This window comes from Euphorbia lathyris, chromosome 1, assembly GCF_963576675.1.
Source record: "Euphorbia lathyris chromosome 1, ddEupLath1.1, whole genome shotgun sequence".
Taxonomy (NCBI): Eukaryota; Viridiplantae; Streptophyta; class Magnoliopsida; order Malpighiales; family Euphorbiaceae; genus Euphorbia; species Euphorbia lathyris.
The window spans coordinates 102,652,839-102,724,927 of record NC_088910.1 but is presented as its reverse complement, the minus strand read 5'-3'; the positions used below and the strand labels follow the sequence as shown (position 1 = coordinate 102,724,927).

The window sequence follows — 72,089 nt, the reverse complement described above, 5'->3', positions numbered from 1 at the left end:
CAAGAAATGATGGTATCCTAAATTTAATAGGATGAAAGAAAAAACAAAGCCTTACAATTTAATATGCATGATTAATTAATCATTTTTATATAAATTAATATCACGTCATCAAAAGGTCGTTTTTACCGGTACATATATGACATGATGTTTACGTAAACGATAATAATATATTACATATATCGTTAAAAAGCTGTTTTTGACGTGTATATAATTGTCGGTGTCGCCTTATAAGAAAAGGTTATTTTTGTCGGTATATGTATGATGTGACTTTTTTTTAGTTAATTAACGGCGTAGTGAATTTCATATCACTAAAAAGTCGTTTTTAAGGTGTATTTAATCATTGGATTTAGATAATTGTCGTCAACGTAACTCAGAAAAGAAATATCCCGCCATCAAAAGGTCATTTTTATTCTGGTTTATATGTAGCCATCATAAATAAACAAACAGTATATATAAGAAACCCTATTAAGAAAAATTGAGAACTTAAATATATATATCCCATCATCTATCCACAACATGAGATATATATCTTGAAAAAATAAGATATATATGCAAATGGTTTCTTTCTGTGCTTTTCTTTTTTTGATTACATGTAAATGAACATGCAAATGGTTTCTACAACTACTTTATTTTTATCTTGAAAAATCAATAAATTTAGGCATAATTTAGACATAATTTCTTTTCATTTTACCATTTTTTATGGCTAATCAAGTGAAACTCAAAGTTTCTGCATAAAACAAAAGGAACAGAAAAATCAAGAACATGCAAATGGTTTCTACAACGTCATTTTTTCCCCTTTAAAATACCTGAATAGGAACGGAAAAATGAAGTGAAACTCAAATGAAATCTGCATAAAACTAAAGGAAGAGAAAAGAGTACCTCAGGGTGGAATCTGATACCACCTTTCATAGGGCCACGAGCATTATCATGCTGAATTCTAAATCCAATGAAAGAGACCAAACTTCCATCATCTTTTGGGATCGTGCATTCAACCTCCATTTTTCGCACAATTAATTAATTAGTACTCTGAAACACAAAATTACATGTTCTTATAAACACAAAATTCAGCAAAAACTATACCTTGATTTCTCTGAAAGGGATCAAAAGACTCTTCTCCAGTTTTGAATCAAGACCAAGAAGTCTTGATGCAAGACGGAAGTTTCTGGTAGTCGCTGCTAGAGCATTCATCCTAATCCTATGACGAAAGATGAAACAGAAAGTGACCCCAAAAAGCAAAAAGCAAAAAGAGAGAAAGAATCCGGAGACTATGAAAACTGTGAGAAAACACTGAACTACTAGGGGCTATATGTAGTAAATGGGATGAGGATACAGACAAGAAACGTTTTATAATTTCAAGGCTAAATCATTTATTATTATGATTCCCTACAGTTTATAGTAAAATTTAAGGAATAAACGGTTGAATAGACTAAAAGACAGGGTTAAATAGAGTGTTAAGTAATTATGAAGGGAGTAATAATCAAAAATTAAATTCAACTAGGTTTTTGGATTTATATAGAAAAATATTAACTATGCAGTCTCCACATTTTAATTATATCTTAACTTTTTTTATTATTTTTAACACTTCAGTCTCTCAAATAGTTAAATTATTAAATACTTTAATCCATCCGCAAAGGATTAAACGGTTGAATAGAATAAAAATTAGGATTAAACGGTATATTATTAAAATATAAGGATTAAACATTATATTAGATAAAAATATTATTTATCCAAAAATTAAATTTAACTAGAGTTCTGGGGGTGTTTGTTTGCTCCTTTTCGTGCTCATGTTTGCCTTTTCACTTCAAAGTGGAGAGTTTTAGGCATTTGGTTAGTGATCTTCCTGTTTGCCTTTTATACCTAAAAAACAGCATTAGGTGTTTGGTCAGTAACCTACTGTTTGCTTTTTACACGTGAAAAACAGCTTTTTACAAAAGCAGAGAACCTCTGCTTTTTGGAAAAGCAGCTTTTTCTAACAGCAAACAGCAAATCGTAACAGCAAACAACAACTAGCAACAGCAAGCAGCAACAGCAAACAGCAAACAGTAAATTGTAATAGCAAACAGTAGGTAAAACAAACGGGTATATATGAGGGAGAATAGAATTGAGTGTTGAAAAAACTAAAATTATTGATTCTCTATCTAAGTCATTCGCTGGTGGATTTTAAAAATGGGAAAAAAGCATCCTGAGGCCCCTGATCTTTTATTGTTTGGTGCATTAACTCCTCAATCTTTTATTTAGACACATTGAGCCCCTAATCTTTCATTGTTTGGTGCATTAAGCCTTCGATCTTTCATTTAGACACATTGAGCCCTTGATCTTTCATATATGAGTGTATTAAGCATTTCCGTAAATCAATTCATATATGGGTATATTAAAGGCCTGTTTGGTTCAACTGTTAGCTAATAGATGTTGTTGTTGGTGTTAGCTGTTTGCGGTTGTAATGAGCTGTTTGTTGTTGTTGTTGGTTGTTTGTTTGTTTGTTAATAGTTGTTTAATTATTAGAGTTTGGTAAAATTATACTAAATTATTGCTGTTAGTATTTATTTCTAATATGGACATGTTTTAAATTAATCAACAAATAAATTATAAAATAAAAAATATATTATACAAATTAATAAAAATAATTTATATAAAAAAATAAAAAATAAAAAATTTATTAAACGCAACAAAACCTTGTTTTTCGATAATTTTGTTCTAGAAATAAAAATAATGTTAAAAATGAAACAAATTTGGTGGAAATAAGAAGGATAATTTTGTCAATAACAAGTAACTACAAATAGATGTCCATGAAAAGCTTTAAAAAGAGTTTTTCGTAAAAAGCTCCAAAATGTTGCAGTGTCCAGAGAAAATACTAAACGCTGCGGTTATATAAACCTAACCAAATGCTATATTTCATGCGGTTTGGAGTGAAACGCTAATAATTAAACAACTAATAACAAAAAGCCAACAGCAACAACAAACAGCTTACTACAACCGCAAATAGCTAACACTAACAACAACATCTATTAGCTAACAGTTGAACCAAACAAGCCCTTAATACACTCATATATGAATTGATTTACGGAAGGGCTTAATTACACCCATATATGAAAGATCAATGGCTCAATATGTCTAAATGAAAGAGCTTAACACACCAAACAATAAAAGATCAGGGGCTCAAAGTGTCTAAATGAAAGATCGAGGGCTTAATGCACCAAACAATGAAAGATTAGGGGGCCTCAGGATGTTTTTTGCCCTTAAAAATATAAGATGATATGGTAATATTTTTAAATATTTTATATCATTTTTGAATTAGCATGTCAACACTAACTATCCAAAACTCTGCTTATTAATATCATGCTTGGCTCGTGTAGCATGTTCACAAATCACATATAATTTTACTATCTTTGTCAAAGATGCCTTATAAATGTACGTGAGGTGGAAGAACTAAGTAAAAAGCAATCCTTAATAATGACAATCGATGTATGAATGGACATTGAAAATGGAGAGTGTGTGAGATATATTAGTGAGATGTTTTTTTTATTGCTAACTACATAATAAAAACATAAACAAAAAGAAAGCTAAGAAGTCTTCACTTTTATTTCTTTCACGATGAACATGATAAATACTGATCTCCTCAAACCTAGACATACTGTGTACCCTTAATGACCGCTCTTGCCAGGTGATGCAAGTGAATCCTCGAATAGATATAGTTCACCGCTTCAAGACAGTCAAATTCTACCATCAGCTTCCGATAATTCAACTCGAGTGTCAAGGGCATGCCCATATGTAAGACCCACATCTCACTTCCAAACTATCCCCCTTGTCGATATTATGAACAAAGCCACGTAGCCAACTGCCCGAACTATCACGAATCACTCCCCCTGATCGGTGCAATATTCCCCGTCGACACCGAACATGCCCCATCCACATTCAGCTTAACATTGTTCCCTTTTGGCTTCAGCCATAGTAAATGGACAACCCTAGCTCTTGCGCCCCTAACAAGCTCGCAAAGCTCTCCCAACATGCCCGGTTTCCATCAACGACCTGACCAATCGCAAGAACTCTATTCATGTAGAATATGCAAAAACCGAAAAAATTTAGAAAACCTCATAAAATGCAGAGAACATGAAAAACACATAATACAAGAAAAATCTAAAAAGTACGTAAAACGGGAAAAATGCAAAATAAAGGAAAACTTAGAATATGGAAAATAAGGAGAACAAGAAAAACATGAAAAACGCGAAAAACACGGAACACGGAAAAATGCAGAAAATGGGAAAAAAACAAAAAATAAGAAAAATGCAGTATACACGAAAAATATGGAAAACTAAAAAACATAGTAAAACGAGAAAAACGGAGAACATGGGAAAACGCATAGTATTCTACATTTTCTTGTTTTTCGTGTATTCTGTGTTTTTCCATTATTCTTTGTTTTTCGCGTTTTTCCCGTATTCTATATTTTTCTTATATTTTGTATTTTTCATGTATTTTGTGTTTTCTTATATTCTATGTTTTCTGCATATTCATATATTTTTTTTATTTTCCTCGTATTCGCTGTTTTTCGTGATTTCTGTTTTTTTTTCATTTTTCGCGTTTTTCTATTTTTTCGTATTCTGCATTTTGCTATATAGTTATTTTCCTGTAGTTTGTGTTTTTCTTGTATTCTATGTTTTTCCTAAAATCTATGTTTTTCATGTATTCTGGGTTTTCCTGTATTCTTTGTTTTTCGTGTTTTCCATGATTTTTTTCATTTTTTTTGCTATTTCTCATTTTTTGCATTTTTTTCCGTTTTCAGTGTCTTTCCCGTTTTGAGTGTTTTCCAAATTTCCCTGTTTTCATATTTTTCTACGTTTTCATGTATTCTGCATTTTCCTGCTTTCTTCCGGTTGTCGCATTTTTCTATGTTTTTGCCATATTCTTCATTTTTTTTGCGTTTTTCGTCCTTTTTCAGTTTTCCTATTTTTTCAGTATTTCTCATTTTTCACATTTTTCTCTATTCTCTCTTGTTGTTGTGATCCATAATGAAAGTGGTATTTTTGGAATGCAATCCTAGATTAGGTCTGTATTTTTCTATTTGTAGAATAGTTATATTAAATACAGGAATAATTATTCGATTTCGCTTAGGGAATGTCACCTACTCATGTTTTCCATGTCATTAATTATGCTAATACATTTGGAAAATTATTAAAAACACTCGGTTTTCCGTGTCAAACAGATGACCTCCCTTACATATTTTGACATATGTATACAGACGTACACATATTAGTTCCACTATTTTATTTATTGAGTGGGATTACAATATATGTGAATTGAAAGTCCTTTCAATGACATAGAAGACTGAATGCTTAATATATAGATCAACCTACACAGTATACCATTTAATTCATAAAATAAAAATATATCAAAAAAATTTAATGATTGACACAAAGCTTTTATTTTTATTTTATTTTTTTGGTCGAAAGACACACACAACACACAAAGCTTTTAGATTTATGATAAAGTCGCCATATAATAAAAATAAAACGCCCTTGCATTGAATTTCAAATAAGAGTATATATGTAATAGGCTTAAAGCACTTTTTAGCCCATGACCTATCCAAAATTTATGCATTTGACCCTGACCTATTATTTGATCATATTTGGCCTCTAACCTATCAAATTAGATAAAATCCAACCCATATTGAATGAAAAATTAACTGTGTTGGAAAATTAACGGCAGTAACCAATAGAAAAATGACACATGACACATAAATAAAATTAATTTTCACTCTATCGGAACACTATAAAAAGTTTTTAGGATTTTTTTTACTGTGTAAAATAGTTACTGTTGACATCTCTAGTTGAAAATTAATTTTAGGGATAAGTACACAAAAAATGCCTGTGGTATACACTTTTTACAAACTCGAACTTGTGGTTTTTTTTTTTTTTTTTGCAAAGAGAGGTCTGTGCTAAACGTCGTTAGCAAACAGAGGCAAAATTGACTAACGGTGTTAAAATTCAAAGAAAAAAGAGTTAATTTGGTCCTTATATTTATTTATTTTATAAATTAACCCCCCTAATTATCTAATTATCACAAATAAACCCCAAAATCAAAAATAAAAATAAAAAAATATCATCTTCTCCATCCCTTTTTAATTTTTTATTTTCATTCTTCTTTCTAACTCCGCCTGTGAGGGTCACTTGGTGGCCTTTACAGCCGGTCCCAAACCTGGACAAAGGAGGAGGGTTGCGGTAGGTTTGTGGCGGCCAGCGTAAAACTTAGCCACATCTTATGACATGAGCCATACTATAAATACCGTTGGGGCGTTCCCTACTCAGCGACGCGATGCACTTCCTAGACCCGGGTGTTGTGATAAATGTGCAAGGGTTGCTAGGTCATCTCCCGGAAGCGGCACGCCACCCCAGGACCCGAGGGTGGTGTCAAATATGCAAGGGTTGCGGGTAAATAAGCTAGTCCACGGTAATGGTAGGGGAAGGGGTAGGGGTAAGGGTAGTAGGTTACGCTTTGGGACATGGAACATAGGTTCTTTGACAGGAAGATTAGCTGAAATTGTAGATGTTATGAAGAGGAGGAGAATAAATATAATGTGCCTACAAGAAACCAAGTGGGTTGGAGCCAAGGCTAGAAAGATAGCTCCTTGGGGTTATAAGCTTTGGTACTCAGGAAAGGATAAGGGTAGAAATGGAGTAGGTATTCTTATTGATAGGGAGTATATTGATGATGTAGTAGCGGTGTCTAGGAAGAGCGATAGAATTATGAGTGTCAAGCTAGTGATAGGGGATGAGGTTGTGAATGTTATTAGTGCATATGCACCACAAATAGGATTAGATGTCTCTATAAGACAAGCTTTTTGGGAGGACTTAGAGGAAGTGGTGCAACAGGTTCCTAGGGATGAAAAAATGGTACTGGGGGGTGATCTCAATGGACACGTGGGTTCTAGGCGAGATGGGTTTGAGATTGTTCATGGAGGGTATGGTTTTGGAGATAAGAATGAAGCAGGAAATGATATTTTGGAATTCGCATCAGCCTATGACTTGAGTATTATGAACACATGGTTTATGAAGAGAACATCCCACTTAGTGACTATCGGAGTGGCGGTAATGCGAGCCAAATTGACTTCTTCTTAGTAAGGAGTGCTTGGAGAAAGAGTTATATTGATTGTAAGGTGATCCCTGGTGAGAGTACGACAACCCAACATAGAGTAGTGGTGCTTGATTTTCGAAGTAGGAAATGTATAAGAAAACAAACACCACAAGTAGAGACTAAGATTAAGTGGTGGAAATTGCAAGGAGAGAATCAACAAAAATTTGTGGATGAGATGACCAAAAAAGATGTTTGGACTTGCAATATGGATTTAGATATAGATTTGATATGGACTAAGATGGAGCATAGTATAAGGGAAGTAGCGAAGGAAGTTCTAGGGGAATCTAAAGGTAGCATGCCACCGGGTAAGGACACATCTTGGTGGACAGAAGAAGTACGACAAGTAGTAAAGAGTAAGCGAGAATCCTATAAAATATTGGGGAAATGTAGGAGTGACGAGAACTACGAAAAATACAAAGAGACTAAAAGGGAAGTAAAGAATTTCATATGAGATGCTAGAGCAAAGGTGAATCGAGATCTGTATACAAGATTGGATACGAAAGAAGGGGAAAGATACATATATAGAATTGCTCGGATGAGAGATAGGAAGATGCGAGATCTCGGAAAAGTTAAATGTGTGAAGGATGTGGACTAGAAAGTCCTAGTTGGAGATAAGGATATCAAGGAACGATGGAGGTCCTATTTTGATGACTTATTTAATGGAGATCGCAGACAAGATGTTGGAGATATAAGTATCCATCACGATATGATAAATCATGAATGCCTGCGGAGAATTCAAAAGGGTGAAGTCAAAATGGCATTAAGTAAGATGAAGTTGAAGAAAGCAGTAGGACCTGATGGCATCCCTATTGAGATTTGGAGATGTTTGGGAGAAAGAGGAATCGAATGGTTGGCGACGTTCTTCAACAAAATTTGGAGAAACAATAAGATGCCATCAGAATGGAGGGAAAGTATCTTAATCCCTTTGTATAAGAACAAAGGCGATGTCCAAGATTGTGCCAACTATTGGGGAATCAAATTAATGAGTCACACTATGAAACTTTGGGAGCGAGTGATCGAACAAAGGCTAAGGAGGACGGTGAAGATCTCGGAAAACCAGTTTGGCTTTATACCGGGAAGATCAACTATGGAAGCCATCCATCTAATGAGACAATTAATGGAGCACTATCGAAATAAGAAGAAAGACTTGCATATGGTTTTCATTGACTTGGAGAAAGAATATGATAAGGTACCAAGGGAAGTACTTTGGTGGGCCTTGATAAGGAAAGACATTTCACGGAAATATATTGACATCATAAAGGACATGTATGAGGGAGCATGCACGAGTGTACGTACTAGTGTTGGGAAGACTGAAGAGTTTCCTATTACGATTGGAGTGCATCAAGGTTCCGCACTAAGCCCATTTCTTTTTGCCATCGTTATGGATGAACTAACAAGTTCACTTCAAGATGGTATACCATGGTGCATGCTGTTTGCAGATGATATTGTGTTGGTTGATGAGACGAAAGAAGGAGTGGAGAGAAAGTTGGAACTATGGAGACAAACTTTAGAATCTAGAGGCTTTAAGTTGAGCCGAAGTAAGACAGAATATTTGGAGTGTAAGTTTAGCGGCCATAGGAGTATGGAGGCAGGGACAATCACCCTAGATGGGAGAGTTGTTCAGGCCTCGGATTGCTTCCGGTATTTAGGATCTATTATCCAAACGGATGGAGAAGTAGATGGAGATGTTGCTCATAGGATTAAAGCTGGTTGGTCGAAGTGAAAGAGTGCTACGGGTTTCCTTTGTGACCCCGGCATGCCTAATAGATTGAAGGGGAAATTCTACCAGACGGCAATTAGACCAGCATTGTTATATGGTACGGAGTATTGGGCAGTGAAACACTGCCACATCCATAAGATGTCAGTGGCGGAGATGCGTATGTTGAGATTGATGTGTGGTCATACGAGAAAGGATCGGGTGAGTAATGAAATAATTAGGACAAAAATAGGGGTCACATCTGTTGAGAATAAAATGAGAGAAAACCGACTAAGGTGGTTTGGCCATGTGAGACGTAGAGCGCTTGATGCGCCGGTCAGGAGAACCGAAGAGTGGCAAAGGGATGTAGTGGTGAGGGGTAGGGGAAGACCTAAGCAAACTTGGAGGAGGGTGATCGAGAGTGATATGAGTTTACTGGGAATTGAGGAAAATATGGTAGTGGATAGGACGGAGTGGAGGGAGCGAATTTGTGTCGCTGACACGACTTGATTTCACGGTTTTATATGATAGTTCATGTTAGCCGACCCCAAATCATTTCGGGACTAAGGCTTTGTTGTTGTTGTTGTTATCATTCTTCTTTCTCTCTCTCTTCTTCTTCTTCTTCTTCCTCCTCTCCTTTTCTTCTTCTTCTTCTTCGTGACATTTCTTCTTCTTCTTCTTCCTCTCTCTCTTCTTTTCTTCCTCCTCCTCTCCTCTCTTCTTCTAATTTTTTTTTAATTATTCTGGAATTTCAGAACGTCTGAAATCCAGACGTGATGAACGTCTGGATTTCAGACGTTCTCCAGAATTCTAGAATTTTCCAGAATTCTAGAATTTTCCAGAATTCTAGAATTTTTCCAGAATTTCTGGAATCAAAATTAAAAAAAAAAAGAAGAAAAGAAGAAGAAGGGGAGAGGAGGAGGAAGAAGAAGAAGAAAGAAGAATGAAAATCAAAAATTAAAAAGGGATGGAGAAGATGATATTTTTGATTTTGTGGTTTATTTGTGATAATTAGGTGGGTTAATTTATAAAATAAATAAATATAATGACCAAATTAACTCTTTTCTCTTTGATTTTTAACACTGTTAGTCAATTTTGCCTCTGTTTGCTAACGGCGTTTAGCACAGACCTCTCCTTGCAAAAAAAAAAAACCACAGGTTCGAGTTTTTAAAAAGTGTATATCACAGGCATTTTTTGTGTACTTATCCCTTAATTTTATTTATGTGTCATGTGTCGTTTTTGTATTGGTGACTGTTGTTAATTTTCCAATCAATATGGGTTGAATTTTATCTAATTTGATAGGTCAGGGGTTAAATGTGACCAAATAATAGATCAGGGGCCAAATGCATAAATTTTGGATAGATCATGGACCAAAAAGTGCTTTAAGCTTATATAATATAGTGTCAAGTATTTCACATTTCCAAATGTTTCATATATACATATATATGTGTGCGTGTCAAGTATTGCACATTTCACCTTCCAAATATTTCATTTGGTGGATTTGAAATAATGATAGGTGTATTTTGGGATCTTATATGAAAAGAATAAAAACATGATATCTTAAATTTAATACGATGAAAGAAAAACTCTAACAATTTAATATGCATGTGTAATTAATTACTTTTATATAATTTAATATCATGTCATGGAATGGTTATTTTTATTGTGATTATTTTTTTGGATTAAGTTAATAACGGGTTAATAACGGTATAATCTATTACAGGCCGAAGCTCTATTGCAGGCTATGCAATGGCTTGAAACTGATGGAATAAGGAATGTGCTTTTCGAATCTGATGTTAAACAAGTGATTGATACAATAAATTCTACTTCTGTTGATGATTCTAAATTTGGGGATAGAATTATTCAAATACGGTCGATTCTAACATCAAATGACTCTTACTCAGTCAAATGGATACGGCGGCAAGCGAATGGGATGGCACATGTGTTAGCACAGTCTTCTCGTTTATCCACTTGTCCTTCTTTTTTTAATTTATTACCGAGTTATGTTTCTGATTCATTGTTACAATTTTACCATGACCTGACTCATTAATGCATTGTTTTTTTTTATTCAAAAAAAATCTATTACGTATAAAAAGTAATTTTTAATGTGTATATAATCGTTAAGTTTAGATAATTTAGTGGCATGTTATGGAAATGTCAATTTTATCTGTATATATATATATATATGATGTGATGTTTTTCGCGTTACGTTAATGACATATTATACTATATATCGTTAAAATTTTAGATAATTTAGTATCATGACGTGACATGACTATAAAAAATTCTGTGCATATATAGTCATCATATACAATATATATTGCAGGGGATATAAAAAAGTTACATCAATACTCCTATTTTGTTACATATGCATAAGGAACCATTAAATAATAACAGAAAGCAGAAATTGACCAAAATTGAAAACTTAAATATCCTTTATCCACAACAGGAGGGCTTTTATATTCAAATGGTTTTTTTTTTCTTTAAATAACCTCAGTAGAAAATTCATGGGATAAGGGTTTACAGTAGGAGTTAATTTTACTTTTTAGGGACCGTTTGGTAAGACGTAATGGACTTTGTAATGGAATGCTCATTACATGAAGTGTTATTACCATATTTGGTTGCACATTAAAATTTTATTGTAATAGAATGAGAAATCCATAGATTAAATTTTCTTTAACAACTATTGTAATCCCCATTACATAAAAAAAAATGGCGTGAATTCTCATTACATTCAAAGCATATATATAATCATAATTTCTATCTTTAAAGTTCCATATAACTTCTCATTTGTCAAATCTCACTACTCATTATTCTCAAAAACGTAAAAACTAAAAAAACTGAAACCGAAAAAAAACAAAACAAAAATGTGAAAAATGAAAAATGAGAAAATAGGAAAAACAGTGAAATTGGAAAACGAGAAAAATGTAAAAAAATAATACGAAAACATAGAAAACTATATACTAATTTCACCTTTTTTTTTGTTGATTTTAATTATGTAAATAAAATTTTGCGATTACATTTAACTAAGCAAAAATAAATATTGTAATGGTAATTACATTTCATAATATATTTTTTATTTGTCAACCAAATATGGTAACAATCACTATTCCATTCCATTACGTTACAACTTTGATTACATTACGGCTTTGATTGCATTACATTGCATTACGACACACCAAACGGACGTTTATAGTCAGCGGCAATTTTATCTTCAACGTTCAAAATTATGTACTTTTTTACCTCTAATATTGGCACTGAGAAGTAATTTTACCTTTAACGTTGACATGTTATGTAAATTTGAGAAATAATTCATCAAAGTGTCTTATTGATCATGAATTTCGTCATCTACAATTCTCATGTGCGTTATTTATCACTCATAAATAAAAGATCACAAATATATGATTAGACATGAAAAAATAAGGAACAAAATATCTGTGTTTTATAATACTTTCTAAAATTAACTCAACTTGCGATAAAATTGCACAATTTTAAACGTTAGGGTAAAATTGCTCGTGGCTATAAAAGTTAAGAGTATTTTTTTTACACCTTATCACAAAATTTATCTTCAAAAATCAATAAATAGACAAAATTCTATTTTGATTACAGCTTTTACCCTTTATAATTAAAGAATGATGAAATCAAATGAAAATCAAAGTTCTGTACAAGACAAAAGGCAGAGAAAAAAGTAGCTTAAGGTGGAAGCTGATACCACCTCACGAGCATTAACATGTTGATTCTCATTCATTGGTTTGTTTTCTGCAATTTTATCACATTCAGTGGCTGCTGGTTTTGCAGTTACCTAATTTGAGTTAATGTGGATTTGGGGTCATATGTAATTTTATTATGTATTTAGGCAAAAAGCATCATTAATCAAAATAAATATAGAGATGCCTGAATGGAAAACTTCATGGTAGAGATTGATTTTCCATATTAAAATCAAATGATCATCCCAGAACTTGCAATTTCATTCATATTATTAATTAACATTCAAAACAAGAAAAAATTACTACTTTAATTACATCTAAATTCTATATATAAATGCAGATTTAATAATCTAATTTACAATGCTTTCCTGTAACAACAACAGGTTATTATAACCATGAAATTTAGGATGAAATTTAGGTGATGTTTGGTTCGTGGAATAGAATTGTTATTTCATAGGAATGGAATAAGAGGGAATATAATAGGTATTTCTTAGGAATATCTATTCTTATATTTGGTTGATGGAATTTGATAAAAATGGACATAATAATTAATATAAAAGTTATTAATAACACATATTGTTCAATACTAATAACGGTTATGAAAAGGTTATTTTTATCCATACGTATATGATTTGATGTTTTTTGTGTTACGGTAACGATATAGTATATTACTAGTTTTTAGCTCGTGCGATGCACGGATTTATCTTGGGATATAATATTAAAAAATTTATAATTTAATAATTAAAATTAATGACATAAAGTGTTATCTAAATTAAATTTTATTATTAAATAATCATTTTATAGATAAATAGAATAATATAATTAAAATCAATATATTATATTATATTTTTTATCAGTAAAAAATAGAGGAAGTGACACCTCAGCTACATTGTTACTGTTTTATATTTTATATATAGATAGATATGCAGAAAATTAGAGAGAATTTAGGAATTAATCTAAATTCTGTAAAACTATATAATACGAATAAAATAATCTTTTTATAGATAAATATAATAATATAATTAATATTAATATATTATATATTATATTATATTTTTTATCGGTAAAATATGAGAAAATAACACATCAACTCTATCGTTACCGTTTTATATTATATATAAATATATCATTTAATGTCATTGACATCATTAACATGTTTTTTTTTTAACTCAAATTTCATTAATAAACCTCAATGGGGCAAGTTGAACACATTACAGATGAAATGTAACTCGGTAAATTATCAAAGTAAACAGGACAAGATGAAAAACGAGAGGACTGCGCAAACGCGTGAGCCATCTCGTTAGCTTGCCTTCAGGGCCGATCCTGAGGTTTTAGAGGTCTATGGGCGAGTTACTAATTGGGGCCCCTAATAAATAAGTACAAATAAGAAATAAAATAGAAAAGTCAATTGTATAAAAGAATATTACTTAAAAATGACATTTTTTTCGTTACATTTAACAAACAACCCAATAAAAACATTTTTCATATGAAAAAACATTTTATATTCCTTTAAGTACCCAATTTCTTATACAAAATGATGTCTATGAGCATTTCTAAATGCAAAATTTTCAATTTAATATATAGATTATGAAATAGTTCTAATAGATTTTATGCTCTTCAGGACACAAAGTATGATAACAGAAAAATGAAAAATCAAATCTGAAAATCATCTCACTTAACAGGCTTTAGCGGCTAAGTTCTTGAAATTGGAAGATTTTGATGCGTTTCTCCCAAATTGTCTCTAAAGACCAAGTAAATCGAAATCTGATAGAGTTTTGCAAAGACGGGGGAGATAAATTAGAAATTTTGTTAGGAATAATGGGTGAGAGAGAGAATTATGGAAAGATTCTGAGATAAATTAGGGAATTGATGTCCAACATTTTTATTAAGAAATTTGGAAAGAATGTGAGATAAATTAGAGAATTTGGAAACACTACTTAGTAACTGATGCCCGTGTTTTTAATCAAGTATAATTTCTTTTTAAATTTAATCTAATGCCAAGATTTTTAATTTGGAAAGAATCTTATAACAACGTTTTTAATCGAAGTATATTTTCTTTTTGTATTTAATCAAGGGTTCTTTACATAAAAATCATAAATGACAGAAATATTATTGTTTAATCAATATTGATAATTTAATTTTTAATATATCAAAATTATAGTTTTTTATTCTAGAAATGTCAAATGTAAACCTCTAAATGATTTTGGCGAGATGGCAGCCAACAAAATAACTGATAGTGGGATTTTTCAATTGACATAATTTAAATAAATGAGTGATAAAACTATAGATTTTTTTTTAAATGTGAATTTCCTTGTAAATTTCCCCGGGATATTTACACAGAAATTCAAATTTTAAAATTTAACTACAGTTTTGACAATAACTAATTTTCATTATATCATGCCTAAAAAAATTGACAGTTAACGGAAATATACTTTACTCTGCCTATTTCACCAATTAACTTTTTAAAAAATTAATGTGACATTTATAAAATAAAGATGGATACTTTTGATATATTAAGAATTAAACTAATAAAACTGATAAAACAATAATATTATTTTCGTTTATAAGGGTCAAATACATGAATATCATAATTAAGTACAAAATTACAATTAAATCATATCACCAAACTTAATTCTTAATATGTCATTATTCTCTATATATTATGATTTTAAACCATAGTTTAAAAATTCTAGACTCCAATTCATAAATCATAAACCCTAGAAAATATATTCTAGACTTATAATTTATAAATTATAATCCTTAAAATATATTAAAAGTACTGATTTTACTAGTTTGACATAATCCAAAATTATGACTTGACATAGTTGTAAATAGTTGTTAAAATATGAATTTCTGTGTAAATTTCCCTTTAATTCAAGTATAGTTTAAAATCCTATAATAGTACCATATATTATTATAATTGGGCTCCTTTTATCCATGGGTCCTGGGCAGGCACCCCTCTTGCCCATGCTCAGGAACGGGTCTGCTTGCCTTCGAACTAAGCAGACTGAGTAATTGTCATTGCTATGTAGGATATCCTGGCATTGGCGAATAATATCTCCAACCTCCGATCTCGCCTCGCATGGTCGGTTAATTGCATCATAAACTGTTTTTGCGTCAATTTCAAAAATGACAGCAATCAGGCCCAGATTTCTTACCCATACCATCGCTTCTAGCAATGCCAGGGCCTCTCCCTCCATCACCGGTTGCAGTCCCTCCTCACTAGCACATCGCGCTGCTACGAAATTGCCGCTGCTGTCCCTGATCGCTGCCCCGACTCCCGTTTTGTTCAGACTGCTGAAAAAGCCAGCATCAGTATTGCATTTATATTTGTTTATTGCAGGCTTGTGCCACTGGTTGCACTCCCTCCTTCGCTGATCTCCCGTCTTAGTTTCTCGAGTTTGTATCCAGTCTGACGTCATTAACATGTATATAATCATTAAATTTTAGATAATTTAGTATCACGACGTGACTAGAAAAAAAAAGTCTGCGTATATATAGTCATAAAAAAAACAATGTATATTGTAGGGAATATGAAAAAGGTTACATCAATACTCTTATTTTGTCAGATATACATAATAAGGAACCATTTTTCTTCAAAAAAAAAAAAGGAACCATTAAGTAATAACATAAAGCAGAAATTAACCAAAATTGAAAACATAAATATCCTCTATCCACAACAGGAGAGCTTTCATTTTCATTTTCATTTTCATTTTTTTCTTTAAATAACCTCAGTAGAAAATACATGGGATAAGGGTTTACAGTCGGAGTCGATTTTAATGTTTAAAATTGTGCAATTATATCTTTAATACGGGCACTCAAAAGCAATTTTACCAGGATAATTTATATCAATTTGAGAAATAATACATCAAATTCTCTTCCCGATCATGAATTTTTTCATTTACATTTCACATGTGCGTCATTTAATCACGCATTAGTAACATAACACAAACATATTATTAGATATGAAAAAAATCAAGAACAAAATATCTGTATTTTATAATAATTTCTAAAATTCACCCAACTTATAGTGAAATTGCATCGTATTAATACCTATTTATCTTCAAAAATAGGTACATAGACAAAATCTTATTTTAGATAATACCTATTTTACCATTTATAATTGAAGAATCATGAAATCAACTGAAAATCAACGTTCTGTATAAGACAAAAGGCAGAGAAAAAAGTAGCTGAGGATGGAATCTGATAGCAGCTTTCACGAGCATTATGATGCTGATTTACTGCATAAGCCATTCACATTCATTGGTTTGTTTTCTGCCATTGTATCACATTCACTGGCTGGTTTTGCAGTTACTATTTTTCTCCTTTGGATAAGCTACAATTTTGTAGAGTATCGGTTTCGTGTCGTATTCGTATTGTGTCAATTATTGAATTAGTGTTAAATGAGTAAATCCTAATATAAAAACTTTCCTGTCACAATCGTGTTTACCTAATTGGGTTAGAGTCGATTTTGTATCATATTTTCCGGATCACGTGTAATTTTACTATGTATTTATGTTAATAGTGACTTTTAAAATATAGGATGATATAGTAATATAATTTAATATTTTATATCATTTTTGGATTAGCGCGCCTGAACACTAACTTTCTAAAAATATACTAACATGTTCACAAATCACATAATTTTACTATCTCTATTAAAGATAACTTGTAAAAATATAGAAGGTTCAAATAGTGTTTGTAGTTAATATAACTGTAATTTCATTAACTTTATTAATTAATGTGACATTAAAAATAATAGAAAATACCATTTTAAAATAATTGTCATATTTGACTAAATCACACGTATTAAAAAAATAATTAATTTGTATTAAATTTATAGAACATAAACTAAAATATCATTTATCTCTCTTTATTAATGATTCTCAATTTTTTTTGTAACTCGCTAAATTGAATTACTATCCATATATTGAAAATTTAAAAATGATAAAAATTGAATTAATATTAAGCATATTAATAAGAGTAAAATAGGAAAAGTTGTCTTCAAAACTAAATGGAAATAAGAAATTTGATCAATTTGATAATTATTTTAAAATGGAAAGAATAATAAATATTAAGTGCAGCATAAAATTTAGCACAATGACTCCAAAAAAAAATTAATACTCACCCAAATTGATTCACTGTTTTCTACCAATTTTAGTTCAGCTTATTGCTTTTACAAATAAATATCCATGGAATCTTTTAAAAAGAAAATTTATGAAATTATAATCAAAATTTATTAATGCAGTATTAATAGATTTTCTTTTAAAAGGGAAAAGTAATTAAATTGGAGTTTCTATCATAAAGCAAATGTTGTATCACTAGTAGGGCGTTGCACAGGTAAAATTTAATCTTTAATATTTGTTTAATTGTATATCATTTGCATATATATATATTAATAATTATTTTTTGTTTTAAAATAATTTAAATTTATAAAAAAAGATTATTTAAAAATAATTAATTTTGTTTTTTGTTTGAATAGTTAACGACAATTTAATGTATTTGTAGCAATTATATTGAAAAGGATATTTTTTTATTAATTAGATTATAAAGTAAAGTAATAAGTATCTAATATTTCCCTCAAAAAAAAAATAAGTATCTAATATTTATTTTATTAGAAGAACGGAGCATAATAATTCTAACAACAGTTCGCTTCATAAGTGATAAATTTTGTAAATTCCTGCATTAAAAAATAATAGAGTAGTGAGTTTCATTATAAATAATATAATTGTTTACTTATATTTTTTTAAGTAGTTTACAATAATCTAAATGAACCTACATTATATAAATATTTTCTCTTTAGTATGACAACTCATTTTAAAAATAGTTGTATTTTTTTATAATTGCTTTTATAGCTATTTTTTTCATTTAGAACTTCCTATAAACTCCACTAATACTCTTGATATTTTATTCTATATTTGTTTTTATAATTTGATCTAAGTTGAATTTCATTTTTTATATTCATTTAGTCTTATTACTAAAATGATCTAATTGTTTTTACCAATGGTTTTGAATAATTAGACTTTCAGATCAAGCCTACACTTCCTATTCTTTTGCATTATGATAGAAAATATGGTATTGTTATTGCTAAAAATCAAATTCTTCATGATCAAACTTAAAATGTTAACATCGACTGTCATTCGATCAAAGAACACATTGCCGCTGGTTTTCTTCATACTCCTCACGTTACTACAAAACTACATCTAGCTGATAAATTTACAAAACATCTCAGTTCTCATACTATGTTCCCAGTTCTTATCAAGATCGGTTTTGTTGTTTTACCTCTCCTTCCATCTTGAGAGGGGCATGTAGGAAATGTCCAACCATATTGTAAGGAAGTCTAGATCCTATCGCATTAAATCATTTCACTCAAATAGAGTTGTCAATTCTTTTACTGATTTTATCCATTTGTTCTTCATCTGTATGATCTTTATCAAGGTTGTAAAAAATATTAGGCACTAGTTGTGCGGACATGATCCTCGATAATTAATCGGGGATTAGTCGAGGATTGATCGGATTTGTATTTTTTTATTTTTTTATTTGTTAATCAACAAATTATTATATAAATTCAATTTAATTATGTGTTATACTATCTAAAAATAATAATATAAAATTATTTAATATAGAAAAATACGTATATTTGTAACATATATATTTAAAAATGTGTAAACGTCGACATTTCAACAAAAAAAACATTGAAACAACACAAAAAGTAAATTATAATAAAGCGAAAAATAAAGTGAATTGTTATTTACCTTCCCCTAATTACTACTTACCTCCCCTATATTGACATTTTTTGCTTTTTTCATATTTTTCTTTCAAAAACTGGGCATTTATTTTGAGGGTTTCAGCAAGGCCGACCCTAGGCCTAGGTACAGGGTGTACCGGCCTAGGGCCCGCGGCTAGAGGGGGCCCAAAAAAATTTAGAGTTATAAATAATTTGCTTAAGATAAATAGCATACGTTTTAAGTATTATTAATAAATTCAAAGTAGCAGAATGATATTGTCTTGTTCTCCAACTAAAGAGGTCATGGGTTAAATTCCCACCATAAAATCTAAAAAAATTAATAATACCACTGTAAATAATTATTGTGTGTAATTTTATCATCACTAATTTTTATTTCAAATTAAAAGAGAAAAGATTTTCTAAAATAAGTAGAAAAAATAAATACATACAGTATATATTATTATTATTATTATTATTATTATTTAACTCCTACAAATAAATGCGTAGGAGAAACAATTATTTTGTATGTGGGTTATGGAGAGAATCTTCTTTCTAAAAATCCCCTACAACATTTTAGGTTCTGTAGGAGACTCCATAGGAGATTCCTACAGAACATGTTTGAAGGAGAAATCGTAGTTATTTCCTATATTTCCTAGAAATATACTTTTCGTAGCAGATCCGTATTTTTCTTGTAGTGTATGAAAGTTAGTTTTTTTTTAATATAGACAATGATAAAATCATACAAGATGACTTAATTCTTTTTTAAAGCTCATTGATAAAAAAAAAAAAAAAAAAAAGTATGCCCAATTTTTACACTTTAATTAATAAATTTTATATTAAAGGGGTTCTTACTCCTTATTTTGCCTAGGACCCCTAAATTATAAGGACCGACACTGGGTTTCAGGAAAGGGTAAGGGAAATGGAAGGTCTCATTCCCTTTGTTGGTGTTTGTTTTATTAATTCAATCGTTCTCTTTACTCTATTTTAGTTTTGGGTTTACCCCTAACTCCTCCAATCTCATTCCCCAACCTCCTAAGGTTTTCTATTCCTTTTCCACTCTCTTACTAACTTTAACTTCTATGCTCTTTATAAAATTCTACTTTACTCGTTATTTTACTTTTTAATTTTTATTTTGATTCATATGTTTTTTATTTTTACTTTTTTATCCTTAGATTAATTTCATTTTTGATCCTTGTACTTGTATATTTTTAATTTTTTCCTCAAAAAATATTTTTTACTAAATTTTACTTTTTTATTTTTGGTTTGATCCTTGTATTTATTTATTTATACTTTTTTATGTATAGATTAATTTCACTTTTGATTCATGTAGTTATTTATTTTTATTTTTTTACCCTAAAAAATAATTTTGACCAATTTTTTTTATCATATTATTCAGTTTTAATATTTATTTTTAATTATTTTAAAATAATTGTTTTGTTTTTAATATATAATGTTTATGTATTTTCTTTGATTAATTATTATTTACCCGTAGAAATTGTTGTTAAAAACATAACTTTAGTTTATTACCTCATTTGAACCAAACAACCACAAAGGAAATCAGAAGTATATCATTCCCTTTGTGGTACTGAAACAAACAGATAAAGAAATTTAGGGTGATTCCTTTCATTTCTCTTTATTTCCCTTTCTTGATTCCATTCTCTTACCCGTGCGCGAACCAAATGCCCCCTGAACGGTTTCTTTCTTTCGATCAAAACTGAAATTTTGAAAATAATTGATGAACTAAAACCAAAAACCCCGAAAATGGATGATTACGAGTCGAAGACATTAGACAAGGTACAAATTTTGAGAAAATTTACATTATTTCCTGCAAACGGTCAGGAAAAATGTATGGCCAATGGCCAGGCAATCAGGGAAAATGCTTGGCCATTCGCCATGAGTTTTTGCTGAATGTCTGGCCAATGGCCATGCATTTTCCAAGATCGTGTGGCCATTGGCTAGGCGTTTTTCCTGACTGCCTGAGCATATGGACATGCCAATATGCAATATTGCTGATTATTTGACTTTTACACTCGTTTTAAGTGGAGTTCTAACAATTATTATGATTTTCATTTATGTTCATGTGCCATTATAAGATTTTGGTTGTGACGGGATCGATTACAGTAGCCATTTCTGTACTACCGAGATTTTTCAGACAAGTTCAGAAGCGATCGAGTGGGCCAAAAAAGTTGCCATTGGACATGTTTTCGAATTGATTATTGCTTCGTATAAATATGGGGGAAAGCATAAGCTCTTGAGATGTTCTCGTGGTGAACGGTACACAGGAGTTTTGAATAGTTTAGATGCTGCTTTACGAAGGAATACTAAGATAAAATCGTGCAAGTGTAAATTCCAGCTAAAATTCGTATAATTGTAAGGCTATACCGGTTGCATGGTTTCGGAAGAGATTAATGGTGCACAACCATTCATTGGTTGTTTATCGAGACGGATATTAACAGATGAGCGGACTTAGTCCCGTGTCCAAAAAATAGCAGTGTGGGACATGAGTTCGGCTCAAGCAAAGCATTTTGACAACACTTCAGGAAAAGCATCCAATGGACAACCAATTAGAAAACATTTGCATAACTATAGAGATCATTTGAGGAAGATTAGTTTTAAGGATAGAGACGTGGTGAGTCAATTTTTCTATTTAGCTATCGAGAACAAGTATGCGTATTGGATGATTGCTGAGCCGAATACCGATATGTTGACAAATAAGTTTATGGCACATCTAGATTTGGTGGAATTACTCTAAACCTACCACTGGTACATTGGTATGGATTCAACATAGAAAACGAATAAGTACAAGATGCCTTTTTTTCGAAATTATTGGGATGACTCCATGTAACAACTTCAAGCTAGCTTATGCAATTATGAAAGATGAGACTAAGTCGAGCTATTGTTGGCTGATGGAGAGACTGAGAAATTTGATTGGATTTGATGTGCACCCGACGGCTATTGTCACTGATCGGGAGTTGGGTTTGATGATGCCGATTAAGGAGAATTTCCCACAATCACCTCACTTGCTCTGTACTTGGCATATCAACAAGGATGTAGAAGATATGGTGTATTGGGCAGCGCCTGATCGGGAGTTGGGTTTGATGATGCCGATTAAGGAGAATTTCCCACAACCACCTCACTTGCTCTCTACTTGGCATATCAACAAGGATGTAGAAGATATGGTGTATTGGGCAGCGCGATTTTAACTTATGTCTCCTATTTGGGAGACTTTTTTGTGTTTTCGAAGCAAAAATTTGAAAAAAAAACGTATTATGCCAGTAATCGGTCCTTTTCCTTTGCTTGGTCTCATTTCCGACATGATTTTCGTCCCAAAAGGTGATTTTGAGAGAGATTACAGAGTTGAGAGATTATGAAAGAGATAATAAGAGGTTTTGAGAAATTTATATGAAAAGAGCAAAAATGTCCAATAGATGGTGGCAGGGGCGGAACCAGGGGGGTTGGGGGGGCTCCAGCCGCGGCCGGCCTCCCGAGAATTGAGAAAAAAAAAATTTAGTAATGGTGTCTCGTAATATTTTAGAGAGAATTATATTGACTCTATGTAGTATTATATCAATGTTGAAAGGTAGATGAGATGGTTAAGGATGCTTGTTTTTATTTAAGAGGTCTTGTGTTCGATTCCCTTCAATCTCATTCTATTTTAAAAAGTTTTTATTTTTAAATGGACTCTTTATTTTTATTTTCTCAACACTTATGAATTCATTTTTAATATGTATTTACCATTAAAAAAATAAATATATTTAATATTCAATTAGTTCAATGCTAATTTTCTAAAAAAATTGATAATACTTTTACAGTTTTAATATGTTGGAGGCTAAAAAAATTTTGAATTTTTTTTATTGATATGTTTGAGCCCCGGGTCATTCGGGGTCTGGTTACGCCGCTGGATGGCGGTATCTAGTAATTAAAGGGTGGTAAATAGCAACACCCATAAAGTGAGAGTTAATTACATACTGTTACACAGATTTGCAGATGGATACATGTGGTATTTTTTTGTTACAAATGTATTTTACAAAATTTTGCATTTTTTTTTACTTTGCCAAATTTGACCGATAACGATCTCAAAGTGAAAATTTTCAATAGCTCGTTAACAAACTCGTGAACAGCTCACGAACATAATGTGGAACTCGAACTCGTCAACTTTTTGACGAGCTAAATCTAAGTAGGCCAAAGTTCGGATCGACTCGATTATAGTCATAGATTCAATCTATAGTTAATTCCTCTACACCAGGTATCCCTTCCTTTCTTTTAAACACCCACCTTGAACCGACCAACTTCTTATCAAAAGGTTTATCTACCAAAATCCAAGTTTCATTTTTATCAAGGGATTTTATCTCATCCTTCATAGCGTTAAGCCACTGTTCCTTGTCAACCGAATTCACAGCTTCCCTATAGGTTCAGACTCTTGTACTTCCTTAGCAACACTAAATGCATAAGCTACAAGGTCCTCAAAACCATATCTAACCGGGGCCCTAGGGACTCTTCTTTCACGGTCTCTAACAAGTCTATAGCTTTGACTGGACTCAGTATCATTACCATCACTGACTTCTTGCTCGGTTTTACGGGTGTTTTCACTATTTTCTTCAAGCTCCACCTCATTCTTAACACTCTCAAGGTTTTGAATGGACTTAGGACTACTCGGTTCTAACTGAGTTTTTTCTTGGTTTTTCCGATAAGGAAAATCCATCTCATTGAACACAACATTTCTGCTGACTATGGATTTCTTATAACCAGATTCTAGACACCACAACTTATAGCCCTTGACTCCTATAGGGTAGCCTATAAAAACACATCTTAGAGCCCGAGGTTCTAATTTTCCCTGGCTAACGTGTGCAAAAGCTGAACAACCAAACACTCTAAGTTTTTCATAATCCTCTGGGTAATCAGACCACATTTGCATAGGTGTTTTAAAACCTATAGCAGATGATGGGCACCTATTGATTAGGTAACACGCAGTTTGCACTGCTTCAGCCCAGAAAGACTTAGGGAGACTGGATTGGATTAACATGCACCTAACTCTTTCTAGGATAGTCCTATTATACCTCTCTGCTAGGCCATTCTGCTGTGGAGTTCCAGGAACGGTATGATGTTTAGTTATACCTGACTTCTTGCACAAAGTGATGAAATCTTTGTCAAGAAACTCCAAACCATTGTCGGTTCTCAACCTTTTGATTTTCTTTCCTGTTTGATTTTCCACTAACACTTTCCAATCCTTGAACGTTTGCAAAGCCTCATTCTTATGAGCTAGAATATAAACCCATACTCTTCTAGAGTAATCATCAATAAGAGTCATAAAATAGGTCCTCCCACCATGAGACTTAGTTCTTGTTGGCCCCCATAGGTCAGAGTGAATGTACTCAAGAATGTCCTGGGTTCTATGTATTGCTGACTTAGGAAACTTGACTTTACTAGACTTCCCTAAGACACAGTTCTCACAGAAATCAATCTTTCCTATGTGATCTTTACCAAGACAACCCTGCTTCCTAAGTTCATGTAAACCAACTTCACTCACGTGACCTAGTCTAAGGTGCCAAAGATTGGTTCTATCAGTTTTAGACTCGGTGAGATTTGCGGTGGAGACTAACACAGTACTACCTAGGAGTGTGTATAGGCCATTACTCATGGTACCTTTAATAACAACTAAAGGTCCTCTAGATATCCTTATGATACCCCCTTCGGCTCTATAATTGTATCCTTGTTTATCAAGCGTACCCAAAGAAATTAAATTTCTTTTCAGTTCTGGCACATACCTCACACCGGTCATAATCCTTTCTTGACCATCGAACATCTTCAGCCTAATGGAGCCTTGACCCAGTACCTTGCACAACTTGTTGTTGCCTAGAAGAACCCTCCCACCTTCCTCTTGAAAGTCTTCGAACCACGTCTTGTTGGGAGTCATATGGAACGTACATCCGCTGTCCAAGATCCAGTCAGTGTTTGGATCTTTATCAGTGACAGCAAGGACCTCAGCGCTCTCATAACCTTCTTCTACCACAGCGGCTTCGCCTTGATCTTTAGGCTGACCTAGACTCTTGTTCCTCTCAGGACAGTTTTTCCTGAAATGTCCTTCCTTATGGCAGTGAAAACACTTGTAGACCTTGCCTTCTTTATTGCTTGAGGATGTAGTTTTGGACTTTTTCCCGTTCTTGTTCTTTGGCTTGTGAGAGTCCTTTTTCTCAGACCTTCCACGAACAAACAATCCTTCTGCAGCTTCAGTGTTGGTGTTGGCCTCAATCTGTTTTGACTTTAGCGCCATCAGAACTTCTTCCAGACTTAGTGTTTCTCTAGCGTACTTCATGGTTTCAACAAAATGACTGAAAGACTGGGGTAAAGAATTCAAGATCATTATGGCCTGATCTTCATCTTCAATCTTTACCTCTATGTTCTCTAGGTCAATTATGATCTTTGAGAAATCATCAAGATAGTCTTCAACTGGCTTGTCCTCATTCATCTTGAAGCCGAAAAGCTTTCCCTTAAGATAAACCCGATTGGTGAGTGTCTTCGTCATGTACAACTGTTCAAGCTTGAGCCAAACCCCAGCAGCTGAGGTTTCCTTCGAAACTTCTCTTAGCACTTTACCGCCAAGATACAGGACGATCGTACTGTAAGCCAATTCAAGAAGATCTTCTTTCTCCTCCTTCGTCATTGTCGCCGGAAATTCCTTCTCGCCCTTCAGAGCCTTCGCAACCTTCATTTGAACCAAGATTGCCTTCATCCTCTGTCTCCATAGAGCAAAATCTCCCTTACCATTGAAACGCTCGATCTCGATCTTTGTAAAACCCATTGCTCTGTTCTTGATTAGCTCTGATACCAATTGTTGAACTACGCTTCGAACGATCAATCAACCACACAGAGAAACAAAGTACACAAAGATCACAAATTGGATCTTGAAACAACAATCAAAAAGAATACACACAGAATTTACCCTGGTTCGGCTTAACTGCCTACATCCAGCAACTTCACTAATCAATGGAGATTACAACAAGATTGAAACAGTTTCTCCTTTTCCAGAAACTCTCGTGTTTTCCCAATCCCCAATTCAGATTATCACAGTGTACACTTATGACTTAGTTTAAGAATCTCTCGTATGAAACTACTTCCCAACCCAGACCTTTTATAGCCTTTACAAAGTTGTGAAAATACCCAAAATATCCTTACTCAAAAAATGTACAAACTCAGCAAGACCTACTAACCAGTGGTAACACAGCAAGACCATGTTGACCTGTATTATCACCTCAGTACCATGCTGACCACAGCCATGCTGACTTGATAACTCAGCATTCCGACTTCTTGATTTTACTCTTGCTGACGGGTTGACTTACAATTATGCTGACTTGTTGACTCAGCATCATCATCAGCAAGTGATAGAAAACAACCACTTACAGTTTAAATTATAAGTTACTAATTAATTCACATTCAATTTGACTAAATTAAAAAATTTATAATGGGAAAGGTGAACATAAATAAAAATTTATTGAATTAATCGATCTAACCAATTAAGGACAGTTACGTTGGCATTCACGATTTGGCCTGCCATCTCTCCTACCTCACTATATTATAGTATATACATACATACATACATACATGCACCTTTTTGTCTTGTTTTTTCAATTACTTTTGTCTTATAAATAGAGATAGTAATCTGAGGATGTTGATCTGAGGAGTCAGCAAAGTGAAAAATCTTTAAAATTCAGATATGATGCCAACCAAAACTGTAAGTTTATGTCTCTATTTCTAATGTTTTAAGGTTAATTATTATGTGGAAAATGAAGCTGATAATTTGATGCTTTTCAGACAAAGTTGTGCAAAAATAAGGGAGTGGTTATAAGCATATATGTAGAGGAACCAAGCAACAAAAAAGTTTCATCAAACAAACACTATTATGTTCGTGACAGTATGAAACGAGAACATCATCAAAATGGTAATAATAATATTGTTGTAGAAAAAGGACACAGCAGAAGAGCTGACCTTCTTCTCTATTCTCGAAGCCTTAGGGAGTCTGCTCGTCCAGATTCAATCGTCTCTGACGTCCTCAATCCTACTACTCGTGTACCTTACTAATCTCGACACAACATGATTGATATAATTATCATTTTTCTTGCATTTATATTAAATATATAATCATATAGAATACACAGATACTATAAACACGATTTTAACACGATAATTCGAAATTGTCACCCATAATTTCTGCTACTCATCTGCATATTTTGGTAAGTCTGTAAATGATTGGCATATATGACTATCTAATTGCCCCCATTGAGTAGCAACATTTGATTCAAGATTGTATTGCCTAAAAATATTAGGAAAAATGAGTAAAGTTCTCTGTATATTTGGTAATATATATAAGGAATTGCAGTTTTCTTGATTTAATATGAATAAAAAAAAATCATGAGAGGAAGAATTGGTGATATTGGAGATTAGTTGTTGATTTGTTTATCGTGATTAGGTTGATGATGATGTCCAGAGAAAGCCAAAGCATAACAAGGCTCCTACGTGTCCAATAAATTGGAAAATCTTGAATTTCAACTTCTGCAGATCTTTGAAAAGTGTCCAAGTTAAGAAAGGAAACAAGAAAAATAAGCAGAATGGATTCATCAAATCTGTTATCAAAAGCCTAAAGGTGAGTGTGACATAATATCAAATATGTATATGCAATGTTTCAATAAAATTACAAAAGTTCATTTTAGTATTTTTTTTATATTTTATGATAAACGCTTACTCAAGTCATTTGTTTCACCGTAAAAGCTAAGTCGGACTATAAATATAGAAACAGAGAGCGATGGACAAATTATATCATGTCGTTTTAAGTGAATTTACATAACACTAACGTTAAATGGATGACTTGATGTCAGCAATTCCGATAGCTGAAAAGCGTCAGAAAATATACCAATGATGTGCTACTTTATTGCGATAAAATGAACTTTTTAACCTTATTTAAACATATATCACCATCTGTGTTATTTACCCGACATAATATACTCTCTTCTCATCTCATGCTTGAAACAGTAAATAATACCCCTTCTCGTCTTGTGTTCCCAATTTTCCTTCAGGTGACAAAAAAGAAGGGTTTGGTTTCCAAGTTTCTATCAATGTTTCAAAAGCGTAAATAAAGGTTCAGCAAATTATAATTAGTGAATGCAATTTCAAGATGAATCAAGGGAAATGTTGCATCAAGGAATCAGGAACAAGTAAAGAGCAGAGCTTGCTTTTATGTATTTATAGTAATATCAAGATATGCAATTAACAGATTTGTAATCTTCTGATTTAGAGGATAATCCAACAAAATAAAGTCCTTTTACTGATACAGTTCACAACAAAATGTGGTCAACAATGTCTTCACTAAGAATTTCTTACAAACGAGAGAGAGAGAGAGATTGATCTGTAACATGAGAAAACTTTCTCCTAGAAAATAACGCATAGAGGTTTGAGAAGGATGCTTGTAAATAATGAGACTAATGCCTCAAAGTGGAAGTAACATGAACAGCTACAGGAACTCTAACAGTATGATTTCTACTTCCATGAAATACTATTTCTCCAAACATATGACTCCTCATTGCTCGGGTTGCTTTTACGTTAATCCTGATATGCCTCGTTGCGTTACCTTTTATCCAGAACACTTGTGGTGAAATAGTAACGTTAACACCTAATGGTTCCCTTACAGTCACTCTGTAGACTTCATTCCTTCTACCCACATTTGTAACCGTGCGGATCACCTTTCGCGATCCAACCAGATTTGAAATTGTTAAACTTGCTGTGTTTAAATCTGAACACCATGATTCCCTTCTCTTCCTTGGGCACCCAACTCCTACTGCTCGTCTCACGGAATAATCATCAACACCTGGAACAGCACAAAGAAACTGGACATAGTGTGAAAAGTGAGCATCAAATATGAGTCCTGGGTCAATCGCTCGTGATGGATTGATGGATCCTGCACCCAAATCGAATGGGGTAGCAGGAACTATTTGGTTTGCTGATTGTGCTAAAATCGGAGAGCCTAAGTGGTCAGTTATATCAGCTGTTGTCATCATTGCTGATGTAATTGCTGCAGGACTCCACTTTGGGTGTTTTTGCTTGATCAATGCTGCAACACCAGCTACATGAGGAGTAGCCATACTAGTACCGGAAACAAGCGCGAAATTTTGTCCTGGAAACCGTATAAATGTATATCCATATTACATAAAGATGTTCAATTTCTTTGCCTATCTCATAGTCTTAGGAAGTCAGCATATTTTTCACCTCAAGAAACATTAGACAGCATTTGTACCTTTGATATAAGGATCTCCCTCACTATTCGGACTCCAAGCAGCCCAAATAGAGGATCCTGGAGCCATGATATTCGGTTTCAGGACATCAGCAGTTTGCAGAAGAGCATTGGTTACGTCAGGGCCTCTAGAGGAATAGGATGCCACTATTGGTGCCTGCCCGGTGAAAATTGCTTGCCTTCCATCCAGTATTCTTGCTTTTGCAGAAAAACCCACAGCTTGTCCACTCCTATTCCTGATAGTATTTGCGTTATAATACTCCCACAAAGCCTGCACAGTGATTTCAAACAAACTCATGATTATTCGAGGGCTGCTCACTGCCTTGAGCATGTAAGGTTAAATGACTTCATTGATAAAAAATGTATCAACTATCACAAGATACCCTCTACCAAATTGCTGGCCTTCGCATCTTATCATTAAAGAGAGGGGGAAAAAAGGAAACAGAGATTAGCATCCTTGCACATTTAACTGGGAAGATTATGAGACTATTTGCAATTTCTATCTGTGTTTGGTGAAGTGCAGAGAGACATGAGTGTAATTATTTTCTGTTAATTGAATGTATTTTTAGAACAAAATGTGTTGTACCGAAGAAGCTTGCATGTTATTCAGGATGATGGCAGGAACTCTCATGGTCATTGTGGTACCCTTGATCTGCTCGGAACCAATGTCGGGGTCCATTGTGACTATAAAACCTGCAGCTCCTATCTGTTGTATAGTGTCTTCAACAGTTACAATGTTCGCATCCTCGTATTCAAAGTCAAAGGTATATGTGCAAATGATAAGCTTTTGCTGGACCATTGATCTAATGAAGTGTTGTGGATTTTGACAGCTTTCAACTTCCGCTATACTGGTGATATTCCGGTGTGAGACATCAGCTGCTGCAGCTATGAGAAAGGGTGTTTCTCCTGCTGTAGGAGCTACACAATCCAAAACAAATTCGTTCTCAATGTCAAACTGCTTGCACAGTACTTGATAATTGAATTGCAACACAAAAGATTGATTATTTATTTATTTTTAATGAATTAGGACAGCATATGAAAGTCGAAATATTACGAGCAAGGCCTGCGCCAGAGAAGCTTTGTCCATTTCCAAGGATGATTGTGTTGTTGTACTTGCGATCAGTGATAGAGGCAGCAACACTGGTGATCCAAGGGCTAAAAGAGAGCACTGAACTGGAAGAAGGGCCTCCATTGCCAGCTGCTTGAACAACAAAAATACCAGCTTTTGTAGCAAATAAGAGTTCCATCTCTAGCACATTGAGGAAAGCAGAAGGACCAGGAGGGATGCTAGATGGTCCTATCGAGAGGCTTAGAATATCAACTCCATCTTCCACTGCCTAAAACAAAATGTTGATGGCATAAATTAAATTCTCAAGATTAAGGTAAAAAAATTTAGCAAGAACGTGAAGATTAACATATGATATGCTAAACTTTGCCCAAATATACTTTACGGTTTTGTTAAATTAATATTTCAATTATTTTTGCTTAAAGTATAATTTATCGTACCTTTTCAACAGCAGCCACAACATCCGACATATAACCACCAAATGTATACAGAGCTTTGTAGACAGCGATCCTGTTTAAAATAAAGAAAAAATAAACTCAATGAAATCAAATTAATTGCTAAAACAATTACTAGCATATAACATGATGAAAAATTCTCTCGGTGGAAAGAAATTCTGCAATGGAAAGGAGTTAGAAATCTTGAGCCTGGAAAGATAACATAAGCTAAAACTCTCATTTGCCTTGCTCCAGGAGCCATTCCACTTGCATATCCATAGTTGAAGTCGTTTGCAATCACTGGTATTTGGTAGTTTCCAGCAGCTGTGGCTGCTGTGTGGCTGTAAGCATCAATTTCAGTTTCAGACAATGAACTTCAATAAGTGATAAACAAATAGAAGAATAATGCAGATCATAAGCTAAGCTAAGCTAAGCTTTTCTCAGTGAAGGAAACAGAGAAAAGTATTCTCCCCAACAGTTCTATAATATAACTTATATTTACATTATCATGTGACTCACCTTCCGTGACCATCAGCGTCAAAAGGAGATGCATAATCGCGTGAAGCTATAAAATCACCGGCAGCAATTGCTGCACGTGCAAAATATTGTGCCCCTACAATCTTTCCATGGCATGCTGAAGGTGGAAATTTCTCCCCAGTGGCACATTTTCCTCTGAATTTGGATGGATTTAAAGATCCCAAGGACGAACTATTTGTAAAACTAGGATGCTGAGGATTTATTCCTGTGTCAATCAAACCTATTACTACTCCCTTGCCAGAACACTCTGCTCCTCCTAACATTGGCCACACACCTGCAGGAATCCCAAGAAAGGAAGGTGTATGTGTTGTAAGCTTCTGCATTTTCATATCTTCATGAATGGCTCTAACTCCTTTTGCGTTCTTCAAAATGTTCAAGACCTGCAATATGTCTCTTGTAACTTGACACCCTACTTCATAGATATGCATGAAACAAAGAATTTGAAATTTGACAGCAAACACATTTCACCCCGGAACCTGATACCAAGCAAGTTTGATAAATAGATTTACCTCCTCCGACTTGACATGGATAGCTATCCCATTTATCAAATGAGTATAGCTATAGAGTTTGGTATATGTGCCTTTCTGGAGAAGAGTTTCCAAGAATAAGTCATGGTTTGCACTCAAATTCTCCTTGTATGCTTTAACCTCCCCATCTCTACAAAATGCAACTCACAATTGCAATTCAAGGCATGACGATAAGAAATAGCTAAGTTAAGAATTTAGAGAGAGAAAGAAACCTGGGTTCTGTTTTCTTGGATATGAAAGACAAAACAGGGTCCTCATCAATTAAAACCATTAAAACTTTGGCTTCAACAGGTACGGACTCAAAAATATTGATAAAAAAGATGAAGAAAACCAAGGCAAAAGTTGAAGCCATTGGCATGGCTGACTTCAAAGAGTGAAAAAGCGTTAGGCTTTACAGTGGCCTATGTGCAAACACTATTGAATTAAATGGTGCTTCCAAATTTTGATAGGAGAAAGTTTAGGCGATGTGTTAAGTGAGACCATGCTATTTACTTGATCTATCAAACTCTTTCCTGCCACAAAGTTGTGCAATGCATTTCTTTCTCATTTTCCAACAACTTGATATCATGTGATTTTCTCCTTCCCTCTCTCACTTTCTACTAAGAAACGAAAGTAGCCAAACAGTTCCTTGGGATCCCTAAGCTATCCTTTCCCAAGAAGCCATACATTAAATATTTTTGCAATGGAACCAACTCGTCTATTTAAAGCAATTTTCTCACGTGTGAAAATGGAATTATATTTTAGAGAGAAATAAAGCACAACTCCGCAATTACAAGAACAAAAAGTTTTTTCTTCAGCAATAATAGTTTAAGGCAACTGAAGACAGACAGCCTGATTAAGATTACAACATTGGAATTTGGTTACATTAAAATATAAATATAAATTACAGGTAGCAAACCCAGCCTTTAACTTGTAAGAACTGAGCTAGTAAGAGGAGCTACAATAAAAAACATCATGTTAAAAGTGAACTATTGAGATCTCTGCTGTCGAGTATACTCCCAAAGAGCAATTGCTCCACTCACATGAACATTGAGCGACCTAACAACTCCCAGTTGTGGAATCTCAATGCAAGCATCCAGTATATGGATTATATCAACAGGTATACCCTCCTTTTCACGCCCAAGTACAAGTACCTATCAAAATAAATTAATTAATTAACTTATTTACAGAACTAATGACAACAATAGGAACTATTACTCCTAGTTCTAGCCTTAAAAGTTTCTCTAATTCTCAATCAGACATGTTTGACTGCATAATCTTCTTCCTCATGCTACAGTCGAATATTCAGAAGCTTCAGGTAAATATTAGAGTGACTTACCGTCTTCTTAGGAAAGACATACTGATCTAGGGGCAAACTGTTGGCTGTTTGCTCCAATCCCAAGATAGAGAAACCCTCTTGCTTCTTTTTCTCTAGGAACTGCTTCACACTCTTTTCTGGGACTTCTACGATAGGAACCCACTTTTCTGCGGTCACACTAGGAGAGAAATGCGCAGAGACAATTCTAATCAATATTAATATGATACAAAAGTGCATGTCAAATATTCACTAGAAACACACGAGGAGTTTTTCTTTTTTTGGTCACTTAATGCTCTAAGGTCTTTGGCAATGAAAAGATAGTTGGCTCATTCTCAATAAAAATGATGAACGAGATATAATGACTTTGGAACAAACGCAAGTAATTTGCGGTCCCCATGCCCGTACTCGTACGACTATCCGTCTTGGTGCTTCCTAGGTTTTCACAATATAACACCTGGAGTGAGATATAATAATGAGTTTAGGAACAAGCGCAAGCAATTGTTTATCAAAACCTGATAAGTTGGAATTGCTTGTCATGTAATATGCTTGCATCTGCAATGGCTAATCCGGATGCCTTAAATACCTGCAATAAATAAAAATTGCATGAATAGAATATTAAAAAAAATGCTTGAAAGGAAAAAATAATAATAATAATAACACAAGAAACAATTGTCCTGGTTACATAAGCACCAGTAAGAGCAGCTAAGACATGCCTCACACGTTCTTGCCAATCCTGCAAGGTTGGGTATCCGATCGAGGAATGATGCTACAAGAATAAAGTCTTGTCGACCTGCTCTGGTACTTTTCATGGTCAAAATGCTAGATTGCAGAGACTGATCAAGAAGATTATCTTCCTTTTCCATCTCTGCATTTGAATAGACAAGAATAATATATCACTAACACAATTTCTGTAGAACCAGGTCCTCCATAAGGATTGCTAATGAGTTTCCTAAAATCCCAAGCTTTTAAGATAAATAGTTTCCGTTTGCTGTAATGAATCTCTTGGTGTGCCTAAATATTAGAAATTATGTTTACACCGACTTTAAAACATTACTCAACTAGGCCTTATTCCTCAACTGTTTTTATTGAATGGAATGGACAAAGAAAAACAAAAACGATAAAAAGCAAAAGAAGGGGCAAAATGCTTCAGCATGTTATAGAATAAGTCAATGTAATAAGTCAACTAAAGCATGCCTAAGGTCTAAGGTTTCTGAATTCTTTTTTCTGGGTAGTATTTTCAGAGTTGTGTTTCTGCAAGGGTTCAATATTTTCTGGGTAGTATTTCCCAAGGTTCCATTTCTGTCAGGGTTAAATGCACCATTGGTCACTGAACTTACAAGGTTATCTCAAAATGGTCACTCAACTTCAATTTGTCTCAATAAAATCACTCAACTTTGAGTTTTGTCTCAATTAAGTCACTATAACGATTTTAATGATTAAAAATCATCGGAATGATGATATAAGTGATACGTCAATATGAGACAACTCATATTTCTAACCGAAATGACACATGACATCCACATATGCGCCACATGGCTATCATGTGTCGATTATTTTTATGGAAAAAAAAACTAAAATTTAGTTTTTTTCATAAAAATACCCGACATGCGACTGTCACATTTCGTTCCGGTCAGAGATTTGAGTTAACTCATGTTGACGTGTCATCCATGTTATTATTTCGATGCGTTTTAACCACTAAAATCGACGGAGTGACCTAATTGAGACAAAACTCAAAGTTGGGTGATTTTATTGAGACAAATTGAAGTTAAGTGACCATTTTGAGACAACCATGTAAGTTCAGTGACCAATGGTGCATTTAACCCATTTCTGTCAAGAGCTTGGGTCTCTTGAATACTCACTGTTGGGACGTCATTCTATCTCACCACCCCTCTGGTTCATCCTCTCCGCTTCCGATCGGCGTTTCCTCACATTCCAGCCACCCCGTGTCGTCGTCGCTGTAAGAAAAGTCCTCCTTACATGGGATCAGAGCCTTGTTTCGGCTTCTCTCTTGGGTTTCTGGATTAAGATTCCAGAATTTGTTTTCTGCCTTGTGAGCAGAATTTGTGGGTTTGTAATTTTGGGCTGTTTCTTTCAGTATTTTTGTCTGCCTTGTGAGCAGAGTCTGATTTCACCTCAACGGATTGTCGTTGTTCCTCTTCTGCTGTCGTCGCCTCTCTGTTTCCGACCAGTCTGTCCTGTTAGTTTGCCGGTGAATCTCCTTTTATGCAATTACGTTGCTGGCAGCCTCTTACGTGTTGCTTCGACTGAGTTTTGCTTGTCTGTTTCCTACGAAGTTTGGTGTTCCTCTGGCGTCTCTCCTGTTCGATTTGTTCTTCTGAGTTGCATCTCCCGGATTCTGTTTTATATCCTGAAGTATCTTCAGTTTCTTATGTTTTATTTTGTTTTGAGTGGTATTGTCTTAAGACTGTGTTATCTCTATATGTAGCAAGCTGAGCATGATTAAAAGCCATGCTTCAGCTTGAGGGGGAGTGTTATAGAATAAGTCAATGTAATAAATGTAAGCATGGCTAAGTCAACTAAAGCATTGTTAGAGGCTGCTGTGGGCTTACTATGTCTCCTTGGTTGAAGGAGAACCTTGTATATAAATGTGTATTGTTCTTAAGTAAAACATATCAATGTAGTCTCTTAATCTAAATGGTATCCCATGTATTCTAGTGTATTACATGGTCTATTACACAGCACAAGGAAGAAAAATATCCTTGCAAATGTTGAAAAAGATGCAGTTCACCTTTAATGCAGTTGTTGTGGACTAAACAGCAGTTTTTCCATTTAACTGTATATGTTCATACCTAAGAGATGTTTGTATGTGTCATTGATTCCAAACATGGAATTGGAACCGTCTCCTTTTTCCTCATGTTTGGCAGGAGTAACTTTTTTCTGAAAATCAAATGATGTTTCTTTATGCGGCTCAGCATCAGGTAATATTATCCTAGAGTTGCAATCTTCATCAATTTTTAGGCTCTCATTCTTGATAATCACATCATCCTTTGCCATTGAACGTCTGAGCTCTTCTCTGACATTCTGCAACTTCACAAAGTAAGGTAACAGCAAAATGATAAAAAAGAAAAACCAAAATAATGGTGCACTTACATTTAGAAAGTTGAGAAGTTCCTCCAAGAGAGAGGTAGGAACACATTCAAACTCAAGTTCCTACGACATTAAAAAGAAAAATAGAATTCAGAAGTCAAAAACGTTATCTTATAGATGATGATTTATCTGAATTATGTCACAGAAAAATTAATTGGGATATCGCCATGAACTAAATAGTGATCTCTCCTTTCAAAGAAAAAATATTGATCTCTAAGGAATCATAATTTCATAGTAGAAGACTTCACAAATAAAACTAAAATGAAACTGATTGTATCAGAAATTATGCTGTGGTACCCTACATATATACAAGAAAGGAATTAATACAGAAAATAATTGTACTATCATTACATTGTTATCAACACAAAGAACAACACCCTAGAATTAATCATTTCATAAAACATTTCTCTGGAGAGACATTCATTACTCTGTAAGTTTGACCAAATGGCCAAATGGTACTACATGAAGATATGCCTTCACCATCACTTAAAAAATCTTTTGAATTGACTCCAAATGCCCAACAAAAAATTTCTTTTATCATATTATGCACATTCAAAATGAAAAGGGAACGAGAGAGAGGTTCTAAAAAATTTAAGAGTTCTTTTATCATCAAAAACAAATACCAGAAAGAAATTATAAAAAAAAAAATAGGAATAATAGTTTTTAATTGTTAAGGTATTTCTCAGACCCAACAGTAAACGGTATACATGCGCTTCATTAATTTCAAAAACTTCTGCAGGAGTAATGCACATGCATTTGATATTTTTACGAAGATGCATTTTCCTACAATTGCAACAAGTTTGGGCCAAAATTAAGTTGTATAATATATAGGACTTTATTTGTTAGAATCATATGTTTACTATAAGGCAGTAGTCTGGACAAGATCATAATCATTAATAAAAAAGGGCGGCCCGGTCGCATTACGCGTCCCCGCTGAGCGAGGGTCCGGGGAGGGGTCCCACCACAAGGGTGTATTGGGGGCAAGCCTTCCCTTGCCAATTTAATTGGCAAGAGGCCGCTCCTAAGACTCGAACCCGTGACCTCTGGTCACACGGCAACAACGTTTTACCGTTGCGCCAAGGCTCGCCCTCTATCATAATCATTAATATCAATATAAAATTATTGCTAATGCTTCTACATTAGAGTAATATGAAATCATTCAAATGAAAATGTTATTAACCTCAACCCGGTTGACAAAAATTCCAGCAGGAGTACTGGAGATAATAGGATCATATGCATCAAGATATCCTTCCATTGATGCACGTAAGCTGTCAAAAATAGAGACGATCATAGTAAGAAAGCCAAAACCACCAAACATATAGAAGATTTATGTGAGTATGCCAAGTCCAAATCACACAAGTTACATCTAAAAGTAAAGAAAAAGTGTTGACTGGCTTGTGATTTGGTGCTTTGATTCCATCAGAATGAAACATATGAGAAAGACAATTGAACAACCACTCTGCTTCCAATTTGTCTTTCCAAGAAATACTAAGGCTGCCATCAGTTTAACTACCAGGAAACCAGCATAGCACTCAGAAAAACATAGTAATGAAACTGCCCGCACAATATGCTGCACACTTTGTCAAGGACTGAGTCATAAAACTCCAATTGAAATTAAAGAGTTTCAGGATATCATTAGTACAAAGGGCACAACTTCCATGTGATCCATTATAATTTTCTTTGCGGTGTGTGTAATATAATGAGGGAAAACCGACTAAGGTGGTTTGGCCATGTAAGACGAAGAGCGCTTGATGCGCCGGTAAGGAGGACGGAAGAGTGGCAAAGGGATGTAGTGGTGAGGGGTAGGGGAAGACCTAAGCAAACTTGGAGGGGTGATCAAGAGTGATATGAGTTTATCAGGGATTGAGGAAAATATGGTAGTAGATAGGACAGAGTGGAGGGAGAGAATTTGTGTCGCTGACATGACTTGATTTCACGGTTTTATACGATGGTTCATGTTAGTCGACCCCGAATCATTTCGGGACTAAGGCTTTGTTGTTATTGTTGTTGTTGTTGTTGTGTGTAATATAGAGAGTTCCACAACAATATATGAGAAACTGTTGTCCAACATGAATTGAGAAGCTGAATAACATTTTGCAACAAATCAACTTATGCACTCAATTGAATATGGCCTCATGGGACCTAGAATACAAAAACATTCCAGATTGTTTGACATAGAATATTTTAACATATTACACTTATATATATATATATATATATATATATATATATATACATACATGCATATAAAGAGCATCACGGATGATTCTTCGAAATGTCTTATCGGGTAATATTAATAAACATCATACCGCTTACAATCAGGGTTCTCTCCTAGGTATGATCTCAAATCTTCAAAGCAACGTTTCTCCAAAGGCATGGTTCCAGAGGCTCCAGGGTCCAGGGAAGGAAAACATTTAGAAAAGACTTGGTAGACCAGCAACTGCAAAAAGATATCAGAAAAACGTACTACACAGACAATAGTATTCATATAAACAAGAAAATGCATTGCAGTTTTCATCACCTGTGTAAAACCTCGTAAGCTGTGGTGATGTGAGGTTAACAACGGAACTACAGGAGGAAGTAGTTTATCCAAATGACTGGACTTGTATGCTTTAGGTGCATGGAGGATGATATTAGCTGCTATGAACACGTAAGAGGAGAGCGCCTGCATTTGGCATATAAATATTTGAAATAAATTGCAGTAAACGCAGACTAATATTTGGCTGGAAGCTGAGTCGTGCTAATTAAAAGGATAATGTCCTAGTAAACTTCGTTTTTTATGAAAGAATCCACATCTACAAATGTTCGTCTTATGAACCAAGAACTAAACACTGAAGACCAACCAATCCATTAATATTCCATGAACTCTTCTTCTACTTAAGCAGCACCAACTCAAAATAAAGAGAAATTCAAATACAAAATTAAAAAAAAAAAAAAAAAAAAAACCCTTATGCCACAATTATCCACGTCTCCATTCACCAATCACTAGGTTCCCTTATGGACCTTTAAACAAGTAAAGTGACATTAGAAAACAGGAAAGAAACTGAGATCAACAGAGAGGAAGAAAAAAAAAAATGTTGTCCCAATAAATGCTAATGAAATAAAAATGGCTCCACCTTTTATTTTCATGAACAGAAAAGTAACAAATATAGATACAATAAAGCTTGAAGAGAAGTTTGTGCTAGCAGAGTTCTTTATTTCAGTCGATGGCCACGATAGGCAAGAAACTCAGATAATTTTGCTTGATAATAAAAAAAGACATCATATGGCATGAAAAATTTAGCTGATCAAAAAGATTACTATAAAAAAAAAAAAAAAGGAAAAGGTGCCAGTATTTTTTCATTCATAACCATTGCCTATCTGAGAAAAAAAATATCTAATTCAGTCAAACCAATATAAATTTAGACCACTAGAAGGTGTAAAGTGTTAAACATCCCACATTGCTAAATGAGGAAGCTATATGGCTCCTTAAATATGTGAGGCAATGCTCACTCTTTGAGGTTCCTTTTGGGGTGAGTTAGGCCTTTGTTTACATGGTATCAGAGCCATGGTTCAATGTTGGGGCTCCCGCTGATATTAGCATCACGCACCAAATGAATTGGGCGTGAGGGGGGCGTGTTAAACATCCCACATTGCTAAATGAGGAAGCTATATGGCTCCTTAAATATGCGAGGCATCACTCTTTGAGGTACCTTTTGGGGTGAGTTAGGCCTTTGTTTACATAAAGTGGATCACCTCACCTGATACTTCCAATCATAATTCATTGCTTAGCACTCATGAGCATGGGCTATTTTGACTGTCTCAAACTTTCTTAACACAGTTGAAAAAAATACACCATTATCTCTATAAATATACATTTTAGACCATAGAAGCTATATAAGCCATGAAATTGTCTGAAAACAGTACAAAAGTGTCAATTATTTTTCCACTCCGCTTTTTGGAAAAGGAAAATAACATAAGCTAACAGCAAAGAGAGAGAGACTATAGGAGCCATGTCAGACAGATAAATATTTATTTCACATGTGTACCCAAGTATAAGAAATAAGACATTAATTTATAGGATAGGAATTGGACTGCAACTAAACAAATCGAAGTATCCTTTACAGTTTGTCAGAGATTAATATAAGATCTATGATTGGGTCTTAACTATCAACTTAAGGTTTTGGTTCAAACGGTTCCATGACATGGTATCAGAGCCTTTTGGACCAAACAGTCAAGGTTCGAGTCCTGGCCATCTCATTTATTGATGAATATAAGATCTATGATTGGGCCTTAACTATCAGCTTAAACTTTTGGTTCAAACGGTTCCATGACACAGTTCAATAGGATAGAGACTACTTTCTCAATCTTATGAAGAAAGCCAGTTTGGTTGAAATTCATATTCAGAGGATATTCAATGAGGAACAGTTGTGATGCTATGTATTAGTATAGAATATTAGTTTATTAAAACAGAAGTGTGTGTGTGCATGTATATGTATTTATGCATAATTTTCCAACTACTGTGGGAGTACCTAATAACATGTAACTTTAATTGGAATTTAAGATGAAAGGACAACAATATATATTTACCTGTGGCTTCATGTCATAGTCTTGTAATATAGGAACTAATTGTTCTCCAACCTGAGATGAAAATGTAACATATAAAATTATGTCCTATTGATAGTTATCAGTTGAGATAGAGTAACCATTTAAAATTAAAAGAAAAGGAACAGCAAGCATCACTTCAAGTACTATCTCTGAAGTTGGCTATATGTGACTTGTGTAGTAGGCAATGTCACAATTAGAACTTTTGACACCTATATGCAGCCTTCGAAGTATTATACACACTTTGGGAACTAACTATAAATTCGTTTTCCCACTTCAGGTCTTCTGCTTATCTTTTATATAGTATTAGTTCTCTTTATTAAACATTAACATGACTGGAAGTGCAATGTACATGATTTTTCTATTTTAATGTTAATGATATGTACATTAATTGGTCAATAAATATATTAGACTTCAGTTCATATACCTTCTTTTATATATGCATCAACGGTTCCATCATTGATATACACATATACATACATAGGAGCTATAGACCTCAAATAGATATCTGAGAAATTTATTTTGAGTGAATAGTTTAAGCCATAACAATGCCACATTACATGAAAAGAGTAAATGATGATATTAGTTCATTATATTAGGTGTAAAATTGCTAATAAAGGGAAACAACCTGACATGAAAATGTCATGAAAAAAAAAGACTCCTTACAGATGACAAAACAACAACAAAATAAAAGAAAAAGAAAGAAAAAGGTGGGGAATGCAATTTTATTGGGTAAATTACATACGTGGTGTACAACCTTTACCTCTTATCACACTTTGGTGTACAACCTTTAATTTTGTACACTAAAGTGTACAACCTTCTGGTGACCTCCCACTAAAGTGTACAGCCGGTATTTATGACCGGTCAACGCAAGTCAACGTTGCCACGTCAGTATTTTGACCACTTTAAAAGTCAAAAATTCACATCCCTAAAATGGAATTACTAAAATACCCTCATCCCTTCCAAATTGGAAAAAAAATATAACCCACTCTCTCTCTTCCATTTCTCTCTCTAAAAGCTTTCAATCTCTCTATCTTTCCCTTTCTCTCTCTAACTGTTCTCTCTCTAAAAGCTTTCAATCTCTCTCTCTTTCCATTTCTCTCACTAATCAAGTATTTAAACAAGGAGAGAGATGATAAAATTCAAATACAAACTATAGTATTACAAAATTAAATCAAAATGGTCTGGGTAAGTTTGGTTATTGCTGTGGTTGGTTTGATATTAGTGAAGATGATTTTTAAATGTACCAGAAGCCAGGGATGATTTTTAAATTAAATCTATAGCACAACTTATAGGAGAATGAAAAATGTACCAGAAGCCTGGGATGCTTTGCAACAATCCGTGCAATCTCTTCAAGCAATTCTTTGGGTTAGATGGGGAGCCAAGAATCAGCAGTCTTGATTTTTTTTAGTAATTTTGGATGCAAAAAGCTTTGGATCCAAAAGAAAAATTTCAGAGATAGATGCTGGAAGAATCACGGGTGTTGCATCAGCCTTTCTTGCAATTTATGGGTAACTGACCCAGAAGGGTATTTGTCTATCAAATTGAAGAACAAAAAATCATGATGATCAATTTGATATTATATAACTCTACAAATGATTTTTGGAGCTAACATTTCAGACAGATGTTATTTCTTACATGAATTACTTTGATTTTCCATAAATAGCGACAAACGATTTTTAAGAACTGTCAAGCCCATGTATGACATGTTTAATGCAACTCATCTACAAGAAAACGAGAGAAATGGAAAAAGAGAGAGATTGAAAGCTTTTAGAGAGAGAGAAGAGTTAGAGAGAGAAATGGAAGGAAGAGAGGGAGTGAGTTCTATTTTTTTCAATTTGGAAGGGATGAGGGTATTTTAGTAATTCTATATTAGGGAGGTGAATTTTTTACTTTTAAAGTGGTCAAAATGATGACGTGGCAACGTTGACTTGTGTTGACCGGTCACAAATACCGGCTATACACTTTAGTGGGAGGTCACCAGAAGGTTGTACACTTTACTGTGCAAAATTAAAGGTTGTACACCAAAGTGTGATAAGAGGTAAAGGTTGTACACCATGTATGTAATTTACCCCAATTTTATTAAATGGAAGATACTGTGCATAGCAGCACCAGCAGCCACTTCTATTCTATCAAAGGCATATTTACTTCTATTCCTGTTTCCAAGCCATATATATCACACATACATGGAGGCTGCAATACATTTCTCTAAGATATCCCCTTCATGCTTCTACAATCATCCTTAGTTGGCAAAGAAGGGGAAGAATTCAGGAATAGTCTAATTAAGAAAAAAAAAGACCATTACTGATTTTCTCAAGGGACTGAAACAACAAGGACTCTAAATTTCTCTGAACTTAAAAAAAAAGGTCATACCAATGATGGAAATTTCAAGTAAACATTAATTGCAAAAGTCTCTAAGTATTGCCGAACTGCAGGTAAGTTGTTTCTCTGCAAAAAGATAAAAGGAACAATAAGAAAATTGATACCATCATTGAGATAAAGTCAGAAATTCACAATAGTACATCTTTTGTACATAAAGTCCAATATTAATAACGTAATAACTGATAAACTTATCATTATTACCAAAATGGCCATTTTGGATATTTAGTTTTTCAAAAGAACAATAAGCTCAAGTTACCCATTCATGAATTTAGAGGAACAATATGGTTCTACAGGATTTAGGTATCATTGATGGTGAAGGGAGGTAGAGGGATGGTCAAAAAGAAAGATCCTGAATCACCAGATAAGCAAAATATAAGATACACAAATAGGTCAAGAAATGATGGTCCCACTTTATGTGTACTCAAATCCTTCCGTTAACAAGAAATCATCAATCAGCAATTGAGATTTCTATATGATCAAACAAAAATGTAGCAAATAATATCTCTAGCTTCTTTCCTTCATTTATTACAAACACAATGATATGCAAATGTGATTACCAATCATGATGCTGATCTGAATTTTTCATGATCATGGGTTCGAGTCTTAGGAGCGGCCTCTTGCCAAAAAAAAAATTGGCAGGGGAAGGCTTGCCCCCAGTACACCCTTGTGGTGGGACCCCTCCCCGGACCCTCGCTTAGCGGGGACGCGCAGTGCACCGGGCCGCCCTTTTTTTACACATACCAACAAAGTATATGTTTTCGGACATCAATGCCTAAGAGATAGAGCATGCAACCACACATTTTAGAACTATTGTCTAATATTTGCCCAAACAAAGCCAATTTAGCAGAATCTTCACAAGCCATGCAGAAGTAATTCACAAATATTAAGAAGAATGCATACACAATTGCTCCAAAATAAGACAATAACAACCAAGACTTAGTCCTAACTACTTAGGAACATATATAAATTCCTGATTTCCATTTATTCTTGTTCCTCATAAGATCATCTGAAAAATTTATTAAACAAAGACCATTTTCAAATTTCAATAACCTTCATCCAAGTCAATCTCAGTTTTTCTTCTACACTGCTTAGCTATATCAAGTGCTATTCTCTAACGTTCACAAACAGGAGTATCCATACGCCAACATGAACATGTCTAAACCACCTCAAACGTCTTTCTTTAGTTTTATCTTTAATAGGTGTCACATCTAACTTTTCTTGAATGGACCCATTCCTAATCTTGTCACTATGCGTCTCAACACCTTATCTCTGATTTGCTTAGTTTATCTATATTTTGTCTTTTTACTGCTAAACATTTGCTATTCCAGTGGAATAATTGATCTATAAAAATTGTCTTCCAATTTTGTAAGTATATTTCTATCACATAACACGCCTGTTGCACATCTCCATTTCAAACATCCTGCTCTAATTCTCTTCTGTAAATTACATCGTCATCTATATGTCCTATACTAGGAATGATATTTCCAACAGTTGCTTCCAAAATATATAGCCAAATTGTGCCTTAAAATGAAATTCAAATTTTATGATACCTATGCTAATAATCGAGAGAGAATGATCCACAAGTTCATATCTTGTTTAGCAATACTTACATAAAGCGCAATGTGCAAGCTACATGTAACTTGTCCAACAGTATCATCACGTATAAATCGTGACAAAACACATATCATTTGCCAAGCACGGATTTTACGCCTATGGATCTGACAAAAATTGATGTGCAGACAATCAGTATATTAATAGCCGTGAACGAAGTAGATAAACTGTTTAAAATATAATAATTGTTTTACTTTTTCAACTATTCAACTCTCGACAACTTTTATTGAAATTACACTGTTTGAAGAAACAGAGGTTTCATGAAAAATCAAACTTTTTTGCCACATCGGTCTCAACATTACCCATACAATATAGGCTTCATCGAGTAACGATCATCTATTAATTATTGTCAAATTAGTCTCAATATTAGCCCCCATGCACAAAAATTTAATACACTTCTTTAGGGTTCTGAGCTTCCAACTATGAACCAAAGTCCTATCTCTACTTACCCCACTGTACTTTTTATATAACTCCTTTGCAAGATCCTTGTCATTTACCTGCATTAAATATCAAGGCAGTCAATACCATGTGCAGTTGCTTTAACAAATATGGTAAATCCTTCATGAAGGAAACGGTTATGCACTACTTCACTGAGCTAAAGAAATGCCTATATGTCTCAAAACCTTTACAGCTTATCTCATACAAGTAGACACAATTTTGGGCTGAAATGTGCTATACAGACAAGGGTACAAGGCTGGTCTTAGATAGGCCCATGTAAACAAAGACAAAGAACAGAAATCGAACTTCAATAAAAATATGTAAGAGTGCATCATCATGAGAAATATGCTTTCCAGAAAACTGTGATTGTTAAACCAGCACTGATCGTCACCATCATATATAGTAAGCAAAACATAACATAAATCCCATCTTCAAAGTTGTTCATTGGACATTGGCGATTAGTCAATAGAGTAATTTATTTGGTATAATTTGGTTAGTAATTACTGAATACAACAGAATAAATGTAATAATGGTCCAAGCATCCACTGAATTTGGTCAAGAGCTTTCTCAGTAATCAAATAAATTGATTATTGGAGAATCTAATTAAATTCAGTCAATTGAAATTGCTGGATGATATATAATCCTATCAGTTCAAAAAAAGGCAAGTTGAAACATAGAAATTTAAACTGCTTTAAGCATCACACAAAAGGACTGGGAAGAATGCGTTGTGCAAATCATGAAAGATTAGAGTCACAAAAAGATACAAGACATGATCCAAAAATACAAAATATTTTCCTTGCAACTTAAATAAGCTCATTAGTATTCTTTTTGGGTGAGATTTCTAGGAAGTAAGTACCGCAGAATCAAGCAGCTCCAGCAGAAACAATTTGCCAGATTCGAGAGCAGCACAGCAATCTTCATTTTCATTTGCTGATCCTACCAAATTGGCCAAATCAGCCAGCTTGTAGAATAGAACAGCAACAGATGCACGTGCATACAATTCCGTATTAATAAATGCCTATGAAGAAGTCATGTAGAACAGCATATTAGGAACTTCAAACAGATATTTAGAAGTGAGCTCATTATACACTATGATCACCTTATGCAGATCACCACTAATATACTACTTAGCATGTGATATCCGTATATGCCCATAAAATATTTATATGCAATTGGAAATTTGTTTTGGAAAAAATAAAATTTGAACCGTTAGAAGGAAGCTAGTGGAAGAAATTTTAAGGAAAGTATATAATAGTCTAATTGAATTTTCAAAGTGCAGTCAAAACTTCATATAAAATTTAGTAGAGAAACGCAATATCCAAGCTCATTAAAATCTCAATAGATACTATCATAATTCCCTTCACTATCTTATAGATTGAAAAAGAAATGATGTAGGACGGCCTACATTCTTATTATTGTGACCATACTCCATAATAACATATAGTAGACAAGAAAACAACTTTCATTTAATATTCCACATGCTTGGCATCCGTCCCTGGGCATATGGAGATCGAATTGCTTTGAGGTGAAATTTTAATTGTGCCAGCACAAAGCAGCACATTTGGCAGTATGAAATGTAATTTAATGTAATTAACTTGTAATCTAAATATAAATGCAACACCACGTATGTAGTTGTCATTTCATTCTTCCGTTTGATAAATATAATGTAAAATAGTGCTTTCAAAAAAATATAATGTAAAAAATAATGATCCCTTTTACTCCTACATCTAGTCAATATACACTACATGTAGCAATGAGATGATGTTGGGAGGACAATAGTGGTTGTGAATTTGGTTGTGCCTAACACATACTGGAGGAAGGCGCACAGCGTGATGATTGGTGATGGCTGAAGGATGGTAGAGGTGGTAAAAAGTGGATTAGTGATAAAAGAACAAAAATGCATAACATAGAATGGGAATTACATTTATTCAACTGTGAATGATTCATATGATGTAATGAACATGACATTTCACTAAAACTTTTGGCTTAATACATCGTTGATCCCCTTTACTTGTCCAAAAAAGTCAACTGCCCCCCTATACTTTGAAAACATCCTATTTACCCCCTGAACTTGCTTAAATTGATTTATTAACTCTCAACTTTCTTAAGTAACCTATTTGTCCCCCTAAACTTGCTTATAGTTTTGGGGGGTCAATAGGTCACTTTCAGCAAGTTCAGGGGGTAAATAGGACAGTATAGGGGGCAGTTGAATTTTCTGGACAAGTACATGGGGATAGAGATGTACAAGGCCCAATTTTTCCGTGCAAATATACTCATAGATTAAATTACATCTTTGATCATGCCATATCAAACACAACCTGGATTATTACAACATAAAAACCATTGTTGATTACATATTGAAGCATTTTGCAAGTACTATCTCCTTGTGGTAACTTATCAATTTATTAACATTCAATTTCTTTTTCCGATTCCTGTGCAAATAGCATGCCCCTCACAAAATTAATTTAACAAATAATGGACAGAATGGAATTTATTATCCTAATAATGTAAACACATCTTGCAAGAAAAACAAATTGATGAACATGGGCACTTTACTTCAGTCAGCTCAGAATTTGGGCTTTTAGCTAACAATGAAACCTCTGTCCTTGCATCACGATTTTCAGCTAATTCAGCTTCAAAATCTTCATCAAATGCAACTGTTGAATCAAATTGGAAGTACTTCATGAGAAAGCAAAGGAAATTTAACTATGCATAAAAATGAATTGAAAAAGAAAAGCATTATACATACCAGAACCATAAAGTGTAAGAAGCTTTAGTTCTTTTATGTAATATTTAATAATTCTTGGATGTGAAAGCCATAATCCTGTTAAATGCAATGCTGCAAGGCGAATTGTGCGGGGACTTTTCCTACCTTCCTCGAGAATATTTTCAACAAACTGAAATAATGATATCAACAGATAACAAAGAACTCATAATTATCATAATGAAGTGAACCAAGCACACATACAAGGAAAATAATCAGTTGTATTCACACAAGCGCACACACACCAAAACAAAGTAGAGGAAACACATACCCACTTCAGAGGTCCAGTTACATTATTACTTGCATGCATTCCTTCATCGGCAAACACAGAAGTATGCAAGACACAAGACAAAAAGGCAGCAATGGATGCAACTCGCCGTTTCTTGCTGCTGACATGCAATATCCAGGAGGAATGAGCCAAGTGCCACATCATCTACATGATCAGCCATCCAGTAGTATGTAAAAAATTCAGCCTATCCCTTTCAGCCAAAAAAAAAAACTTGCAAAGAAACATTTTATGGACCATGATTGAAAGATAGCAGAAGTTTCATAATTCCTATATTTTCTCACAACATACTGCAACTTCATAAACATATTTTATTTTTATCAGCTGTATCAGACATTAGAAAATTCAAAACATAACTAACCTTGGATAAAGAATCAACAACAAATGTATGCTCACTGAGTAATCAGCACAAATCATTTGCATTAACACACTATCTAGAGACAAATGAATACCGCGTTCACTTCATTTTAAAATTGAATTCTAGACTAGAAAATCATTTCCAAACAAACTCTCATGTGCACAAGAGCCTCTCCATATATCCACTCAAACTTTTGACTTTATAAACTAACATAAGGTGACAGCCTAATGTTAGGGTGTAGATCATCATGTCCTGTGGCTTCTAGTTATCATGTACGCTCAATATTAAAGTGGGTGTCAACTTGGGACTTGAAGTATACTTTCAGTTTTAGTGTTCTATTCTAAGACATGCTAAAAAAACATTCCTCTTTTTTGGCATCTCTCTTAGTGGACATTAATTAAATGTTAATGGCAACATTTTTTGGAGAGAGAAGAACACCCACTGCTTACATTATGTCAATTCCAATTGATTAACCATTTTTTAAACAGGCATGCTAATATGCATTAGAAATTCATTAAGGCATGATAACAGTAAATAATAAAAGATGTAGCAAAATATGTTATAAAACTAACCTGGACATCCACACCATTGCATGAGGAAACAAGTGAATCTGACTTCTTAGATGCCAAGAGCTGCAAAATCAATCTGATGGATCTTAGCATAGGTAGAACAGAACCTTCCCCAGCATGCTCAAGGCTGCAAATCATATAAGAATTTATTTTAGTTTAAAAAAAGTATCATTCTGTTGATGTAATTATTCAAAGTTCATCTCATCTGTACATGAAAACGAATTGCTCAAGCCATTCCATGTTTTGCATTGGCAACCTATTTTTTCCATAAATATGTATCATAAATTTAATCAACCAATGGCTAATTTGAAGTTTGAACCCTCAAAAAAGGTGTAGATACGGTTAGAAAATTACAAAATGATAAACTTTTGGGTACCAGCATACTGGGACTCAGATACTGAAGGCCTAGAGCTTTTTGAAGAAATCATTTGTTTTCACATGGGATGGGAGTGAAAGAAGCCCCTCATACTTTAGAAAAATGAAAGCAAGTAATTGTATAAGCCATCAAGCACATCCTAGATAATAAGCATTACTAGCGCACTAAAAAAAACAAATATACACGGTTGGTTATTACCTCTCAACAAGATCACTAAAAATGCATCTGATTGCAGCATCTGAGAAGAACGGTCTATTATCCGCTGCATGAAGCCCACTCTCAAGAGCATAGTGAGGAATAGATAGCAGAGATTGTAGGCAAAGCCACTGCATTAACAAGAACATATACACTGTTCATATAAAACCTCATATCAAAATACTAGATCTGAATATTTGTCAAGAAATGGAAGGATATAGACTGATGCAGAACAGCCAGTTAAAAATATTTAGGGCTACATATAAGTAACGAAAAACAATTTACTAGTGTTTTCAAGTTATTTAGGTGCTATCGTTGTTTACAGAAATTCTTTAGTTGTACTGATATTAGGGCTTCCTATTTTAATTACTATTTAATCTATAAACACCTTTCACGTTTCATTATTAAGATTCAATTCATATCACATATCATTTTACTTGCGATGAAGGTCATTGAGAATGACTTTCAAATATTAGATCTTCCAAAAAATCAAGGAATAGGAATTGAATGGAAGAAAAAGAATGCATAGAGCTGACTCCAACTAGTTGAGGCTGCCGCTTGGTTTTTGTTGTGATCATCCAAAAGGACAAATGTAGAAATTAACAATGACACGTCTATAGGTAAATTCAATAAAAAAAATGCAAATATCTAACACAGAGATGTAAACTTGATATGCAAAAAGAATGAATCAAAGATGAGCATTACTGATCACCTTCCAGTTCAACAAAACTGCCCTTCGTGTTCGCACCAAAACTCCAACTGAAAGAAGATTATTGATATTCTGAAGGAAAGCAAGAACCAACTGATCCAACCAAGGCTTCCCATCTCCTACAGTCAATGGTGATCCGTTTTTCTCCTTAATGAGATCCAAAGCTAGTGGAGATAGGGAAGAAACTAGTGCTCTTAGAGCAGGAACTAATGCCTCATATGCTGCTAGACAAACTTCAGCTCCAATCTGGTTTAGCACAATCAGATCAGTTAAGAGGAAATGGATTAGTTAACAAGAAAAAAGAGACAAAATGCTCATTAGCACCCAACATTCTTTAGTAAAGACAAAAAAATCAAATGCACCTCAGTATCACTTGATGGAGATGAAACAGTATCCCAAAAGAATTTCCACATGAAAGTCCAAGCAAACTTGATCTGAAGATGACTTCTTAAATGCGCACACCAAGTGGCAATTGATGCAACAGCTCTCATTGATGTTATCTATTTATCCATAAATAGACAACAATTTATTAATACCCCATGAATCATCTAAAGCACCATCTATATTAAATGGATGGACAGGAAACAAGACAAAAGCACAGGTAATTCTTTGGCAAATAAAAATGAAAGAGAACCAACAACACAACAATCTAGGTATTAAATCTGAAATTTATTGATCATAAATAAGAAAGAGGAGAAGAGGATTTTATATCATACATGGTCAACTAAAGAGAAAATCGCACAGATAAGGCAAAATCCCCACTAAGCATCAACTGACGAAAACAGATGATTCTCTTTGAGGATGAGAAAGGAAAATGCTCTCTAACATCTTCTAACTTATGATATAGGTTAAAGAGTAGCTGAAGTGAATACAGGGGAAATGTTCAAAATCTTAGCCAGCAAATAGAACCCTGTATGTTCATTTCTTTTTCAAAAATATTTGAACAAATTTATACCATATCGGTATTTTTACATTGCCTCGGGTATTAGATAGTTAAAGAAAATTTGAAACAAAGTGCTTTTTTTTTTACAAAATAAAGTGTGCTTTGATTATGTACAAGCCTGAAAATGTCAAACACTTCTCTGTCCTATCATACATATTAAAAATAATATGTTAAGCAAGGTTGTAAAAACCGTTAGGTGTTAGTCAAGCGGATAAGGTTTTTGGAAATTAGTCGAATTTGTAATTTTGTATTTTCTTATTTATTAATAAATAAATTATTATATCAAATATCAATGCAATTAAAATATGTATTATACTATCTAAAAATAATAAATATAAAATAATTTAATATAGAAAAAAATGTGTATTTGCAACATGTATCTTTAAAAATGTGCGAAAAATAGTATCGTTTAAACAACTCAAAAAAGTAAAAAAAGAACATTCATAAAAAAAAGAATTATAATAAAGAAAAAATATATAATAATAATAATAATATAAAATATAATTTTTATTCTGATCACCGTGTAGGCACTGCCTAGGAGATCAAAAAGCGGCAAAACTTTTCTACCAAGTATTTTAATTATAGTTGCATTCCCATCTTTAGAATTCCAATCCTGGTTGAATGGCTAATGTTACCACGACATTAATTTGCAAAGAATTTCATATTTCATGACTAACATATTTCAACTTTACATGTATGTTTTTTTTTTTTTTTTGAAGCAACATGTATGTTTTTTTTAATTACTTGTATTCTCATTAAAATAATTTTACTTGAGCTTTAGTTATAGTTAAGACTTATTTCTTCTCTACAAATGACTTATTTTTTTTAACATTCAGATTTCAATAAGATATTAGCATATTATATATATGGTAACATTGAGATTTCATTCAAATTTATATATGGCAACATTTAGATTTCATTCAGATTTATATATAGAAACATTAAATTTCATTCAGGTTTATATATATGGCCACATTCAGATTTCATTTCAGATTTATATATGGTAACATTGAGATTTCATTCAGATTTATATATGGCATGGCAGCATTTTAGATTTCATTCAGATTTATATATAGTCACATTTAGATTTCATTCAGATTTATATATGGCAACATTTAGATTTCATTCAGATTTATATATGGCAACATTAGATTTCATTCAGATTTATATATATACATTCAGATTTCATTGCAGATTTATATATGGTAACATTCAGATTTATATATGGTAACATTCAGGTTTAATTCAGATTTTAGCTTATTATATTACCATATAAATCCAAATAAATGTCAGTTTCTGAAAGAAAAATAATTGAAATTACTAAAAAATTAGAAACATGATTTCATTTTTTCATTAGGGATTATTTTAATTTTTTAAAGACTGTTCATTACCATTATAAAAACCTCTTATGCTAAACATACATACACACATCAATCCCCTCTTCATAATCTAGAGTTGCTTCTTATATATCTTATTACTCAATCCCATTTGTAGAAATGGCTTCATTCACCCATTTTTTCATCATGATCCTCCTCATTTCAGGTACTGTATAATTTTTCTTTATGAATTAAATTTTTAAGATAAAGCGTAAAAATAAATTTTGTGATTTTGCTCATTTGTAAAGACATTTATGTGATTTAAAGGTTTGTAAACTGAGTTTAAAGTTTTCTCTATTTGTAAAGACAAAAACTTTCATTAAAATTGTCAAAATTTCTTATGTGACAAACATTTAGAATAAAACTTCAGTGTTTTTCTGTCTCATTTGTATCTCACTTATATATAAACATATTTTCATGAAGGAATAAATGATAAAATGACTAAATTTTTTCTTGTTTACTAGTAATTTTAGTAAAAAAATGTGTCTTTGCAAACGGATGAAACCTCATACTCGTATATGTAAATTGTTAAACAATGAAAACGTCTTTACAAACACACAAAATCACAATATTTATTTTCAGTTATCATTTTTCAAAACTGAATATGAAAAGTTATAATTGCATGCAGGTGCATGGATAGCGGAAGGAGGAAGATGTGATGAAAAATTATTCCAAACAAACTGTAATCTTTCTGATTGCCAGAATGCATGCTACAACAAACATAAGGATGCTGGGGCAAGTGCTGTCTGCACAAGAAATGATATTACTGGAACTTATTCATGCCATTGCTATTATAATTGCTAGAATTGTCCATCAATTATTCCTATGTACTTTAATTGATATGAATCAATAATAAATTAAGGTTTAAAGGTATAATTTAACTTAACTTTTCTTGGGAATGTTAAATTAACCTCTAGCATATTTTATTTTTATTTTGGTTTTCTAGCATTTTTTTGTTTGAATAAAGATTTTTGTTTGATTTTTATTTTTAAATTTTTTTCCAAGTAAATAGTTTCCTGGATGCATAAAAGTTTACTGGATGCAAGTACATAATATTTTCCAATAAGACTACAAGCAAACAATCAATAATTTAGAAAAAAGAGAAAAAACATACTGCTTTCAACACAGCAGCAGCTGTGGAAGATGGCAGCCGGCGCTGACTAGGGCCTCCAAGTTTTCCACTTACAGAACTAGGAAGATCTGCATCCTTCAGAATACTTGTCGAGAAAATAGAACAAGAGGTGCTAGCGAAAGAAACCAACTCCTCCTGCAAGCGATAAGGATAAGAGAAAAAAATTCAGCATAATCAACAGGAAGTGTATAAAATCATATATGGAAAACAATAGTGCAGTAAAGCTCAGTACCAGAATGGATAGAAAAAGATCAAAAAATTTCTCATTAACTGCAAAAGCTTCTGCATAACCAAACTGATCTGTAGCCTCAGGCAAGCTGTTTTCTCCCTTAAATTTCATTCTTTCAGCATGTTCAACCACTTTGTCCCACATCGTTTGAATCTCTCCAACCATATTCATGACAAGGACAAGAAACTTCACACGTGACCAGCTAACATGATTGTGTTCACAGATGTCAATGCCACGATTTTGAAGAAACTGGACAAATTTTATAAGTCAGACTAGACAGAAAAATGGTCAAATGTTACTAATAGGCCAATAGCAAATCAGAAGAATAGCACACACTTAAACAAATGGCCCAAAAAGTATAAATTATGCAAGATTAACTTATATTATCCTTAATTTGTCAAATCAATAGCTCTTTTCTGATATTTAGAAAAGCTGATTTTCCAGTTGTATATTCCTAGTATTTGGAGAAGAAAATACCCAAGGAAAAGAATCTCACTTTGCACTTAAACACTTTTAGAAGAAAACCTGGCATGATAAATTAGCTTCTTGAGATGGACAGCAGCATTTAATATTTTGACAATCTAAGAGCACATGTATTCAGAAAGAAAGGCTTCTAAATATAAAGAAACCAACAACAAAGGAAAACAGCGGCAAGACAAATAGATCTAAACAGAAAAAAGTTAAGGGTAGCAGCTGAGCAAGTTCCATTCATTGTCCTAAAATCTTAAAACAAAAAATAGCTTATTCGGTTTCCTGAAAAATGAGGCATTATCCCTACCTAGACTACAAAAATTTAGAAGCAATTAAAAACAACAGCAAATAGCTACCAGATTAGCAGAAGCGCTGGAATACAACACAAGGCAATTCAATTAGCAGAAGGTGAAGACAAACCGTTAATATAGGCACTAGATCTTTTTCACCCTTGATTACAAGAAAAAGCATTCTTGCCCATCTTTTTGCTTCATATTCCCACGCATCCAAGTCTTCGTCATCAAAACTAGCAATAGCATCAACAAAATGTTGAGAACACGTAAATCGTTCTGGAAATTCCTGGAGGCTTTTCAGAAGGTGCATCTCAGAAATGCAGTGTTTCTTGTTATCCCTCAAAAGCCATTCTTGCATTTTTACCCTTAAGGAACCTATAGAAGACACAGAAAATACAGAGAAAGAGATGAATAAGAACAGACAGAAAGAGATCAATAAGAAAAATCCACCCAACAAGGGCAATATGATTATATGTAGAAAGCCACAGAAAAAATAAATGAATTGCACATTATTTTGAAGGAAAAAATTGCTAAGACGTAACAATGAACTCTCACTATTTGTGGGATTTTCCAAAATTAACTTAGTGGAAAATTTGAACTTTGTAACAAATAACTCAGCTTAATTTCTCGAAGTTCTTACAAATTGTTGTTGTTTGTTCTTGTCAGTGATAATACATAAGCTATTTTGTGGCCTTACCTATTGTCTAAGATAATAATAGAAGTTATTCTTGGACCTTACCTATCAGCTTAAGCTTTTGTGTCATTTGGCTCCATGACATAGCCTCTTAGACAAAGTGGTCAAAGGTTCAAATATTGGCAACCCCATTTATTGATGAAATTTCAAGACATGGTAAGGTAGGCATGTGTACAACATGCTTCAAGCCCAAGGAGCCTTCGCATGGAGGAGTATGTCATAGATAAAAATAAAAGTTATTCTTAGACCTTGCCTATCAGCTTAAGCTTTTGGGTCAATTGGCTCCATGACACCTATCAACTTGAGCTTTTGGATTCATAGTTTCATGAGATAGTATAAGAGCTCTTAAACCAAGGTGTCAAGGTTCAAAATCCAGACAACTATATTCAATTTCAACACAAGGTAGCATGAGCTTGTGTACAACACTCTTCAAGCCTAAGGGACATCTGTGTGCCGGGTATGTCAAAAATATTATATAAAAGCTATTCTTAGACCTTACTTATGAGCTTAGACTTTTGAGTTAATGGTTAATGGTTATGGTTCCATGACACTACTAATTGAGCAACTTCCAATCAATTCCCCATAAAAAAAACATACATGAACACTGGATAGCCTCGAAATAACAGATAATCTGACCTTGCAAACATGAACACCATAAAGCGAATATAAACCGTTAATTTCACATTTCATTGTCAAATATTAATATGAATTGGGCTTTTAACTATAAGTTTAAGCTTTTAATTCAATTGGTTCAATGACATGGTATCAGAGCCCCTTTGACCAAGCGATCAAGGGTTCGATTCCTCGCAACCCTATTTGTTGATTTAATTTCAAGACATGGTAAGATGGGCATGTGTTGTTCACGCTTCAAGTCCAATTGGCATTCGCGTGCAGGGGTGTGTCGGATAATAATATGAATTGGGCCTTCAACTATCAGCTTAATCTTTTAGTTCAATAGGTTCCTTCACATTCATCAAGTACGTGCATTTAAAAAATAGCCATTCATTACTCCGAGAAGCATATAGCAACCACAATTGATCTTTAAAGACTTGATACCTGGCTCTGGCTCATAGTGCAGTAAATTATTCAAATTGGGACACGACAATTATACAAGGAATAAACCCATGATTACTGTAGGGATTTCAAACTAAAGTCACAAGTGCCAATTAGTAAATAAAAATATTATGGTGAAGAGCAGATTAAAAACAACAAAAATTTGCAAGAGCTCACAGGAATCCATGTAAGACAGCTATGCTCTTACCCACCCCCATAATCAGTAAATTCTTGTGGTAGAGCTGAAATGAAGTAGAGAAGATTCTCAAGCGGCACATCATATGTACTGACAACTGAAGCAGCAGCCTCAACGACTTTCTCACAAACTGTAGATATCAAAATAATAATGTTAATGCCTTGGGTCATCTAGGTTTACAGAAGCATATCTGTCATCATCCAACAAGACAAGACTAGTGATAGAGACCTCTAAGACGATAACTAGGGTTGAAATGTTGTTTGCTGCTCTCGATGACAAATCTCAACACATCCAATAAGTCTGTTTTACTGATAGCATGAAATCTTTTTGAAGAATATTCCTGCTGGATCACATCAGGTAAACCATCTTCACTATGTTCGACTTCCTTGGTATCACTTATCCCTAATCCACAACCAGTTGAAGCAATACATTCAGCAAGACCCATCAATCCAGCTCTACCAAAAGACTGTTGTTTAGCAACTGAAGCTAAACTATGCAAAAACTCAATTCCTTCCCTGTAAGCATATGAGATCAATTGCATCAGCCATCTTTCAGAAGAGCATTTTTTTAGAAAAGCTAGTAGGTTTAAAGTCCAATAGAGGACTTCAAAAGCATTATCTAATCATGATTCACAAAAAAGAATGCACCTTCCCAAAATAAAACCCACTCATAGTAGTTCCATTTATGTAACCATAATGATAAAAGTTTTTTTGCGACAGAAGAGACTGTTTCATTAAGGAGCAAAGAAGATTACAACTTGGAGAATAAGTATCCTATAATGTACAAATACAATACTTAAAAATAAAGGACCAAAAAGGTGACACCATTCAGGCAAACGTAGACTTAGGAGAACTCCACCTCTCCCTTACCAAAAGAATAATAGTAGTGTAAAGTCATGCTCCCAAAGCAAAGGCCCATGCAAAAGCTTAAAGAAACCTCATTTCAATGCAATTAAAAGATAAATTTTGGTTTTCAAGAATATACTGATACTACTGCATATAAAGCAAAAAAAATATATTGGCAACTTTCCACTTTCAACCAACAGTTTCTCCAAAGTCCCAGATATACATAATCTAAAATATAGTGTTGATTCACTTATAACTAAGCCACTACTGCAATAATATTATATTAAGTGAATCCTATGTGGTATATATATTCTTACGAATAAGTTATATGCAAGGACTTATTATCCTTCATTAACATTGTACTCCCAGGGGGAGAGAGAGATTCTATGTTTGAATTGAACTGTTTAGCACTCCAAATAAGACAGCTTCATCATAATGTGTGTCATATAAGGCCTATAACACACTCAAACTGTTATATCTGCTTGCTCAAGGGCTATCTCAAGCAGAATTCACCTTCATTATCGCCATCTCTAGCAACAGGCAATGGAATAAGAACTCATGCAGCACATGATAACATACCTCACATTTAAAGATCTGGAATATTGATGTAGAAACCTGCCTGCACCTTCAGTAGTCCTTGAAGTGTAAACTCCCTTTAGACCTACAATAAATAAATAAAAGAAAGAAAGAAAGTCCATGTTGAAAAATGATAATCCAATATAAATACTTTTCTCATGAAATTTGTCAAAGTGAAATTGGTAGGATCAAATGAATGATCTCATTAAACATCGCCCAATATAGAAAAGTGAAATACTATTAAAGCTTAAGACTATGCTACAAACATCTCTTCTATATTGATAAAACTTCAACCGGAAGTAAAGTAAACCCACATAAATTCCCAGGCATAAATAAGAAAAAGGAAAGCTCAGCAGCCAAAACCACAAGAATTGACTGAAGTTTTTCTCCAATCATGTTTAACTGATTGAGAGTTTAGACAGGGTCTACCCAATTTACCTCACGCTGTTGGCAAAACAGGTGATATCAAGAGGCTACAAGGAATATTGTCAGCAGAAGAGGTGCTTCAATGCATTCCCATTTTTCTTATAAAGCATCTTCCTAACGAATGCTCAAATCAGTCGCACCATCACACCCTTACATTTTTCTAAATCCTCTTTCTCAAATATGTTCAAAAAGAGCAAAACACGAAAAATTCAAAACCTGCACACAAATAACATCTAAAGAAAGAGTGCAAGTAATCCCCTAACTCTCCAGTTGCAAAGAGGAAAAATTGCACTGATAGAAATTCCATCTTAATACAATAAACAAAAACCAGCCACGTACATAAATGGCATCAAAAAATGCAAATGTCCTTACATGTGATCCCAATATACCAAAAGAAAGAATCAAATGTTTTAAGATAATACTTGATTTTATATGGTTCCCCTATATGCTATATGATATTCAAGTTATACCAAGCTCAAAAATCAAAATGAACATTTATGAACAAGCAACTTGGGAAAATACCAAAATCTTTGTGGTGTACAGGGTCATTTAATCCTTCAATGAATGAACCAAGTAGAAAACTTTCAGGCAAAGATGCTACCGAGTTTCCATATTTCATCCATTCTATGCCCAAAAACGATTGCATGATCAAGCACCTAACTGCATTTCAGACAAAAACTGAATTAACCTTATCCATACCATAAAACACAAAAATGATTATTTCAAAAAAAAAAAAAAAACAAAAAAAAAACACACAAAAATGATATATAATAAAGTTTCCATAATATTAACTTTAATATAAGGTTACACTAATAAGATACAAACCATGGGGATTATCATGACGAAAACCTATCTGCCATAAAATTGTTAACCAACTAAAGACTTCAGCCAAAATTTCAATCTGATTTTGACGAACTCCACCAGTAGAACTTGCAAAATTATCATTTGAAACTGAAAACTGAAGCAACAAGGTTATCTGCAATAAGACATTAGATGTTAGAGGATATAATATTGTGAATGATAAAATCATTTAAATGTTCTCCCAATCGGAGATTAGTTCTTTTCTCTCTGTTTAGGGGGGTTTCAAAACAAAGAATTTTGACAAAGGGAAATTTCTCCAGATAATAGATTCAAAGCAAAACAGATACTGACATGAAAAATAAAGGAAGCCGGTAAACCACCTGGTGCTCCCAAGCGGCTTCCACTAGATGAGTACCATACTCTTCGAGCATTTCATACAGGAGTATAAAAGCCTCCCACTGCTGCTGAGCATCTAAAGGAGAATCAATTGAAGCACAGAGTTCCCCTACACCCAATGATTCTGCTTCCTTCTGAGCATATAATGCCCTCCTCGTCATACCTTGAGGATTTGGACATTTCTCCAGCGATTTCTTCTCTTGAAGAGAATGATTGTGCTGTCTTCCTCCACTTATTGCTAGCGTTTTTTTAAGTATATGTAATGATTGCTTCCTCACTAAACTTTCCTCATCAACCTGACAAGATCATCACCATATAGAAGTATAAAAATATATTATATTCTAAAATGATTATGACTGCTAAGTTTACTGATTTTTGTAGTGATGAAAATTTGAAAAGCTATATTCACGTACCAGGCCTCTTTTTATTTCATCCCAAAACTCTCTTTCATCTCTCACGTCAAATTCTTCTGGGCTATCAATTGAATCAGCATTTTCAGATCCTTCCACGCGATAGAAAAAGGACAAGTATAGAGAGAGTATACAATAGGCATCTCTTCTCTCCAAAGGTCCAAGAGAAAATAGTAATTTGCAGCATTTCCATATTTTCCTAAAGAAAAGGTTTCTGAATCCAATCCAAATAGACATAGTAAGCAAAAGAATCACGGAAATGGAATGTGCATGACAAAGGAAACCAGTAAAACACTTGGACTCACACAATTGGACAAGTAGAATGTAATTATCACCTAGAAAGAACACATTTCTTGCCGCGAACCGAGATCGCCAAAGAATGATAAGAAACAAATGACTTGAAAATGATTGGGAGGAGAAAGCCCATAGCACAGGAACGATGTTCCAAAGTTCGCAAAAACAGTCGCTCACTCATATTGCAGAGATCCCAAACTAATCTAGTGAACAGATTTTCCGCATAACAAGACCCATTTTCCAACATTGGTTCACTGGTTGAAGCTCTCTGGAAACTTTGCCATGCAGAATCCAGTATCAAGGTTAAAACTTGACATGATACTGAAAGGGGAAACGACCCAGAAACAGACAGCATGGACTCTTTATCCAAATGGCCATTGTCAATCATGTCTTCTAAACCTTGCAAAGCTAAATTATTAGACCATTCAAAGATATCTGTTTCTTCATTTTGAAGCATACCAATGGAAATGCCAGCTGATCTTAGAAAAAAAGGCACCAAAGTTGCTTCTAAGACATCCCACGAGTTAGTTACGCTCACAACATCAAAGAATAACTCCGCAATCTAATTGCAATACCATGCATAGCAAAAAAAGAAAAATAATAATTAGTAACAAATAGATGCAGATGAGCTTTCAAAAAGATGCAGTAAAAATGACAACAACTTACTATTTACCTGGTTAAGAAAATCACGCTCAAATGCATGAACCATATTCAGCAATGGAACAAAGCATTTCCAAATAAATGATTGCAAGCAGCTAGGACTAGTCCCTGAAGATAAATCCAGATCAGAATAAATGGATATGTTTAGCAGCATGCTGGAATATGGTATTGAACTGAATGTAAACCCAATAAGAAATAACATCTATGCAAAAGAAAAAATAGCAGTAGTAGATGAAAAGAGAAAGAATATATCTATAGAAAATTGGTACCACATTGTCAAAGATATTTTTTATTCTAGTTGTTAATTGGTGAAATAAATCCATTTATATATCTCAAGGGATAAGATCTAAAATTGTCCCTAAGGTTATTAGGGAAGACCTATTTTACCCTTATTGTACAAAATGTCCCAATGTTGCCTCCTATGGTAGAAACCATTGTCCATAGTTCAATTTTAATCTTTTCTTAGTAAATACCGGAAAAAAAAAATACTGATTGCATCCCTTGAAAAGGGGTAAAATTGAGCTTTCCTAAAGTTCCGCCACCAAATTGTAGTACGGAATCATCTCCAAAGATCTCAGTCAGCACAGGCATATACCAAACGTGAATACCCCCTCAAGCTATAGGTAGAACACTAGGTAAAGAGACCTAATCTTGAATGAAACAACTACCACGGCTTCAATCTTTTTCGGTAAAATCATCACGCAATAAATCAACAAAGCCAAAAGTGAACTCTCTTTCTCCCTACTATGGTACCAGCATGATGCTAGTACACGAAAATGTATACCATGATTCTTCTATCTATCAATAACTGCATGCATGTGGTCATGCGTTATGATAGGAATTCCTAATTTCCTGGCAAATACAGCCCTTTTGATCATTGCTTTACACGCAGTAGCAAGGGTACTACCATGGAAGCAACATTGGTTGTATGATAAGGTTGAAATTAGTCTTACCCAATAACCTTAAGAGCAAAATTGACTTTTATCCATATTTCAACGTGCATACATACAAGATAGAAAACCTAAAAATGGTAAGTCGGTCTATAGTTATATACAATTGTATACTCCTAATATACAAATAGAATAGGAAAAGCTTTGCTAAATCTTCCTCTCAAGTTGGAGAGCGTATGTCACAAACTCCCAACTTGGATAATTATATATAGGAAGATCCATTACTGATTATGTAAGCTAATTGATACGAACTTCTGGTATAAGGAATCTCTATTATACCATAATCAAGAAAATCCTTAATACAATGTTTGTCAAGTTCAATATGCTTAGTTGGCGATCTCAATAGATGTCATATTATCGCAAAACAACCCCATAGGTTTCAATGTAGACCCAAGTTCCTTTAGGAAATTTTTCTACCAAGAAAGTTTTGTAATGGCATGATGCATAGCACGGTACATAGCTTCAGCACTACACAATGGAAACACATTTTGTTTTCTAATTCTCCAAGCCACTAAATTGCCTCCAACAAATGACAAATATCATAAAGTAGACCTTTTACCCACTCTACTACCAACGAAATCCAAATCTATGTATCCCACAACATCTAGATGTCCATCTTTAGAGAACAAAACACCTTTACTTGAGCTAAAATTAGATAAGACAAAGTAGATTCACAGTATTCGTGTGGTGATTACTTGGCTTGTGCATAAACAGACTCGCAACACTAACCACCTAGGCTAAATCTAGCCCACTAAACACCTTTAGTGTAGGAAAATATGTTTTGCAATACAATAGTTGGAAGGAAACCAACCCTTGGAATTATTTGAATAGTACATACCATTTCTTTCTTCAAATTGAATATTAAGTTCTCTGTACTTGCTTTAAGGAAGATGTGTATAGGCTAAAGAAAGTATGTGACTCAAAAAGCAATTCTATTATTTATTATTTGACATATTATTAACTAATAGATGAGAAGTTCCATTTCACACTTTAACAAGCTCAGCAACCTTCTTAACTTCTTTTGGCTATTTTTTATTAGCTAGTACCTTTCTGCTTGCTACTTTGGTGGCTCATTTTCAGAGAAGTCCAAGGCTCCTGCTAAGGTCAAGGCTCAGAATTCTAATCATTGCACTTCCCGCTAACATAATTCCAAGAAACTATTGGAAGTTAAGAACTCAAAATAGGTATCTTCAGGGGCATGTATGTTGTGTTAGAACTAAATCTCATAACCAACTTTCTCTTCTTTTCTTTTCTTAACGATGTTTTGTCTAATTTGATACGTGTGTAAAAGGCTGCCAAGCATTTCCAATAATGCAGTGGGTTCAAATGAGATACAAGACTTGCTAAAAGGAGAAATAAAGACCAAGCAATATATATTCTTTGCAATATTTCAGCCCTTTTGTGCAATGAAGAGGATTAGGATTTTAAGGAGCAGTAGTGCACAATTGAGCATTTTCTTTTATTGCAAAATGGTGTCTTCAGCAGACAACCAGCATAGTTAGAGAGTTTTATTATTTTAATTTTATCATGTCTTTTATCTCTTCTAGAACCAGTTAGAAAATAATTCCTTGAGCTCCTTGTTCTTGTTCTTTTCTTCCCAATCCTTATATAAATCCATTGTTTATTCAATAACAAAAGAATTGGTTCAGGCAGTGGCAAGTTGTAAAATTACAATTTTGCAGTCTTTACTGGGAAACAATATCAGATTTTATATTCACCAATCAGGAGCAATTCACATAATGGGAAGCTACATGCAAGGTAGGTTCAAAGCAGACAAATATGTGCAGAGTCAGGATCCACACAGTAGAGTAGGTTCCTTCAGCATGCAAAAGAGAAAAACAATAAAACTTTTGCAGAAAAGACAAGGAACGATAAATAACACAGACAAAATTTGCAGCACAGCACTAGATTGACAGAAGCAGGATCTCTAGCACAATTTTATTTTCTGCAATATTTGGGCAATCAAACAAAAAAAAAAAAAGCTTCCATGTGAACATTTCGGCACAATGAAATAATCTAATAATATTGGTCAACGTTTATAGTGTCTCATACTACTATATACCTAAAAAGAACTCATAATTTACGCTAGATTAGAGTATGGCTTACCAGGCTTCTTTAAAAGATGACAAAGTGCTCCCACCATTGATGCAAGATACTCACAGTGACCAGAGTCCAACTTCTGGCCCTCCTCCCTAAGATCCTGTAAAAACACACTATCTGAGTTTTGGACTTACATTCCAAGCTAGCAAATAGTTGATAAGATAATTAAGATCCAAACTAAGTGTGGGTGACCCAGCTTATAAAACGAACTGCAGAGTTCTTATGGCAGTGAATTAACAAACAAACAAAAAAAGGGAAAAAATTGCTTCAGCCTTGTAATCAAACACAAAAGGTGAGAGAATTCTCAATATTGATTATGAAAAGGTATAGGTATTTATACAGAAAGTTAAGAGTTTAGCTGGTAAAAGGAAATAAATGCTAACTACTACCTATATTAGTGTCTACAGCTGTACATCTCACAATATATACTTAACGCTCCCCTCAAACTGGAGCATAGATATTTTTCATGTCCAGCTTGTTCCACATGTAATTTACTTGAACCCCGTTTAAGGCTTTGGTAAAATCTCTCCTAGCTGTTCATTGGTGTCAATGTATGCTTTGGAAATTATGTTTTCTTCTAGCTCTTCACGAACAACATGGTAGTATACTTCAATATGATTGGAAGCAATATGAAGGGTTGGTTGATTATCACACCATAATTTTGCTGGAGTAGTGACCTTGAATCCAAGTTCAAACAAGAGATGATGAATCCACGTAATCTCACACACTGATTGAGACATCGTTCAATATTCAGATTTTACACTGGAACGAGAAACAACATCTTGTTTCTTGCTCTTCTAAGAAACTAAATTACCTCCAACAAAGACACAATAACTCGTAGTGGATCTCCTGTCATCCTTGTCTCTTGACCAATTTGGATCGAAGAAACACTCAATCTGGGTATGACCATAATTCTTGTAAAGTAATCCTCGTCCAAGAGTTCCCTTTAAGTAGCATAAAGTGCAGTCCAGAATAAGCAATATCAGGTCTACTCACTTTAAGGTAATTCAGCTTTCCCACCAAACGTCTATATCTTCCAAGATCTTCAAAAGGCTCTCCTAATGTGAGATGCAAATTAGGAGTCATAGGCGCCCTGCATGGCTTAGCTCCAGATTTTCTTGTTTCTGACAACAAATCAGAACATAGTTTCTTTAAGACACGAAGATCCCTTTCTTACTCCTTGACACCTCAATTCCCAAGAAGTACTTTAAAGCCCCCAAATCTTTGGTATGCAACTGATCATGAAGAAACGATTTCAAAGATGAGGTTCCTGAAATGTTACTACCTCTAATAACAATGTCGTCTACATAAACAACAAGGAGAATGATACCCAAAGCAAAATGTTTATAGAAAACAGACTGATCACACTTGCACTTCTTCATCCCAACCTTCTCAACTACTTGGCTAAATTTTCCAAACCATGTTCGAGGACTTTGTTTCAACCCATATAGAGATTTGTAGAGACGACATACTTTGCCACACTCCACTGAGCCATGTAAACTTTTCCAAACCATGTTCGAGGACTTTGTTTCAACCCATATAGAGATTTGTAGAGACGACATACTTTGCCACACTCCACTGAGCCATGTAAACTTTTTCTTGAAGGTCACCATGCAGGAAAGCATTTTTTATATCTAACTGATGCAAGGGCCAATTAGAGCAGGCCGCCATTAAGATAAAAAAGATGAATAAAAGTCAATTTAGCCATTGGAGAAAGTGTTAGAATAATCAACTCCATAAGTTTGAGCACGGCCCTTTGCAACAAATTGAGCCTCTAAACGAGGAATTGAACCATCAGACTTTCACACTAAACACCCATCAGCATCTAACAGATTTCTTTCCAAAAGGCAAATTTACCAAATCATGAGTACCATTAGCATCCTAAAGCATTCATTTCATCTACCATTCCATTGCGCCAGCCCGAATGGGATAATTTTCATAGGATACAAAAGCAGAAATAGGATAATAGCAAGATCATTTACCTTTATAAAGAGCAAACAGAAATTGGTACTGGATTGGAAGCGGAAAGTTTATGTCGTCTTCAATACACCCGAGTAACAGGTCGCTTAGAAGGCTGGGGAGGCGAAACGTGGTGAATTTCATAGACAAGCACATCATCAATATCACTGTTAGAAGTGGATATATCAGAAAATATGGGAAGAACAGAAGACGTTCCATAAATGTTACGTTAGAAGACACGAGATATTTATTAAGAGATGGAGAAAAGCAAAAATACCTTTTTTAAAGACGAGAGTAGCCAAGGAAGCCACATTTAAGTGCTTTCGCATCTAGTTTAGTAACTTGTGGACGAACATTCCAAACAAAGCAAGTACTCCCAAAAATACAAGATGGAACAAGAAATATGGGTTTATTAGGAAAAATGGTACTATAAGGAGTCTCACCTTGTAACACAGAGGGAGGCATGCGGTTGATTAGAAAACATGTGGTTGAGACAGCATCAACCCAAAAGTGTTTTGAACACGTGTTTGAAACAAAAGAGCTCAAGTAGTTTCAAGAACATGACGATTCTTGCGTTCAGCTACACCATTTAGAATTACATGGCATACGGTCTGTTGCACCAGAACCAATGACCCACTTTGAAGATGAAGCAATGAGGCACTTACTGGAATTATGTGACTCAGCAATGGCAGTGGTAGATGAAGAAGAATGTTGTGAAGCTAATAGATGAAGAAGAATGTTGTGAAGTTAATGGTTCTTGATACTTAGCATATTCTTCTGTAGTAAGAGTTTAAGTCGAGCCTGAGGATGTAGCATCAATGGTGGCAACCTGAACAAAGCGACTCCTTTGCGTCTTTGACTTGAGTATCGGACAAGTACGCTTGGTAACACTCAAATACTTTGCTTCCTTTGGTCGGACTTTTAGTGTCCCGGCGACTATCCTTAGTCAAACCCTTATACGAGCAATCATATGCATTCCTATGACTGACGAGAGCACTAAAAGCAGGAACAACAGGAGTACTGAAAGAACCAGCCCACTTCGCAAAAACAAGTCAGAGCCTCTTCAGCGTCAGGAAAGGTGGCACTAGAAAGGAAGTAACACCCTCAAAATCAGAGCCAATTACGCATAAAAAACGAAGAACAAACATTTATTCTCCTTGAGCTTGCAGCACTTTATAGTAATCCTGAGCAGATTGACTTTGGCGATCAGTGGTATAGAATGATTTATAAGTATCATATAAGCGAGAGACATTACCCTTGCCAACATATAAATATTGCAAGTGGTCCATGAGTTGTTTTGACATAACGAACCATACCAACAATTGTTGTATCAATAGAGTTCTTGATTCTGAGAAACACACAAGCATCATTTGTCATCCCATCTTCATTATGTGTCTTCGGATCATCAGTCAAGTGATGAGTCTTCCTCACACTATGAGGATATATCTTAATGGTTTTGGAACAATCTATATAGTTGGACCCAATTAGTTTGTGATCGGTGATCTTCGGAGGTACCATCATAATGTTAGTAACCATAGTTTTGCTAGCTTCATTTTTCTTTCCATCAGTCATATTGTCAAATAATAACCACAAACACAGCAAGCAAAAGATAATCTAATTATACTGATTGAACAACAGCGAAATGCAACCCAAAAGAGATTGACCTCAACCAAAAAAATTTAACGGAAGCAGAAACAAAGTGGATAGGCAGGCCTGGGATGACGAGATGAAGTAGAGGATGTTAATCGGAGGCAAAGAGGTGGCCGAACGCACCGCCACTCACCGGTGCGTGGAGGAGAGTCGCCCGCGAAGGATGACATGTGAACTACACTTGTCGGTCAGAATGTTGCCGGAACGCTCAAAATCAGCTGATTGGAGCACAGGCAACTGATTGGAGAGGCGGTGAGAATAACAGGTGACGGAGGTCAATGGTAAGAAAGTTTGGGTGGAATCCTAGGTCCTGAAAAACGTTTGCACACTTAGGACAAATAAACAATATAGGATATGCATATAGGGCAACTTTGATACCGTGTAATCAAATACTACCTGCTAACTACTACTTATATATTAGTGTCTATAGCTGTACACCTCACAATATATACTTAACAAGCCTAAAATATGAATACTCCATGATTGAAATTTTCCCGGCCAAGTAAAACGTGATTCAATTCAATTCCCTTGAAGGACAAAACAAAAATATTGGTTATTTCTGTTATCCTGCATACCAAGTTATGCTCCAAAAAAAAACTAACTTCATTAGCATTTTCCTCCAAGCCAACCAACTGATACAACCTTGAATAAAGCAATTACGTTTCATATTTAATTGCTTGTGAAACATAAGGATTCAAGGCTTCACCTTCTTATGGTAAATAAGTTTCCCAATAAAAGCACAGCTCAAAACAACAGTGTTAAATTAAACACAGTAAACTATTTATACTCTTCTTTTGCTGGAAGCAGCAGAAATGCTAAAATCACCTTATAGAGGCCAGGGAAAGGATCAAGAAGGGACACGAACAGAGAAGATGGAGCGAAGGTAGTGGATGCCAGGATGCAATCAAGCATTGCCGGTATAGCAGACAAAGGGACTTGTTTGAAGCTGTTTGAAAGAGAAGAGATTACGGAGTCCATTGAATTGCTCTCGGTTGAACACATTCTCGCAAAATAAAATTGAAAGAAAATCTTGAGACAGGAAACAAGTCGAGGCCTTTCCCTCCAAAAATTGAAGACGCTTGACTGAAATCCTCCTGATAAACCCTGCGGCCTATGTTTTGGGTTTCTTGGTATACTCTTTAAACCCTGCGCGCTGTAGATTATAAACTTGAATTTATTTGGGTAAATTACAAACTGACCACATAGAGGCTAATTTAGGTAGGATGTTGTTCGGGCGGATACTGAGGTTTTAGAGGTTCAGGGCAAGTTATTAATTGGGCCCTAATAAATAAGTACAAGTAAGAAATAAAATAGAAAAGTCAATTGTATAAAAGAATATTATTTAAAAATGACAATTTTTTTTATTACATTTAACAAACAATCTAATAAAAACATTTTATATATATCCCTCAAAAAAATCATTTTATATTCCTTTAAGTACCCAATTTCTTATACAAAATGATATCTATAAGCATTTCTAAATGCAAAATTTTCAAATTTAATAGATTATGAAATAATTCTAATAGATTTTATGCTCTTCAGGACACAAAGTATGATAACAGAAAAATGAAAAATCAAATCTGAAAATCATCTCACTTAACGGGCTTTGCGGCTAAGTTCTTGAAATTGGAAGATTTTGATGTGTTTCTCCCAAATTGTCTCTGAAGACCAAGTAAATCAGAATCTGATAGAGTTTTGCAAAGATGGGAGAGATAAATTAGAAATTTTATTAGGAATAATGGGTGGGAGAGATAATTATGGAAAGATTCTTAGATAAATTAGGGAATTGATTCCAACATTTTTATTAAGAAATTTGGAAAAAATGTGAGATAAATTAGAGAATTTGGAAACACTATTTAGTAACTGATGTCCATGTTTTTAATCAAGTATAATTTCTTTTGGAATTTAATCTAATGCTAAGATTTTTAATTTGGAAAGAATTTGATGACAATGTTTTTAATCAAAGTATATTTTCTTTTTGAATTTAATCAATTATAGTTTAAAAGCCTATAGTAGTACCATACATTATTATAATTGGGCCTCTTTCATCTATGGGCCCTGGGCAGGCGCCCCTCTCGTCCATGCTCAGGGACGGGCCTAGTGTTGTTAAACATAGCCCATTTTTCCACCTAGTCATCGGAAAGGATGAAAATGTCCTTTCAGGAGTTGGGGTGGGAAAACTAATTATTTTTCCTCTCCCGACACCCGGGCGTGAGGACATCACGCCTCACCAAGTGGTGAGGCCTGGGGCTATCACGCCTCACCACATAGTAAGACGTGTGTATATCACGCCTCACCAAGTGGTGAGGCGTGTGGCTATCACACCTCACCACTTGGTGAGGCGTGATGTCCTTACGCCCACATGTCGGGAGAGGAAAAAAAAAATGTGTTTTCTAACCTTATAGTTTATTGCGGATTATAATTTGAATTATTATGGATTAGTGGTTTATTGCGGATTAGTGGATTCTTGCGGATTATAATTTGAATTATTAACCTTTTAGTTTTAAATATAAATAATTAATATTATAATTAATTAATATACATGCAGTATTACATATGTTTTCAAATGTGTTAAAAACAATAAGTTCTATTATATTACAATAGATATCAGTTTTATATTACATATGTTTTCAAATGTGTTAAAAAAATGTGTTTTCTAACCTTGTAATTTATTGCGAATTATAATTTGAATTATTGTGGATTAGTGGTTTATTGCGGATTAGTGGATTCTTGCGGATTATAATTTGAATTATTAACCTTTTAGTTTTAAATATAAATAATTAACATTACAATTAATTAATATATGTGCAATATTACATAAGTTCTATTATATTACAACAGATATCAGTTCGTCTGGTGCCACTCCTCCATAAACTGCTCCATATCAATCCTAATTGGTGGAGCCTCCTCATCCTCATCGGGCAGGCGCCCGCTCAGCGATGCCTGCCAAACGGCTAACCTACTGCAGAAAATTAAATATTAGAAACATAGGTAAAACAATAATAAAAAAATCTACATATTCGCTGTTGGAGCGAGAATGGTGGATCGGCGCATCCCGAGGGGCACGAAGAAGACGAGGATGTGAATATCGTTTGTACCACTCCATGTACCCGGCATCACAAGCAGTGGGATCGGCTCCAACTGGCTGGTATCTCCTCCAATCAATGCCACAAGTCTCTCCACAGTATCAGCATAAACACCTCCACCACTCCAGTAATGCGCCGCCGGCGATAGCAACTCTTGCTGAGTGACCCCAAACATCATCATACACATGGCCTGCAGCCGCTCAGCACTGCATGTATCGGAGATCATCTGACCGTGCACCGGAATACATAGAATCTGCCATACATCGTGCAGAAGAATAGTCATCTCTCCGAACGGCATGTGAAAGGAGTTCGTATCGGGCTGCCACCGCTCCACAAACGTAGATATTAGAGGCGCATCTTTATTATTTAGTAGTTTTTCTAGTGATTTAATATTAGAAACTTATTAGGATGGTATTTGTGATGTATTTTTGCGTGATTGAATATTAGAAATCTCTTATTTCATTAGGAATTTAATTTTGCAGTAATGAAAGCGAAGGAAATTCATTTCATTCATTTGAATTTCCTCCACATTTGCTTCCACTGCGAAAGATTTTCATGACTACGAAATTAACTTTAATTGTATAAGTGTCTTCGTAGTTTCACAAACTGTGAAGGGATTGCATAAACTGCAGAGTCGCAATTTGTCATATGTTTCGCAGTTGCGTCAACTGCGGAGTATAATTTAACTGCTTTTGTATTATAGTGTGAAATAGCTTATAAACTATGAAATAGTATTGTTTTCTTGTTTCTCTTACATTTAGTTCCATTTTTGTG

General features: G+C 34.1%; 3 protein-coding genes across 5 annotated transcripts in view; all 3 read right to left on the bottom strand.

Moving 5' to 3' along the window:
- Positions 1–1,260, bottom strand: part of LOC136212677 (glutamate dehydrogenase 2-like) — a 3,077-nt gene extending 1,817 nt beyond the window's left edge. Inside the window, exons 1-2 of the mRNA XM_066002782.1 lie at positions 1,081–1,260; positions 880–993 (exon numbers count right to left, since the gene is read on the bottom strand). Of these exons, the coding sequence (XP_065858854.1) occupies positions 880–993; positions 1,081–1,188 (222 nt within the window). The 5' untranslated portion in view covers positions 1,189–1,260. The remainder of the gene's footprint in view (positions 1–879; positions 994–1,080) is intronic.
- Positions 1,261–28,548: 27,288 nt separating this feature from the next.
- On the bottom strand, positions 28,549–32,515 carry LOC136209333 (subtilisin-like protease SBT2.5). The gene is made up of 9 exons (XM_066000774.1): positions 32,311–32,515; positions 32,081–32,228; positions 31,554–31,951; positions 31,280–31,375; positions 31,041–31,110; positions 30,589–30,871; positions 30,121–30,452; positions 29,538–29,805; positions 28,549–29,417 (listed from the first exon to the last, which is right to left on the bottom strand). The coding sequence occupies exons 1-9, from the start codon at positions 32,454–32,456 to the stop codon at positions 28,726–28,728; spliced, it is 2,433 nt and encodes an 810-aa protein (XP_065856846.1). The 5' UTR covers positions 32,457–32,515; the 3' UTR covers positions 28,549–28,725.
- A 303-nt stretch (positions 32,516–32,818) lies between these two features.
- On the bottom strand, positions 32,819–69,376 carry LOC136209318 (uncharacterized). 3 transcript variants are annotated; one of them, XM_066000765.1, is made up of 36 exons: positions 66,857–67,080; positions 66,603–66,746; positions 64,627–64,720; positions 61,584–61,678; positions 60,952–61,472; positions 60,620–60,830; positions 60,191–60,502; positions 59,835–59,985; positions 59,532–59,669; positions 58,587–58,668; positions 57,391–57,677; positions 57,179–57,292; positions 55,347–55,594; positions 54,459–54,704; positions 54,209–54,361; positions 51,138–51,275; positions 50,779–51,021; positions 50,070–50,197; positions 49,499–49,622; positions 48,554–48,715; positions 48,268–48,415; positions 48,075–48,175; positions 46,375–46,536; positions 45,530–45,577; positions 45,080–45,187; positions 43,461–43,535; positions 41,073–41,123; positions 39,025–39,168; positions 38,813–38,943; positions 37,684–37,771; positions 36,507–36,566; positions 36,206–36,437; positions 34,109–34,260; positions 33,908–33,978; positions 33,417–33,573; positions 32,819–33,231 (listed from the first exon to the last, which is right to left on the bottom strand). In XM_066000765.1, exons 3-36 carry the CDS (start codon positions 64,661–64,663, stop codon positions 33,067–33,069), a joined length of 5,283 nt encoding a protein of 1,760 aa, XP_065856837.1. In that variant the 5' UTR covers positions 64,664–64,720; positions 66,603–66,746; positions 66,857–67,080; the 3' UTR covers positions 32,819–33,066. The 3 variants fall into 3 exon arrangements, with proteins under 3 accessions (XP_065856837.1, XP_065856832.1, XP_065856840.1); XM_066000760.1 differs by lacking the exons at positions 66,603–66,746; positions 66,857–67,080 and adding an exon at positions 69,055–69,376; XM_066000768.1 differs by lacking the exons at positions 32,819–33,231; positions 33,417–33,573; positions 33,908–33,978; ... (1 more) ...; positions 66,603–66,746; positions 66,857–67,080 and adding exons at positions 34,291–35,751; positions 69,055–69,376.
- Positions 69,377–72,089: the final 2,713 nt, after the last annotated feature.

Bases quoted from the DNA above. Each gene is read 5' to 3' on its own strand.
- LOC136209318 (XM_066000760.1), bottom strand. From the start codon at position 69,231: ATGTGTTCAACCGAGAGCAATTCAATGGACTCCGTAATCTCTTCTCTT. The intron at 59,670-59,834 runs GTTTGTATCTTA...TCTGAAATGCAG, and splicing joins TCGTCATGATAATCCCCATG to TTAGGTGCTTGATCATGCAA. The intron at 49,623-50,069 runs GTAATAACCAAC...TATGATTTGCAG, and splicing joins TTTAGTGATCTTGTTGAGAG to CCTTGAGCATGCTGGGGAAG.
- LOC136209333 (XM_066000774.1), bottom strand. From the start codon at position 32,456: ATGCCAATGGCTTCAACTTTTGCCTTGGTTTTCTTCATCTTTTTTATC. The intron at 31,111-31,279 runs GCAAATGAGAGT...TATTTTAAACAG, and splicing joins GGAATGGCTCCTGGAGCAAG to GATCGCTGTCTACAAAGCTC. The intron at 30,872-31,040 runs GTACGATAAATT...ATTTTGTTTTAG, and splicing joins TTGTGGCTGCTGTTGAAAAG to GCAGTGGAAGATGGAGTTGA.